The 72,089-nt window shown below is 34.8% G+C and overlaps 4 protein-coding genes across 4 annotated transcripts in view; 3 read left to right on the top strand and 1 right to left on the bottom strand.

Moving 5' to 3' along the window:
• Window positions 1-3,920, top strand: part of LOC132547131 (bifunctional peptidase and arginyl-hydroxylase JMJD5-like) — a 6,207-nt gene extending 2,287 nt beyond the window's left edge. Inside the window, exons 5-8 of the mRNA XM_060210886.1 lie at window positions 1,699-1,831; window positions 2,018-2,196; window positions 2,903-3,025; window positions 3,747-3,920. Coding sequence (XP_060066869.1) covers window positions 1,699-1,831; window positions 2,018-2,196; window positions 2,903-3,025; window positions 3,747-3,920 — 609 coding nt within the window. The remainder of the gene's footprint in view (window positions 1-1,698; window positions 1,832-2,017; window positions 2,197-2,902; window positions 3,026-3,746) is intronic.
• A 14,130-nt stretch (window positions 3,921-18,050) lies between these two features.
• LOC132547130 (uncharacterized) lies at window positions 18,051-43,934 on the top strand. Its single transcript, XM_060210885.1, has 2 exons — window positions 18,051-19,332; window positions 41,661-43,934. The coding sequence occupies exons 1-2, from the start codon at window positions 19,214-19,216 to the stop codon at window positions 42,769-42,771; spliced, it is 1,230 nt and encodes a 409-aa protein (XP_060066868.1). The 5' UTR covers window positions 18,051-19,213; the 3' UTR covers window positions 42,772-43,934.
• A 9,871-nt stretch (window positions 43,935-53,805) lies between these two features.
• LOC132547126 (alpha-tocopherol transfer protein-like) lies at window positions 53,806-59,943 on the bottom strand. The gene is made up of 9 exons (XM_060210880.1): window positions 59,869-59,943; window positions 59,146-59,297; window positions 58,499-58,732; window positions 57,766-57,842; window positions 57,302-57,418; window positions 56,665-56,775; window positions 55,442-55,543; window positions 54,747-54,915; window positions 53,806-54,063 (listed from the first exon to the last, which is right to left on the bottom strand). The coding sequence occupies exons 2-8, from the start codon at window positions 59,282-59,284 to the stop codon at window positions 54,766-54,768; spliced, it is 930 nt and encodes a 309-aa protein (XP_060066863.1). The 5' UTR covers window positions 59,285-59,297; window positions 59,869-59,943; the 3' UTR covers window positions 53,806-54,063; window positions 54,747-54,765.
• Window positions 59,944-70,854: 10,911 nt separating this feature from the next.
• The window catches only part of LOC132547095 (clavesin-2-like), a 7,481-nt gene continuing 6,246 nt past the window's right edge, over window positions 70,855-72,089 (top strand). The window contains exon 1 of the mRNA XM_060210851.1: window positions 70,855-70,870. The gene's annotated coding sequence lies outside the window, so the exon portion shown is untranslated. The remainder of the gene's footprint in view (window positions 70,871-72,089) is intronic.

Consider the following 72,089-nt stretch of genomic DNA (forward strand, 5'->3'; position numbering starts at 1 on the left):
GGCACACTTGTGTTGTACATTTCACAAGTTTTCAAGACGAGTTTAGAAGATATGTCGTTTAACGATCCTCAGACGACATAGAATGACAAAAATATGATGTACTTTAAAAATGTCATACCAAACTGAAGCAATTCAACCAATCAACAATCAATAATTTTGTCTTTGATCTGATTTCGCTATTTTGAGGTAATAATGTTATGTGAAAAGATTAAAAACGATATCGTTCCATTACGCTTTTAAGACTAAGTAATACAATTTCATATCACAAAGGAACATCACAAAATGTGATATAGTGTATATCTTAACACGGACACGGCAGTCAAACAATAACAGGTATATATGTATGATTGATAAAGGTGTGAAAAGTAATAAAAACAAAACTACTGTTGCATTTGGTAGTGAACAGATTCACTTCAAGGAATTAAGACATCAATATATATAGTGTAATATTAATGACAATTAAACAAATCATGACAATACAGACACTGCATGATCGAAGAAGGCGACTAATTGTCTCCATCTCTCCCAGCACTTAGAATCGTGGCTTATCTATCGTGCCTTTCACCAAGGATACACTGAAAAGAACAAAATAGATCTGCTGCCTTATAGCAATACTCCGGGTCTTTCCAGTTTGCTATTTATGTGTGATTTGTTTTTCACTTAAGTATCCATCTGACAACCGTTCTCGTGATAACCCTGGTTGTTACAGGGATATTACATTAAACATACATTTACCTGTTTCAGTCAAATGCTTTTTGGCAGTGCTAAGGAAATCATTCCTTGTATGGAACAAAGCGACATATTGTTCTATCTATAAAGTTCTACTTGAGATTAGTATCTTCAACACTTTGATATAAACATTTCTACATTTATATACTGATGGTTCAAAAGATAAGGTTGCCGAGGCCATAGTTACACAAGATGAAACCTATGGATAGCAGCTACCGAAAAACTCCGCGGAAGCGCGAGCTATCTACCTCCCTTGGTTCCTGGGCACATGAGAATACCAGGCAATGGAAATGCAAAAGGAAGCATTATCGCTACCACCTGTTGTATTTAAACTTCATTTTACCGATTTAAAACCATTAATTAAACAAATTTTAAAAACTCAGTTGCAGGAGGAATGGAATACATATACCAATAATAAATTGCACTCCGTAAAACCTATTATCGGTGAATGGTCTCCTTGCTATATAGACAACCATAAAAAGACGAAGTTGTCCTTGCTCGTCTTCGGATGGGCCATACATATCTTACACATTCCCATATGTTGAAAGGCGAAGATAATCCTTGGTGCATAGGATGTGATGAGCCATTCACCGTTAAACATTTTATGTAGTATCTACTCGAGAATATTTTTATCATAACATTACATGTCTAAAATCCCTTTTTGAAACTAATGAGATTTGTAAAATTCTACATTACCTGAAAGATGTTGGTCTATATAATAGACTATGACGTACCATTTTAATATTTTATGTTAATATACCAATTTAAGATTTTTAACATTTGTCTTTTACCTTTTGGTTTGTTTAATGTTATTTCCTTTTGGATCGCTATGTGTTTTACCGGTTGATAGCCCTAATGAACTTTTATGTGTTGACGGGCCGTTACGAATGTCATAATAATCAACACTTTAAAATTAGATACAACAGAATTATGAATTAAACTTTTACATCAACATCCCTCTCATTCCAGTATCACAATGCTGGCGCAGGATATTCGCCTCTGGACATGGATTTCATCAATATGTTTCAGAACTCTAAGATATCAAAGACTCCATGGACTTACACTACTTTGACGCCGGGAGATTGTCTATTTCTACCTGCAGGTATTATTGAATATGAGAGTCCTTCGTTCTTTCATACGAGTAAATGTTACAACTACTGAATAATCAAACTGATTTCTGAACAAACGTGACATCCGTAAACAAATCTATACCCCATCTTTCTAGCTTTCAATAACGACTACTAGATTTGTTACTGTAAAGTTAGTTCATTTTTTCTTCTGTGTATAGGATACATGCACCAGGTAAGGTCATATGGCAGAGGAATTTCCTACACTGTCCTGTTTGCCCCGTCGCTCGAGTTCGATTCCTCCGACTGCCGTGTACCTGTCGAGAAAAAGAACGACAAACCCAGTATTCCTTCTCTGGCTGACGTTGACTTCGTCTGGACCTCTCGAAATGGCGAGCGAGTAAGCGTTATATATCGTTTGTTATATCTCAAGTCTTTTCATGATAATTGTTGTTGTTTAAAATTTGGCGTATGGATAACAAGCAGGCTTTCGTTCACATCATGTTATATTAAACTGGTTTCATTTAGCTGTTGATCGCAGTAATTCACATTCAAAAGGGAGTTTGATTTAGATCAAAGTTCAGGATTGATAACTGGTGTAATTACAAGAGGGGTTTGTCAAAAGTTGTCCTGTTAACAAAAAATAGAAATTGGAGTTATCTCCCATATATCGTTAGTTATCGACACTGAGTAATTCATTTTATCGTTATAAATGTATATCATCCATGTTTTTACTTTATTTTGCAAGTTGTTTTTACATAAAAATATGTCTGTGTTCAGTTACTTCAGTTTCATCATTTTTCAATTTATAATACATGTATGGTGTCCCGGATGAAGTTTGTATGATTAATGAATAAGGTTAAATGTAATAAAAAATTGTTTCAATTATTTTTTTTAAACATTGATTTTCTACAATGATGATAGTATTCATTTAAGTTTTTTGATGCGAATGGATAGTAATTCCAGACGCATGTGAAACTAGACTAGAAATATTGAAGAACAGTCATTTGAACTCTGGTGTGAATATTCGTTATAATACTTGCTATTCAAGACATCGTAACTCCAGGAACATCAGTCATACTAACTCCTATATTTTTCTTTATCAGGTGTTGAATGTTGGTAAAATGACCCCAAATGTGTTAATGCACGTACTAGATATGCTGATACGGGACAAGGCAAAATTATACATCGAACAGTTTGATCATTTCTACTCGGACGCACTGCAAAAGGTACGTGGAAATATCGACCTTTGTGTATTCCGACACCAGGTCGGAATATGATGATAGTTACAAAGCCTCGATCAACCCCAGAAAAAAGTGCTCTTGTCGTAAAAGCGACTAAATGGTTAGATTTCGTTACTTTCCTCATGCGTTTGATTTCGGACAAACATTAAAATACTTGAAATTAGACTCTTCGCAAAATTATAACACTTTCTTAGGGGAATTGATAAAGATTATCAGCTTCAAACTAACGCTAGTCGACACTCGCTTTTTTGTCTACTACACATCGCTGTTTTGAGTTCATGACGTGACCTTTCGGAGCCTCGTTTTAACCCGCCGTTTTGATATGATTTTTACATGTATAATTATGTAATTATCCAAAACTTAATTTGCCAGCTATGTTTGAATTCATACTATTTACAATGACCTTTCGTTTCACGCTATGAACGTGACAGAGCGAAATAAATGAATCAGAATGAATCAGATCTTAGATAGCATCCGCTTAGACATTGCTTACACTCTCCGAACGATAATGATATGAATTAGTGTTGAGTCACTACTACACAATTTAAAACAGGTATTTGAATGTTAGAATGCTTTCATCAGTTATGAAATGAATATCTAACCCTTTAGTCCCTTTAAACATCCTGTTTGTGATTATATGAACTTATACAAAATATTTGAATTAAAAACATTAATTACGAAATTATGATTTCTTTCCCATGAATAGGCGTACAAGTATCCATCTGCACAGGAAGCTTTCAATATCCTAACTGAAAATCCAGATGAAAATTTCTTAACGAGGACGACAATACGGAACCTGAAACTGGAACAGTTACAAAGATTTTGTAGGCTGTACAATGATGCTTTTCTGGAGCCGACTATAAACAAGGAGGAATTGTAGTAGGAAACGATTGTAATGATTTTCATAAACATGTCATTTTTTGTACATTTCTGATATTTTATTTAAAATCAACATACAATAGTGAAATATCATCAATTATGGGTGTTTCGTTTCCGAAAGATTGTTTTATTAAATAAAGTTTTACAGTAAACGAGTTTTATGTTATAAATGATATTTATTACACCCTCTACAATAAGTATTGAAATATACTGGAATCAACGCGGCCGTTCATGTCCTGATGTCCGGACAACAATTCCTCCATTTGTCATCCAATTTCACATTTTGGTTGTCATGGTAACCTGGTCACAATACCTAGGTCTTTGTGTAAAGATCCATAGTTCTTCAGTCCTTTGATCAGTGGCATAACAAAAACTATAATTCAACACATCAGTGTTTTTTTTTCAGAGCTGTTATTTTGAAAACATTATAGAGGATTCTGATTTGTCGCAATTGACATGTCCGATTATTCTGAAAATAGCTATTTAATGGTTTTGAGGATTGGTAATCATAATACAATGTATTACTTTTGTCTAAAACATCAGGTGTCAGTTGGTTGCCATAAGACTTGTGGTTAGGTCCAACATGGCAACAAATTTCAATGGCAATGAAATGGCACATGTATAGGGAAATGCAAGGTCTATATGAAACGATGAGGTCACTGGAACTGAGAATAAAACATTTTATTATAAATTCTTGGCATCTGTGGGGGTGTTAATTACCGTAAGGATGACAGTTCTAATCATATTTTAATTTTCTTTGCGAACTAAAGAGAGGGAGTACACAAAGTGATCTATCTCACAAAACATTATGATTAATTGGAAACATTTACATACATTTGGTTGAAATTAATCATCTGGTCTATAAGTAGACTTTAAGTCTAAACGCGCGAGGTCTTCCTCTTTCTATATATGTGTTTTAGATGCAGTCATTGATATCAAGGTCCACAAAATGAAATAAACTGCGACGTATTCTGCTGTTGTTTCAGTCGACTAAGGGGGATAAGTGTAAAGGCATGTTGTAGATTTTTTCAGAGTGATTTTTAACCAAAAGCGTAAACTGAAAGGATGTAATTTTTCACGCATAACATGAAACGAACAATATTTGTGTCTTTAGTTTTCTCTATCGAAGTTTCTATTCCTTCCTCGAAAAGAGCGAAAAAGAATATTTCTAAAAACAGTAGCCTTTAGAGTATTTACAATTAAAAGCATACACGCAACCACGACCTATTTCAGTATTTAAATGGATCAACTTTATATTGAATTGTATGTCTGTAGTTATGAAATGTCGGGTGTAGTAATATAACAAGTATTAGATGTATCACTGGACTTTTGAATAAACCAATGAATGATAGTTTCAAAACTTGACTTAAAATAGAATCAGGGTAACAGATGTCATCCGCGGTGATAATTGAATTCACTTGCAAATGAAGATGTATTAAAAATAAGTTTAATATTTTGTTTTGTCGTTTCTTTGAAATATAATTCTATTTGACTTGCCAGTGAAAACATTATCTGAAGACAATTATTGTAAAAATTCTTTTCAAGGGTGGAAGGATATCGCAGAAGTTATATAACTTTAACAAAATGAAATTATCATCCGTGTCATGTCATCTGCTTAAGATAATTTTTTCTGTTCAACGCTTTAGGTCAAAGCTACGACAATCTGACCATTTTAAGTTCGCTACCACGAATGTGACCATGAAAAATGTGTAGTGAAAATAATACGTTCACCTATCGCTATATGGATAACACTTGTATGCTAAATGATCTTCACATGTGATATAAATCTCAGCTGTGTCTACTATTTAAAACGAGTTCAAGAAAAAGAATGCACCATCTAAAATATCATTTTGTAAGCATCGATTAGTAGCTTCGAAGTAAGGTCAAGGACACAACGTACAAGGAGGGGCAACCCTTTTCCCGCGAATTCGATACTGATAAATCTCCTTTATGTAAACACGACAATAATTGCGCGAATTCAACACTGCATAAAGTATATCATGAAGTAAGTTACTTTGGAGCTGATCCTGTTAATCTTTATTTCCAACTTTAATGACGTCATTTTAATTGTCACATCAGTATTTTTTGTGTGTTTACGTAAGCCAATTTTTCGATACTGATGCGTGACTGTTTTTATAACATGACATTAAATTGTTACAGCCTAATCATTTTGTTTTGAACTATTTGAATTGGTATTAAACTGGCAATGCATGTGAACTTTTTAACACTGGCATTATACCTACCCCGTGAATAAATCTTCGTCAGCGATGTATATTTTTGCTAATTGGAAGCCACACACGGTCTTAAAAACATAACTAGTCTACGTTGTCTTCCATCATCGTCATACATTGCTATGCACTATATCCACCAGTAAGAAAGGTTTTGTGCGCCACGCTGTGTTTAGTCTGGCGATAACTAGACACTAGTTTTTTTTTCTACTTTTGTCTAACTTTGCTAACGATCGGCCTATATTTTTGTGAAGAATATTAAATTCGTGTGTATTTGGAAATATGGTTTATTTGAATTTTAACCAGAAAATATTACAATATTTGCACGGTGTGTCATATATTTCTCACGTTGATTGATTGAGAGTAAGTTAACTCCGTACCTGTACATTGTATTACGAAATAAACATTCAATTTATACAAAACAAGAGTATCGCACTGCGGAATAATATAAGATATATTCCAAAGACATACTTTATTGTTTCAAATATTGCTATCAAAACAATTGCCTGCCTGACCCGAACTTAAATTCAAAAGCCAAGTGTAATAATAATTAAATATATCATGTGTGAAAAAACCCGTTGAAAGTTGATGAAGATGATATCTATTTAAAAAGGAAAAGCTGTAAATAACAAGGGCCAATAAGACTTCAACAGTCAAGTCTGAATACCATGACAGGGAAAGCTTTAAATATTGTTACGAAAAAGAAAAGTGAAGAAAATCTATGGACAAAATAAAAACTAGAATGATAAAGAAAAAATATAGCGATACGTCTTTAAACATTTGTTAAATGAAAACGTCATTTAGAGACGAGATATCACGTCACTGTAAAAAGAAATCAGTTGAAAACATAAGGCAGGAGATATTTTAGAGATTTATAAGATTTAAATACCGCAAAAAAGGCAAATAAATCTCGTGTCCAGAAAATACAACGCAAACGATACTGGTCTTTACCAAAGTGATCGGATAAAATGAGAGATCTGCACACAATGAAAAAGACATTTTAAAAACTGCAGAGTTAATGCCGGAAGAAACAGCTTCATTTTATATTGTACAAAAATATACAAGTGATCAGCATTTGTGCCGCAAAAGAAGCTTTATCACTACCACCTGTTGTTTTTTAACGTCATTTTATCGATTTTAAACCATTTTTCAAACAATTTTTAAAAGCTCAGTTGCAGGAGGAATGAAATACATATACCAATAACAAATTGCACTCCGTAAAACCTCTTATCGGTGAATGGTCTCCATGCTATTAGAGACACCCACCGAGACGAAGTTGTCCTTGCTCGTCTTCGGATGGGCCATACATACCTTACACATTCATATATGTTGAAAGGCGAAGATAATTCTCGATGCATAGGATGTGATGAGCCATTCGCCATTAAACATTTTTTATTGGACTGCATTGACCTTCTGTCTACTAGAGAATGTTTTTATCATGGCATTACATGTCTAAAATCCCTTTTTGAAACTGTTGAGATTTGTAAAATTCTACATTACCTGAAAGATATTGGTCTATATAATTGACTATGACATACCATTTTTATATTACTGTAAATATACCAATGAAATATTGTTGGCATTTATCTTTTACCTTTTAGTTTGCTTAATGTTATTTCCTTTTGGATCGCTGTGTGTTTTACCGTTTTATGGCCCTAATGACATTTTATGTGTTGACGGGCCGTTAATAATGCAATGATAATTATAATGATTAGCATTCAAAGCAAAATAGAATAAGATCCCAAATTAGGAATTTAAAAAAATCATACAGAATTCTTCCTTTTGGAATTTGTCAGCGATTCTAGGGGCATAGGCTGAGGAGACAGATGTTGAAAATCCGGAGGATCGAAAGAAATGTGTAAATCTAGATAGTGAGGGACATTCGCCCAATACTTTAATAACATATGAGATTTTCCTTTATTTATTGATTCCAAATGAACGCCAAGTCATGTATTCTGAACCATACCACAATTAGTTAAATTAAAACGTGATGAGAGAAATGGTCTGCATAGACAACATACCACAAAATACTCATAATATTATTAATCTTGGAAAGAAGTGGTATTTGAGAAATAAGTCATCTGATAGATAGAATTTATTTGAAATATGTTTACAAGAAAATATCAAACCCGTAATTAAATGCCAAATCAATATCAAATATGCATTAATTCTTACAAAGATAATGATTAAATTTCTGAGAGGAGAATTATTCCATCTAAGGATATATCTCTTTTTTTCATAGTGCTAGCACACTGCAGTGCCACATGCATAACCCAGTACTTTACACTATTGACTAAAACGAGATTTTTTTTCAAATATGGCTTTATCACTGCTTTATAAACCACAACAACCTTGGGTGGTTAATATACTAGGGTAAAATTAAATCTCCGTTTTCATTCTTGATTCCATGTTGATGTAACCTGCTGTTATTACTTACTGTAAACATGCTATGTAAAGGCAAGAAAGGTAAGTTTTCACAATTCAACATCCGCGTTACCTAAAATGCTATAATGTTTTATATGTAAAATACATCAAACTATTTGATAGATTTTACTTAATTATGACCTCAATACTTTATAAGCATTTTAACTGTTAAACATTATCATTGGTTTTAACTCTCTGTAATAAAACTACACTCTTACGTAAAGTTGTCATAGATGGATGACAACACTTTAACACAGTTTTGATGGAATGTATGGCGAGTGTCCAACTGTCGGGACATTGTTTCCTGTTGTGGTCGGCAGCACATCAGTCAGAAGTTGGCACGACTCTTCATACCATAACGATGAAAGAAAACACTGATGAGTTCGTAAATATCCACAATATTACTTGTGGTTGGGATTGTCGGCAAGCATACTTATTTACATTGTGACATTTACAATTAACGTTAATGACTTACGTCACAAATGACTCCTGACAAATCGCTATGGTGACATGATGTGTAAGAAGTGCTATATTAGGTAACATGGGAATAATTAAATACATTATACAAGCCAAAGCTAACAATCACACTTTTTTTATTTTTGATTAACGTAATATTGCATTTATAAGATTAATTAAGTATTGCTTGTGGCCAAATACACGGAAATCCTTATTGTTTTGCTATTCATATTATTTTGTCAGTTTGTTTTCCACATGTTCATGACACGAAACAAATACACAATCAAGGACACAAGATGACAGTGTCGTTCTGAACAACCACCTTAACAGGAAACCAGAGGCCAACAGGAGCACACACAGAAGATTCTTCCGGAAGACGAAGCCAAATTTTGCTGGCCCGCAATTTCTTGAAAAAGTTTACATAATCTGTATTTCATGTGGCCTCAGTCAAGCTAGCTGTTTCTCGTTCATCAGTACTCATGCAAGTGGTCAGCAAGATAAAAGTGGTTATAGATTAATTGTATATCGCAAAGGAATATACTAGCAACTTTCCATCTGATCAACTAAGCCTGAAGGCAACTATTGTTTTCTTACTTTCTCGCAATCATGATATTTTTACGTGACAGAGATTCAAGGAAAAGGTCCGTCATACCGGCCGTTTCTCAATGTCTCAACAACAAGACAACCCTTACATAGTTAGAAGAGTACAGTATTACTTACATTACTGAAAAGTATGTGTAGAGCTAAGTAGGTGATATTGGCTATACCAGTTAGAGGACCATCTAAGACAAACAAAATATCAGCATCTTTCCGTACAAATTTAGAGTTAGATACAGTTCAGCCAAAAGGAATGAAACGCCATCAATCCAAAGTTGTTTTGTCCTTCTAGGACTAGTCAGTGATTTTAAAGGCCTAGAGTGTTTACATCCAGAATACACGACTAGTAAAGTGTGCAAGATGCATTTTAACGTATATTTTAACGAGAAAAAAAATCTTGAATCTAGAGATAAACTGCTGTCATTTCTTCTATATCGAAGCTGAGATTAGGCCAAATGTCAAATTTTGGAGAGAAAGTCCTCCGAAGGACCTCACCTCCCTTGGTAGGTAGCTAACGGTCTACATGCGTTCCCAAAAGACACTTTAGGAACACCAAGATATTGACTGAATTATCGACGGTCCCTTTTTACTTTAAGGACGTTACTTGTTTGTTATAAATTCAATAGCATCAAATCCCCAATATAAAATTATATTTCTTTGTCAAATTGTTTGGTTTGGCTAATATTGTCTTATTTAGTCGGCTTTTTGCAGTGGGAAATATCATTTTGTGCGATATGAGGTAAGCTTTTAGGCTATGTATATGGTGGATTTGTGCTTGTTTATCTTATGCTCCTGTAACAGGTATAAACATATGACGCGATATTATCCCTCCCAGACACCTCGTCTTATACCAGTAATTTTAGGATGATCATAGTGGAAATCTTTCTGTTGTTTAAAGGGATTTAGCTATCCAGCTACATTATCCATTTATCCAGCGTATTTAAGTTATGTCTTAGAATGCACACGTGTGTCTACTTCGCCTTGGTCACTGGGACTGGGAGAGCGCTGAATCCTCGGCAAGAAAAAGAACCTTGTTTCTAAAGGAAAATAGCCTGAAAGGTGACTATCGGCATCATCATCAATAATTCGCTTTGTAGTTCCAATCAAATTATTAAGCACTGCGAATTCACGTCAGCCCGCGGTGGGGGACCAGGTGTAATAATCATTGCGTCCAAAAAGCCCTTTAGTATTGCAATTATTGTAGAAAGTACAGAAGCCTTAGTGAACATATTGTAAATATGATACAGACAAGGGGCCGAACATCACAGTGGGGAGATAACCAGACATTTTAATTTCAGATGAGGACTCCCAGATCTCTTCTCGATACTGTTTGTGCTTCATGATGTTGAGATAGTCCTTAACCGTCGTCGTTATATGTATATATTATGTGACAAGTGTCCTGTATGTTGTTTAATGGGAGACCCTGTCCCAAAATGCAGCATGGCTCTTCACAGGGTGATAACCCAAACCAACAAACACAAAAATGCATAGCAAAGAAGGATACATAATACTATATGCATTGTACATGTAAATCTTTGTTGTATTTGAAATTTTTTTAGACATGATGCGAGTAAGCATGACATTTTTATTGACGGAGATAAAGATAAATGTAAACAATTCCAACTGATGATCTAACAAAAAACTAGAAATGCTTAAAAGAATATACTACTCTATGTACCGAGTTCGAGCCTGTAATTCTGTTATTAAGACATTTTCTTCGTAATCAGTGTAGCTAACGTTTGTTGTAATTGATATGTAGCATCAGACGAATAGGGAAAGTTTCATAATAAGTGTTGTCTTATCAAAGTTCTCATTACGAACTCAGTAATATTCCACTTTTGCAGAACAGGATTTACGTTTCATTGTCGCAAAATGGCTATAGATATAACTTCCTGCCTCATATTTCATTTTGACACTTTTAACCAATAAGTGAGCGTTTTGCTCAGTGACGGAGGTGTGGGTATTGTCCCAAGGCTGTGCAAGACCAGTCATTAAAATTTCTCCATAGCCTAGTGGATAGCATGATTGACACCCATTGCTCTTCCAAACGGATCTAAGGTAAAACACCGGATGGAACAAAGTCTATAAAGCTCGTGCCTTTATCTCATGTTTGTTAAAAAAGAAAATCTAATATCGTTCAAATGTTTTCCTTTAATGGCAAAAGGACGTCAGAATTGCTCACACAGTCGAACAAATTCATATACGGAAATATCGATAAAATCGCCGTAATGATTTGTCAATGTATAGATCTGTAAACAACATACATGTTTTCACTTGTGTATGGCACTAGTTGGCTCTTGTACCGTTGATGTCAGTCCGGAACAATACTCCGAGGACTCTATTCTTGGTAAATAAATGATTGTCAATTTTAATATGAAACGGCATTGATTTGTTGACGGAGGGTGCGGAAGGCCTTTGTGAGTGATGGTCTGTAATCGGAGTATGTGCTGACAAGCCTTGACGGGGAGTCTTCTTTCCGCTGTCAGTCTCGTTTTGTACCGCTGTCAAATGTACTGGACTAATTAGCGTGATTATGTTCAGCTCGCCCTAGACTCCCTGGTATGGCAGAATAGGCTGCATCATACAATTTACAAAATTGATGTCAAACCAAATTTTGAGTTATTGTGTGTGCTGTTGTTGACTTTTAATTAAACTTCAACATTGTCACACCTGGGAAAAAGCGAAATATGAAACATGAAATATTAACTCCTTTCCCGCTTTTTCAAACTTTCTCCCACGCAGAAAATTTAAACTGCCTGTGTTAAGAATATGAAATCAGTGAAAATATAATGCACGCGTCCATATATGTTATGAATTTATTAATGATATTGTTATTAAACTATACAGACTGATCAATTTTCTACTTAAAAAAAAACAATGGCCTTTATATTTTTAACTTTGATACAAAACTTATTTTGAAAATAAGCATAAAAATCCTGAAATAAATCATGAAGCGGCATATGAAGAAAGAACATCTCGTTTTAATGTTCATACAAGAACATGACAAATTCAGTTAAGATACTAACACAACTCAATGTCTCTGAAACACAACACTTTTATATTTAATCATTACGCTGTTTTACCAGAAATGAAAAATCGAGATTTAGTATATAATAATAAAGTATGGCCTGATGGATATTGAAAGTTTTAATTTTCTCCGAGATCAAATCTAATTCAAGACTTACGGATACCAACAATGCTGTACTTCATCTATTTTTCATTAAATCGGAAATGTCTTTTTACTAGAAGATTGTAAAAAATACACATTGGTGAATGACATCTTTAAATACAAATTTAGAGTTAGATACAGTAGAGCCAAACAATGAAAGAAACTGAATCATACAGCTGTTTCGTCCCCCTAGAATTCATCACTGATACTTAGGGCTTAAAAATTGCAAAACAGACGACAGATATGCCAATACTGTTCATTTGATGACATGAAGCCAAAGACACATTATAACGAAATACACTGAAAATATACACAATGTTGGTAGGGTGGGTAACAGGTTCCGACTACCTCTTGTGTTATTTACGAAAGCAAACTCAACCTATCTCTCGTCTGATTGGTTTGTAGAGCACATCATAGTTCAGCAGTGTGTTTTTATTCTTGGGGTGCATTTAGAGAGAATTACACATGGAACTATTACACAGCTATGCCAAGTTGTTGTCAAAGTGATGGCATTATTTAATTTACAAATTCTGTCTACAATGAGAAAATAAAAAAATATATTAACTCCGAAAGACCATGTGGACAAAAAGCCTTGAGAACAGGTTCTGACCTCCATAAATAGAATTATTATCAATATCACAGCCAAACAATTAATTAAAGTCTGGCTCGTCCTTTCTATGTCCCGTCACTAAGAAACCAAAGGGGTAGATCTTTGAGGCTGCCAACAAAAAAACAAATTGTCTGAATTAATCTCACGGCATGTGATGTTCACTAGCAATGCTATGTAATTGTAAAAATAACTGGATAATGATGAATAACGTCAATATTATGAACCGTGACTCCATTCATCATGGCATACGGAGTCATGTTTCTTCATTGTGAATATACCTATGTAAACTTCTACCGTCCAATATATCTAAAAATTATACGAATGCATTGTATATTAGGTGCAAGGTATCCGTCTCGACGATGCAGTTTCTCTGTTCAATGAACATAAATTAAAGCTCTAGACCTATTTTATCAGAAGGAGATTGCAGAAGACAAACAAGTGAGTAGATCCTTTCCGTTCTGTATATACATATATCTTCTTAACTTCGCAGCTCTAATACTTCGCGGTCCCAGTTTGGTCTAGTTCAAAAGTATTAGATTTAGTCCGTGAACTGCTGTCCATGTATACACGCATAAAACATATTTCTGCACGGTAGATATATTCTCTATGTATTTACTTTCTCATTATCTTTACTGACTGCGGATAAAGCGAAATTTAAATTCACCGCCAATATTATCATGTATACCACGGCTAATATCATCATGTATGCCACGGCTAATATTATCATGTACACCACGGCTAATATCATCATGTATACCATCACTGATATTATCATGTTTACCACGACTAATATCATCATGTATACCACCTCTAACATTATCATGTTTGCCATCACAAATATTATCAAGAGCGCTAGATAATGCCTTCTGAGTTTAGTGTACAGCAAAGTGAGGGGTGGGGGTGCTATGATTATCACGTTAGATTCATTAATACAATGATAGTTGCCCCATGCTTCATACCTATCATTGGTATTATGTGTTCAGATGAGATCGGCAGTCTGTGTCACTGACCTAACCACCCGTCCACACAGTCTTCATGGCTGCTACGAAGAAATTCCAATAGAAACGAAGTTACAATATATAATATATATAGTTAATATATATAAGTTGTCATCCACTTGACGATATGAAACTGATTCTTACATCTATAGAACAAATATTGTCACATGTTAATGTGTAACATTATACAAGGAACACAAGTGAATAGTGCTTTTCAACACATTTGTTTAATGTAGAAACAGCAGAGCCAAGTACAGAATAAAACTACAGTATTTATATGTTTCGTCCTCCGAAGTCTTGTCAGTGATGTTAAGGGCCTTAATTGTTGAAATCTAGGAGGCGACCGAGGAAAATCCAAATCAGTTTTTTTTAATGTCAAAAACGAGATTGAAATGTTACAAATCCGAAAAATTCATTATTACACATTTGTCGTGTTACGAATTTTCTTTGGTGATTGGCAGCATATCACGAATAGTTTGTCGTAAATTAACCTTCACTTCAAGTAGTTTTTGTGCTGCTAGTTAATGCAAATGGCATATGTCCACGATGATGAGTTCATGGCCAAGTAACTACACAGCATGTATGATAAGGTTACCATGCAATTCGTGTATTTCTTAATTCTCCACTGACGGGGGCACCAGAACGAAGTTTGATTGTGTCACACGTTTAGTGAGATAGGATGTCATATTTGTGCATATTTATGACATTTAATGCAGGACGTCGCTAGTTATGCATGGCAGACCTGGGAACAGTGATCAATTGTTCTGTTGCCATGTTAATACAAACATCAACATATGCACTCACTTCGCCTTAAGTAGCCTTTGATGATGAAAGTATTTAAACAATTACATACAACCAAAAACCCTATTTCAATAAACATCAGGATGTGAAATGTGGTTATGGTATGGTGTCATTGTTACTATCAATTTGGCCTGATAGATTTGGAAAGCTGCGACAAAATAAACATACTAGACGAACTTTACAAGTGACTGGGACAGAGAGATACAAATGGATAACACTTTTGATTACTAATTACTGCATTTCGAGTCCTTCGAAGTCTCATAAGTGATGCTAAAGGTCTAAATTGTGAAGGCGACTCGGGATATCAGCATCTGTCAGAACGCCTGTCGATAGGAAAAGCCACTGATACGAAAAACCTTAATAAGAAAACAGTATGATCACATTTAAGATACCATGACATTACATTTTTGTGTCGGTTACCCCGTACTCATTATAACTTATACTATTGAATAATACTGATTTGCGTTTTTTGTATACATCAGGTATAACGCGTTGACGAATGTGTAAAACGGGTTAGCTATCACTTCAGCAGTCTTAGAGCTGATATGCTGATTGACACAAAACCAAAGTCAGTTTAGTATTTTAGGAATCCAATAGCCATCTACGTCAGATATATCTCAATTTGTAGAGTCGATGTCAATGAAGTGACATAACACCAATCGTGCCAATCTCATTGTCAGAATCTATTCCTACCACGGGCAGTAAGTGGTACTTCACGGTCCCCGCTTCTCGCTCTGGATAAGGTGTAAAGTGGCTTCTTAGGTCGTTGTCAGGTAACATGTCGGAGTAGGGTTTCATAACATTTCATGATATTTCGGTACGATGGCGCTATAAATGCATCCGTTAATGACCCCATTGTATGGACGCCGTATTCAAATGACTGTTGCCATGACATAAAATTACAAATTAAAATATTTTCGTTGTGAGGAGAAAAAATAAAATTCATGAAATCATTCTCTTGCTCAAGCATAGATTTTGTGCTCAAGCAAATATTTTTATAATTCACGTAAATCATATAAAATAATACAAATGTCAAATATGAAGATTGAATATAACTTGGACTTAAAGTCCTTTCAAACTGTTTTTAAAAAATCTTTTGCAAAATCAGCTATATTTACTAATTTCTAATGTAAACAAGGCATAAGGGTTGAACACAAAATTCATGCTTGAGCATGAGAACGGTTTCATGATTACGGGTCCTGGTCTTATTCTCCTTGTACTTGTTCAGGACTCTCCGTGATAATCTTTCTTTTGTTTATATTTTTGTCCTAGTTTTATGGAATTTGAGTTTAATTATGATTATGTTGCCATGTTGGTGTTTTCTTGATGTTGTTGTACATTGCTTTAGAGACCATATGTATAGAAATTCAAAGTCGGAAAGGGAACAGTTATGAGATATAATTAGAATCATAAACAAATGCTATAAGCAAAGCATCATTGCACTGTGATGATCGTAGCGCGACGATAAAAGAAGATATTTATTTCAATTAAGATTTGATGTAAGTTTAACATTTATTGTCATTAGCGTTAAGTGTAACTTGATCATTGTATTATTTAATTCAGGAATAAACCAGGACGTTTAAAACTATTGAACATAGCTGTGTTACCTAATTACATCTGTGACAGAAATATGGCATCATAAATCATCGCTGACATGTTGACAAGTCATTTATAATAATCTAAGTGTGTGTTGTCTTCTCTTACAAAAACGTCAGATGTAATACGAGTCAGCTCATAATCACTGGGGAATATATGATATTTCAACCAGAAGATCAACACAGGTGATACATAAACCTGTGAAATAAGATGTTATTTAATGGGTTTATGTCGTAAATAGGAGATATTTCGTCAACCGTTGGCATTGAAAGTGACTTACAGGGAATGTGATGTCGCTTTATGTACCTACCGGAATATAAGACATGTCAACTGTAATTTGGGAAGTGTGAGATCCGATTTCATAACTATGGAAGACGCAAAACACAATTACGCATAAGTACGTATTCGGTTTGGCGTTTACTAAATTGATCATGCATCATACAGAGGATAAGTCAATATAGATTTCGATAGAATTGACAAAGTAGAACCAAACCATCATGCTATTAAATCAAATTTGATATGTTACTAACGATGTATAAAACACGAAAAGATAATTGTCGCTGCTCTCACAGTGTGAATGTAAGTTAAACATTTCGAGGCGATGTCGGTCACATCAGTGTGATTCACTATCAGATATCTATTTATAGGGAGATAAGAAATAGGGGTTAGAAGTAAGGGGCCATGTAAATAGATAGTGTACAGTATGCTTCATGCTCGTTTAAAGTAAAGTGAAAATTTAAAAAAAAAACAGTTGTTGATTTCTTTTGTAAAGAGTCGGAAATTTTATATATCCTTATACCAAAATTGTAAAAACAAATACAATATATCTACTTTATATTTTTTCAAGCCAAACTATTTTCCGACAGTGCCCATATATGTATCCGTTTAAATAACTTCAGCTGTTGTTAAGAATTACGATAGTGATGGAAATGGAATATAACAGAAACAAGGAAAGAAGGGAACAGATACGCATTCAAAAAATAAACGAGTGACGGCAGAAACGAAAAAAAAGAAAGAAATCATAAGTACGGCGTTGATTACTGATAATTGTTGAGATAATAGTGACAGGGATACCTTACCATTCTGAGGGGGCGGTAATTGCATTGGGTACATCCAATTACATCAGCTGCAGTTCCACTACACATGATAATGTAAATGTCAAGAGCTTCAAAACGATGATACACTGGCAATCAGTAGTTCACGTTCTGCTCCCCCTTGTCCACCAAACCAATACGCTGTACCGTATCCGCGTGTGTGACTGATGTGTACACAAATACGTTCGGGGCGGAGCTTTATGAAAGATTATTACAGTTGAATTCTGTCACCGTTTAAAAAGTCAAGATTTGTGGAGCTAACAAGGTCGTACCGGTAAAATCTTTACAAGCCGTGCTTACACATGAGGACCGACTAATTGATCGTTATCAGGGGGAGGGCGAGCATTATTGACGTCTAACGGAGGAAAAGACTCGATGAAAAGGCCTCAATTAATAATTTTCGCTTTTCAACGAACGCAGTGTATACATCGTTTAGTTTGGATTAACGTCAATACAACGAGTTTACGAGTTTTTATATTATTCTCACAGTGAATCTTGTGAAACATTCTGGTAGTTAGTTTTTTTATTGACAAATATGCAGGCTCAGTGAAAAAAATATATATATGTTGTGTTTAAACACTCTATTACAGTGGAAATTCACCTACAACTAGATTATTAACATAGTATGGTATATGTAGGGTATGAAGGTGTTAGATATGTACTATAACAGTGTATATTTATCTGAAAACTGGATTTACAATTGTATATAAGATAGCGCAAGGATGGCAGTAGACGTAAAACATCTGTAGCGTGTGGTAAAACTCAGACGAACATTGGAGTCGCTTGCAAACGTTATTTCTGTGTGTGATATAGCAGATCTGGCTAGTAGGAATGGCTTGAGTGACATGAGTGTGTTTATGTCCTCTGTGCCAATTCCTTGAATATTTATAATTCTTAATTCCTGAGCTACCCCTGCTGGAAATGTATGTATAGATCTTCCTGTCAGATGTTGGTGCTTCTCACGGAAACAGCGAGAAACCAGCCAAGCATAAGGATAAAAGACAGAAAATAGCACGTATATCGCCGTATGAGAAACAGAAACACTAAGGATATAGAACAACCGGGACTGCTATGAGTTTGTCCTGGTGTTGAAGGACAGATGATGGATTTACGCTAAGATAAGAATATTGATACAACAAAATTATCTCAGACGAAGAAAACATATTGACGAACAGAAGGTAAATTTATCTAGAAGTGAAAGAAAAACGAAGAGAAGTGATACAGCAGTTTGTTTGACGGAAAAAACACGGGAAAAGAGTATGTTGGATTTTCCTACAATCAAAAATATGTCCGGGACGTAATGTAATTCCGGAATGTAAGGATGCGACTTGACATTTGGAAGCGACACTTGGTGGCCGCAGTGGGAATCCTTGTGACTGTTGTCCTGTTAGGACAGCTACTGTGGATGGTAGCAATACCGGGAAACGATATCTACAAAGAGTAAGTATTCAACTAATGTATGAAGTGTGTTTTAGACATATATTTACTTCCCTGTGTAGTAGTTTCTCGTTGGCTTTGTTTTCCTATACATTGTACTAAAAATACAAAGGTTTAAACAATTTTAAATAATGAACAATGATATACTACGTTAAAGAATATATTGATTTTTATAAAACGGAAAAATAGACAAACTAAGGCAAATAGTGTAGGGGCATAATGTTTGCGTCTAAACATTGTTTCTTAAAGAACCGTCGTGTAAGGGACAGGAAATGAATACATGACACATCAAACGTTTCACACATCACATGGCATTACAGAGAAATGATATATAAAAAAGCTATAAAAGTTAAACAAGACACTTAGTAACTTATTAATGGTTTCTGTTATTCTTTATAAAGAGCCAATCCTATAGTTGTGGGATCTGAATTTTCACGTTCATTCTAGTATGTTTATTCATATGATACTGGCTGTTCCGAAGATGTTAAACCCCGTGTGATAAATAAATATTATGTGTTCCACGCAATCTATATGTTCCTTTCTTTGTGCGATCTTGTGTTCCTTCCGAACTTAAGTTTTTTGTTCGATCTTATGTCTTTGTGCGGTCTAATGTTCCTTCCGATCTTATGTCTTTGTGCGATCTTGTGTTCCTTCCGAACTTAAGTTTTTTGTTCGATTTTATGTTCCTTCCAATCTTATGTCTTTGTGCGGTCTTATGTTTCTTCCGATCTTATGTCTTTGTGCGGTCTTATGTTCCTTCCGATCTTATGTCTTTGTGCGGTCTTATGTTCCTTCCGATCTTATGTCTTTGTGCGGTCTAATGTTCCTTCCGATCTTACAGCTTTGTGCGGTCTAATGCCCCTTTCGATCTTACAGCTTTGTGCGGTCTAATGTTCCTTCCGATCTTACAGCTTTGTGCGGTCTAATGCCCCTTTCGATCTTATGGCTTTGTGCGGTCTAGTGCTCCTTCCAATCTTATGTTTTGTTCGGTTTTATATCCCTTAAGATCGTTTGTTTGAATTGTGTTTGTTGCTTTTTGCGACCTATGATGTCACATGTCCCTTGTTGTATAATGTATAGAGTCTACCTGGACATCAGACTCTTAAGGAATTAATCTACCCCTGACAGGACGTTATCTATTTTAACACCGTAACAAATGATAGCTGAAGAAATCAATGTTTAAGCACAATGTACGGGATCGTTTCAGTAGTATTGTAGATTGAAATTGACGCAGTATGGAATTCCTAAGTCATGACAATGAAATAAATTATTGATTTCAGAAAGATGTGAGTATATTTAGCTCTGCAATTCCATGAACTCATTGAGAAAGGTGGACATGTGCTTAGATAGCACGATATAAAGAGTTTTAAGGATTACCAAGCTAAAAGTACATAATAGAACGTAGGCATAATGCTCGCTCCATGAGAAGCATATTTCGTACGTTTAGCATCTTAAAACTTTATCTTTAAACCGAGTCCCTTATAACAACATTTTCTAAAGCGAAGGCATTTAAGTACAAACGCTGGACAATAAATAAACAGTTATGTACACAAAAAACTAATCTCAACAATAAAGATGTGAGACAAAAGAAAAGTGACAAAAGTCAAAGTTATTGTTTTTACTTTCATGATAGTTTACTACTAATAGTGAAACCGACGATATATGGACGAAATTCACAAAGCAGTCGCTTATAGAAAAGTAGGAGCCATGAAACTTTCTGCTGTGTAGTGTTGTTATTTCGAGATGGTCCGGGTTCAATGTTCTAGAGTTTAAGGCTAATTAAAGAGGAACGTTACATCAAGGTCCCTGGTTTGTTAATGAGGATTGGTAGTTCCAGGGTAGTTCCAGATTAGTATGCATCTATTACATCAAGGTTGTATTGTATAGAAATATATTGAGGTTTGTGTGTTAAACAGGGACGAACACTCAACGTACTTGAGTATATAAAGGAAAACTAAGGTAATATTCCTACTTCCCGTTATTTCGTTCCATATTTTATCGCGCCATTGATCAATTTCGTTATTTTGACTAGTCATGATATGATTACAATTTAAACGGTGTATGTATAGCTGTTACTGATATATATACTAAGTAATATAGTGTTTCTCAGACGTGGGTTCCTTACTGCTTTCCCTCATAATTAACACAGAACAATCAAACTACCATAGTTCATGACTTCCAATCGTTTCCTTCCTGGTATGTGTACAAATTACTGCAGCCACCAATACTTCAGATATCTAGCGAGAAGTCAGGTTTATGCTGTGTAATGCACTCCTCTGTAGATCCACGCGATACGGGACTTAGCAGGTATTTACTGTATGTATAAACAAGTTAAAATGACTTAATGAATTGTCCTAATTACGTCGTAAAGGTATGCAGACAATTTGACATGTCTAACAGCTGTTTATCGTGTCAAAAAGACAGTTGACTGCGGGCGCACTGTATGTTTTTATCGGCAATATTTAATGAATACATACCACTCGATAGGAATAGTAAGCTACCTCGTGCAGGAAAAAGAGTTCTAGGCACCGCTCGTCGCAATGTCGAATTCTGAAGAACAAGGTCGAGGTATAAATAAAATATTATATGTGACACGAGCTTTGTCTCATTTCGTGACCGTTACTGTACCTAAGTATTATGGGAATCAGACCAGGTTTTCTACAAGGGTTCACGCCTTTTTGCTTCATCAATGACACTCGCCATATAATAAGGATTAACAAAAAGTAAACTTTCTTATTTGTCATAAATTCGTAACAATATACGTTTCATAAGATAAATACAATGTTTATCAATGGTGTCACGTGATTTCTACTAAAGCACAAAAATACAAATAGGCGAGGAGGGATAGAGAAACACATTTAGAAAATACCAACATGTAAATATAATCATAATCCAAACACTAATTCAGTAAGACAAAATATGAACGAAAGAGTGATTTACACGGAGACTCCTTTAAACGTACAACGGAAATAAAAACATGTGTTCCAGAACAGTCCGCGTCTCCTGCTTCTTCGACATTACCTCAATGTAAAGCTTGGCCAATCCAAATAATATCAAGTCCTCAATAAGGTATACAACAACGGACTCAACAGGCAAACGAACGATCCTCAAACATGTCCAACTTCATATTGCAAAACGAAATAGAACATTTCCGAATGAGATCATTATGAAAACCGTAGAACGTCACCACAATGTTCATCAACCTGCATCTGTAAAAAATATAAGCTTAACTTATTTGTTGTGAAACTGTAATATGACCTAGATAAATCAACATTTTAATAATCCGAATCATTGAAATATCTAACAGTGTTATTGTTTATGTTGTTAGTTTGTTCACATTTAGTTCACCCATTCAACAAAATTCCTGACAAACACAACAGCTTTTTCGGTGTAGTGATGAAAGTCTCGGGAACTTTTACAATCAAAAGGGTTATGCTATTTATCCCTCAAAAAGACAAATAGGTACGAGATTAAAAGTTATTTTTTTTAATGTTTTGGTAGCGTTTGAGTGTTCCAATGAAACTACATGAAAAGATATTGCAGTATCTATATTTTTGTTAATTATTACCCATATTGATTAATGTCAATGAACATCAATCATTTCTTTTATTTTGAAAGTTTGAAATATGACATTGCTGTTGAATTTTATTGATATGAAATGTACAACATTTTTTCATGTTACGATGTGGTAATTAAGAAACGGGTTTCACGAACTGTTTATTAAAAAGCAACAATGAGTACATGATTAAATCTGCAATGTTGATAGACATGATAAAAGTCGAAGTTGGCTGCGAAATCATAGTAATTACCATAATTGACAAACATATGTTTTACCATGAATTTGTAATTTGTTGATGTTATCAAAGAATTCATAACTTTCTAATAAAATCAATGCATAATGTTTAGCCAGTATCGAGTTAATCGTTTCTTAGAATGTCCGTAGTGGCAGTAACGCTCGCCATAAGATGTTTTATCTAAAAATCAATACTTGAAAATTGAATTATCGATACAATTTCTAGCAATCAATTATATAATCACGAAAATCGTTTCTGAATTATGAAACAGACTATGATAATGTATGGACATTGGCGCAAAACATATTGTATTGTCAAAATATTAAATTGTTTATCTTAATTAAAATTTGCGTTCATGACCGTAGATAAGGTCATTAATTCTCGGATCGATAGATTCGTTTCGACGTAAAATGCGCAGATTATGTTGATGGAGAAAGGCATGCTAAATTATGAGTTAAAGTAAGGTTTAAAAATAAGCGAGGCCCTGGCGAACGTTGTTAACAATGTGATTGCAATGATTCGAAATAGAATCTTGCAGTACATTCGTCTTGTCAAATTGTCATAAAGTCTAAAAATTACATAATGAGACAAAACGACGGGCAGTACATGTGATAAAGTCAAAACATCTAATTTTCATCATTACTTTATTTTATTGTTTTAGAATCTTGTTTCTTTTCTGCTAGGAATTTTTTCAAATGTATGTACAATGTAAATTGATAAACGTATTCTCTACATAACCGATAGGTTTGTTGTTTTGCTCGACTCTATCTTATTACTTGTATTAAATGGTGTCTTCACTTGTGTGTCTTTTGTACTGACTTCTGTGACAGCAGCTGGTAGACACTGCTGGCTGACCACCTGCATGCCACGTTTATAAACACCTGTAATTGACGTTCTTCTAAAATTATCCTATATATGCATATATGCACCTCCATGTCTAGAATTTGAATTTCTCTCTATCACTTTGGAATTTTCTCACACGGCTCTACGGTATATATGGTTCTACATTGAGGATATTAGCATCACCGCCGAGTCCTAGAAAGACAAAAACGCTGTATGATACAGTTAACTTCATCTTTTGGCTCTAAATATTTCGAAGTTTATACAGTATTATCAAGCTAGGAGGTCGTCAGTGATGCAAAGTTGTTAAAACCTAGGACGAAATAAAAGGTAGTCAGGATAGGGAAATGCTCTAGCTCCGTTATCGGAACGAAATCACAAATGTTTCTTGATCCAGTCAACTGCATTGTATTAATCAAAACCATAATGCCATGATGATTTGTATTGTCAATGAATAGATAACAAAGTATCGTGTACATTAAAAATTGCCTTTCTTCACTTGTTTGCTGATAAAATCCATTCACGAGAGAATCGTAATCTTCTACACATGAGGCAGATTTTTGTGTTGAAATGGTGGAAATTACAACAAGAGGAACAGCTCCCGCTAGATATAGTTTACTTGTATTTTTGCAACAATTTGGGGGAAATATAGTCAATGAAATTACAAAATATGACACAAACACTCTGTACAGTGGAGTGTGGATTTACACGCACTTTCAAATAGCTCGGATTCAAAGTACTATGAAATTAAATAATGTCGAGGTATTGATAAACCATTCACAAATACGATGCAATCAATTGACAAAACAGTAAATGGCTAGCAGATTTACGAGTTTTATTCCGTTATAATGCAATAGATCTCATCTTGATTGAGAAATAAAACCGCCAACAAAGCACTTAAAGTCACTGATGCGTTATTCAATTAACCCAACATAATCCTTAATACTACTCCGTGGTTGACAGTAATGTGTTTCTGCCTGAGTGATCTGTCTACGCCGTGCATAAATGAAGCTTGGTATACGATGTTTGCCATTAGCAGTTTGGACCGATTAGCATAGTGTCCATATGATGTGATGATTTTGTTTAAATAGTGTACTCTCATGATAGTTTACATTGATGAGAAAGCAATATGATGTAATACAAGGATGGAATAGGTATATCGATGATAAATACAGTACTTCATTTCTGAGTAAAGTAAAACTTTAAAAAGAATAAGTTATATAAATGGCATTCATCTACGAAATCATTATGTCATTTGTTTTGTATTGTGTAATTGTTTTCCATGCTTAAATGTTTCATAAATATATTTTTTGTCTTGGTATCCCTTTCGTTTCGTTTGTTTTTTTCTGTCTTTTATTATTTTTCATTTTTTTTTTTCAATTTTTCTGTGTATAGAGTTCAGGATATTTCGGTGATCCTCGGACCAATAAGATCTGTTCAGAATCTTTCCCAATGCTTTGTGTACGTGTACAATTTGTATATGTGCGGTGAGTAAGAGCCCTCTTGCATGAGAACATATATTGTATCCATACTGCTTTTGTTGACATATAACAAATTTGTTATAAAAAAAATCTGTTCAGAAGGATAAAAAATGAACAAAGGAACTGGTTGTTTAGAAATAAACTAGAACAGGTAGGAGTGTCTTAAACCCCCCCCCCCCCCCCCCCCCCCCCCCTAACAGTTATAAATTCTTCTGAGTACGTGATTTTAGTTGGGGACTTCTTTGTTATCAACTTCTCAGTTATAAACGACTCCACTTGCTTGGATTGGCCAAACTTTAAATGACAGGTACATGTATCATCGGTGATGAAAAAGAAGCTCCATCTTTCGTAACGCATGGTCTTATTTCCCTTATCCTTCTTATGGGCTTCCATTTTCATGTTTCCATCTCATTTGCATTATTTTGAATTTGGACTCAGATATATATCAACACACCAGTTTGATTTCGTGTTGGTTATGAGTTTTTCTGCCAGAAAGATTTCCAATATACACTGGAAAAATTTAACGGATATAGCTACATAGACAATGACAGTTATCATGACTTTGTCCCTTATCTATATCTTGTGATGCATAAGGATCTACACGATTTTCCAAATTTGACGAAATACTTCATGAAAGTTGTCACACCTGGTACAGGAAACGCCTCATAATCTGCAATATTTTGTATAATCTGATGTCCGTTTTTCTTTCCGTGTAGAAATAGCGTCCCGGTTTTATTGACGCTGCGGCTAATGTAAGTCAAACGTGACGTAACTGTTTATCATCGTATCAATCGAACATTATGTATTGTAAAAGAACATTAAAAAATTCAGCATCTTTTGCCCATGAATGCCCACAATTAAGATATTTTAGGTGACAGGGCTCAAATCAACATTTAGACCAATCAAATCGAAGAATAATGTTGACTAAATTGTTGTCTAGCACTGACGTTTTACCAGTAAGTCCGTCTTTCAATTGACAGAAATATACTGAAATAGTTTGCCACAATAAAAGCTGTAAATTGGTAAAACCCAACACCCAATGTCTTCATTCAAACGCAATCGCCTGTACGTCGTCAGGTGGTCTCGAATACAACCAAATACAACGAAATTAGGAACATCATTAATGAATTGATGTCCTTCCTACAATTAAGTCGATTTGCTGACCATTTATGCAAATTTATATCTTATCAAACATTTGAAAAATATAAGAACCAAAGCAATATTTATTTGAACATGTCAACTGGACAAACTCGCATAGAAATCGATTTGAGACATGTTATTGTACAATCATTTCGATGTCATATGAATACGGTTGCCACATTAATGGCGCCATTGATGAACACTTTTTTATAGTGCCGTCACTCTGAATTGTCCTACGATGGACACGTTAGCATGACTCCCAACACGGTTACATTATACTGACAACTGTAAAACTAGTCCTGGTTTATCCCTGTCGATGCTGGTCAACATGCAAAAAACATGAAGCAAAGTTGTAATTACTTTGGTACCTCAAAACCAACACCAATTGAGGATTTTCAACACTGAAACTTTAATGTGACGCAGTTTTAAGAAATACAATAGAAGTAAGGAAAATATATTGTCGCTTGGTGAAATAAAATGAAAAAAAAATATATGGCGGGTATCGTTGATAAAGCAGAAGACGCGAACTCTTCCAGAACACCTGGTATTTTTCTCCTTGTATTTCATCAGGAGTCTCCTAGTAAATCTTTTAGTAAATAGTTTGTTATAGTTGGAGTGTTGATTATGATTCTGTTAACAGGAACATTGTGGACTACCTGACAGGGTCCTGGTGGCCTATGTTGGGGGATCTATACGAGGAAGACATTCCTGTCTATAGGTTTATACAAAAACCTGGTGATCTGGTTTCGGTCAGTGCTGGCACGGTCCGTGAGGTATATGGAAACATATACTTGATTTGTGTGGCCTATTACTAAAAAGTTCTATTAACTTAATCGGCATTCCCCATTCCTCCCACGACACCCTCATCACGTGTGCATGACATATTTGATATAGCATTTATCCAATATCACTCTTATAGGTTTTCCACTGTTCTACGAGAGGGAGAGGGCGACATACAAGGAACAAAAGCGCGTGACACATAATGCCAAGCGTTAACCGTAGATTAACGATAAGTTTAAAAAATCAAATTAAGTGAAAAATAGGGCAGCGTAAATATTTAAACAGACACTCTCATACAAGGCAAAGCGATTATTACGGATTCACACGATAAATATGACGGCGTATCAAACAATGGACAATAGTTTCCCCTTATTCTGGCATTGTACTAAAAACACAAATCATTTCTAAAGCAAGACCAGCGACAGTTCAATAAATTCACGACATACGATAAATCAATCTGTTTTTTACTAATTAGGGCGAAATTCGATGTGAATATGTTACCTCCGTCGTGAACACACTGTTTGTTTTATTATCAACTTTGGTCCGTCTCCCAAAGATGGGTTATTGGGAAATCAAGTTCCAATTTGCCTCAATTGGCGACAAGATATTCATTTTCGTTTGTTCATCATCGTATCATCACTTAAAATTGTTCCTTCCTGAAGATCGTATAGCGCCATTTTAATAAAATAAGTTTCTTATTCATGGCCTACCTCCAGGTAAATGATGCCAACACGAGGCAAAGTACTGCAAGGGTGATCTATGGTCATTCAGGTAACAGTAGCATGCCAGGTATTCTAAATCACAATTTTCCTTGTCTACTTGTTCTGGCTGTGAAATTGTAAGTAACTGTTAGACCACTGGTAAATGTGACCAGTGCATATGTACTTAAAACACTGAACATGGATGTAAACTAAGGTAGATATCTGTCTATCCCTATAGCTTTCAGTGAACAGAGGTTGAGTAATGTCTAGCCTGAATACATTTCTATTAACACTTTCAGTTATAAAAGCAGCCAAAATACAATATCTGATGCTAAAATTGACATCCAATAAGTTTAGATGAAATAAATAAGCTGTATTTTATAATTTAATTTATGTTTTAATAAAACGAAACGGTTGAAATCAATACTAGTCTTAACTCGTCTTTGTTTGTACTCGATAAATTGCACTAGATATTACGTCCATAACTGTGTTTACTGGGTGAGAGTGATTGAATCAAAACTTCCAGTAAAATGAAAAATGAAAATGATCTAAAAATAAGTTGGATATGACTAGAACCAATGTTTATTGTTATCATTAATCACGTCAACATATAGGGTACTCGAACTGGTGACGGGGTCGACCGATAGCGCACACGGCATACCTAAAGTATACATGGTAACTAGGGAGTTTTCCGGTAGCTGTCTGAACTAACACATAGCAGGGAATTGTAGTATAGCATTTACAAACTACAATTGATTTTATTTTTTTATTTTGAAAGGTAAAAAAGTAATTATAACTTTAACATTTAGAAGGTAAAACTTTATTTTAAATGTCTGCAAAAATTAGAAACTGAAAAGTGACAAATTCGTAACATTTTCGAATGATTTAAGTTTATTAATTGTCAGGACTGTTAAGAACACGGAGAGACATGTGTTTACTATACAGATATAAATTCACTTTCGATAACGTGCTTTCGTGACTTGACATCCGCCCCTGCAGTGTTCGTGGCTAGATGAGTTTAAGTAGGATTAACCTGTTAGCCAATGTTTGTGTTACTCAAACTGTCATTGACAGGTAGAATAATCCACATTACAAATGTCTCGTCAATTACATCATAAAACGGAGCAAGACTTTGATAAAACTATCATTAGATGCCACTTTGGCATTGCATGACGTCTGCACGATCCTCCACTCCAAACACAGCGACACCAAATATTCTCTTTTCGTAAATACTGCAATGATGTTAAGATTATTAGGGCAATTAAGGTTATAGTTCTGTTGCGCAATTCAGTGAAAACTCCCATATTACTCGTTCGGAACTATTTTGTCATTTGAGAAATATCAGAATAATTATTTTCACCGGCATCTGCAAAAAAAAATACATATTTTTAATTTGAAAGTTTGCTGCAGTGTAAATATTTATTTTAGTAATCCGTGCTGATATCCGTCAGATAACAAAATAAACAGAAATACAGCGTTAGTGTTTGTTAGTGTCAGTGTTGAGATATATACGGGGGCTGTACTCGCGAACTGTACATATTGCGCGTGTAATGCGTGGCAGACTGACACATGCCGCATGATCTGAGCGTAGAGATATAGGCGAACAAACATAACACAGATGATGCTGCAGTGGAAAGCATCCGCTTTAATTTGTCAAACCTGTTTGGCAGGACGTCTCTGGCACTAAAGTTTCCAGAGAAAATCGCAAGCAAAACCCCTGAGAATGATGCAACGTAGGTAGAATTCTGTTCGAGATGTTGCAATGAGTTTATCATATAACTTTGCCCGGAAATTACTTTAGAAAAATCAAAATCCCGATTCTGTAAAAATATGAGGGAATTAGTCAGATATGCAATATATAGATATGTAATTTTATATTCTAATCCTGATGGATTGTTGTAAATGGGAAAAAGAATTAGAAGCATGCAAATATCAAAGTACATGTTTGCGTGTAAAACAGCAAATGTGAAAAGATAGAAAATTTCCATCTGTGACTGTTGGCTTGCTATCGCATTCATCGCTGTGTATTTGCTGTCCATTACCGATGAATTTCTGCCGCGTCTATTTTTTCTACTCGTCAACTTCTTATCATTCCATTTTCTGTCTTCTCTATGTCCCTATTTTTGTCTACATCAAGCATGTGTTGGTTTTAATTTGTAGGCAGCATCTAATCGTAATGAAATTTGTTAATTTCTAAATGATCGGGTGTTAAACAACTTTCAGTCAATTGATGAAGGCAGTTAATGTTTAATGTAAATGGTGTAGTAATGGAAATCGACACGAGTTGTTGTTAAATTCATTAACTGTTTATTCTAAATTTGATGCTCGCGTCGATTACACGTTGATACGAAAAAAAGCTTTGAATACGAAAACAAGGATTTGAATAGATTTTAAAGGATTGCTCTCTGTTGATACGTAATCTGTCTTGCTGTAGCTGTGTGAACAGAAAAACCTATTGACGAGCAATGTTATCTGATACAATGTAGGCAATATGTAGGCCAATGTTTTTTACCTAATTACTTTGTACCAAGACTAGGTTCAAACGAGCAACTGCTCACGTACATTAGCACAATGTAACAAATATTCAAATTTATATTTACACGATCACACGTGCTACTTGTCATCTTGAATAAGTTCGAATAAAGACATATAGAAAAAAAAAAGAATAAAACACTTCTAATGTTCTGTGTTGATATAATGGTTTAAGATAATAATTTGATACTGTAACGTAAAACAATACGCATTTGTGTCTTTTCGTAAATGCTTTATGTCCTAGTGAATAACCGATCTGCTTCAAACGGAATTACTGTTTCTATAACACCACGAACATGGTAAATAAATCTGAATTAAAACTCTAATTTGGAGAAACTAGGGCAAAGTATGGACAGATTAAAAATTTATACGGGTACTCGTGAAAAAGTATAAGGAGAAATATATCAAATGTTCCGGAAGAGTAAGCGTCTTCTGTTTCATTTGTGACAACCGCCATGCACATCTTGGTCAGTCCAAGTAAATAATGTCATGTTCCCAAGTGACAGCAAGATAAACAGCTAGGATACACCTCTGTTTTGGCATATCGTTTTCTGGTATCATAACAATTGTAATAGTATGACATACAGCAGAAGGAATGTTAAGCGATAGAAGATGATTTTCAAAATATAAAGTGGAAGTTTTTAATACAATATTTTAACTGACGTTTGCTTTAAGAGATGAAGTTCGTTAATTTTCGATTGTTCAACGTTTTGCTCTTTTACTGGAATAGGAAAGTATTTATCACGGAAGTAATGAAACAATTTATTATTTATCATTTGTGATTGCAATATATGTATTTTTTCTATATCGCAATTGTCTTTTGCGTCATTGAAAGTAGACAAAAATAAGAGCAACCTCGAAAAATTACCAACCCTTGTATAATATAGAATGTTGTTGGGCTAAGTATTTCGGTTTAATCTGATAAATTAAAATAGGAGTAACTAGGTAGATTTTCGGGATAAATGTGTCCCCGGTGATACAGATTCGGTTCACACAATACGATATAACCTATCGTCTACTTTATCATAAAATTATTCTTACAGTAGGCACAACAATATGAAAAGAAAGTCGACTGATAGAAGTCATTTGATTGTACAGGTCCGATGTAAAGGTCTTGATTATACAATGTTTTGTTATACAGTTAGATGATATCATACACTAGTTCAAACATTTCGAGTGACAGACATCCCAGTACAGACGCGAAGAAGCAATACCAAAGGAAATATAGATATATGTATACATGTCAAATGCCCTTCTCAAACAGACGGTTCCAATTTCCCAGCATGCCTATCGCTGTTACGGCGTCATCCCGATAACGCCACGTGCTGGGAAATGTTTCACGAGCTAGTTTGGACATTCTGACAGCTCCTATCTGCTAAAAAATATCTACGATTTTTTTCTTCGTAGTTCTGATTCTCAAGGATACTACCCTCCTTCAGCTTCTAGGTGTAAACGAACATGACGTTTACTGGAGAAAATGGACGAAAATATATGGTTAACTAGTGTACGGTCTCGCGAGATTTTAGAAATGATAGATAACATCAAGCCTAGTCAACTTAATATTCCACTTCATTTTATTCCACGTAGTGATGTCTGTAAAGAATTCCCTTTATCTTTTAAAATCATTCTTAACATTCGTTAACGAAATAGTTTATTAGCCATGAATTATTCCCCATGTATTCCCCATGTTTGATTTTTTTCTGATTTACTTTGCAATATGATCGGATTTAACTTTTCTAATTTTAGGATTTAAATACAACAATTCTTTTCAATCATTTCCGTCAACGTCAACTTTATTCAGAGAATCTTTAATCTCTAACAACGTCAGAAACATTAAGATAGTATTTTGATTTTCGAATTATTAAATCATCAATGTAGTTAGTCATCGGTTTCTTCAAGAGAACCTCAAACTTGTTGATACGATGCAATCAATTCATTTATTCATAAAGAAAAGATCAAAGTTAACAGAAAGGACAACTGGAAAATTGTGAATGTTTTGCTGTTTATCTGGTTCGCATGAGAAAACGTGACATTACCTACTTAGATTTACATGGCGAGTGTCTTTGATGAAGAAAAAAAAAGCGTTCATCCTTCCGGAACACCTTACCTTGTTTTCTCATTTCTTTTTATTATTATGCAAATCTTTTTCTTTCTTCTTTTTTGTCATGTTTTCATCGAATTTTATTTTGATATAGGACTTTGTTGACATGAAGGTATTTTGTTTTTTGTGTTTTCAAAGTAAATACATAACGGCGAATCCCGTGTGCATCTAGATGGAAACCATCAAAGTAAAACCAATCCCGCCAGCGTTTTTTTTTCTTAGAGAAGACTCTCCTGAATACCTCTATTTGATCACAGTGACATTACAGATGTTACCAACCTCCAAATTGTTTTGTACGAAAATAATGACTTAGTCCTTCATAAATCGGATATCTCCGAGGCTCGCTGCAAGCTTTAAAAAAAACATTCCATGTTTTGCGAGTATTCTCGAAGTGTTCCAAATTTAAATAGACTAAAAAACTTCCTATTCCAAAGAAATGCACTCAGACGAAGTTGACATAACTATAAATGTTGAGATGTTTTATGTAGTGTCAAGTAATGACATATTCTTCCACTCAGTGTAAATGTCAGGCGGTTTATCGTGAAGGGAAAATAAAACACTATATCTGTCAAAATTGTCGGCGCTTTATACACTAGCTCGTGTTGAGTTACGAAATCTGTGACGCGGTAGTCTTTTTCATACGATTTTGACGTGTTCCAAAGCCTGTTTAAGTTTTCCTTAATTTTTGTGATTCGTTTATGACAATAAGCCACACTATATTTGTCATTGTGCATTTAAATACAGAAAATCCGCTGTCAGCTTGAATCCTCATAGAATACACAAACAAGTAGACAATGTTTTTATTCTAAAAGGATATAGCACGCTGAATGTAAGTCTGAACGGCTCATAATAGCAATTAAATGGAAATTGGACACTATCGACAAAGAAAAAGTAATTTTTATAAAAATGGATTCGTAGCGTTGGTGTAAATTTCTTTGGCATACTTCAATTATTGTATGTAAGATTGCCTTTCAGTTTCGTTCCGCTTTTGTTTCGTTTATTTCGTAATATCGAACATTTACATTTCGTTTAAACTCTTACACACATTAAAATTCAATTCAAAAGTTACATAGCGAAATGCTAGATAATACATATGAAGTGTTCTGGTTTTCAGCTGTTGCAGTCGTTTTTGCGATGCATAAAACATTGCTGTAACAAATAATCACGAAGCATTTTTCCGCGTATAATTTTTTTTTTTTTTTTTTTTGCATTTGTATTCTTAAATTCACAAATTTTAGCAGGGTTTTGTTACAGCCGTAGTAATCTACTTAAAGGGCTGGCAGGAATTAATGATATTATATTTCGGTAGTGACAGATGGCCATCCTATCCCGTCCATAATATTACAATATTAAGTGTTTATCACTGTAAAACATTACTGTAGATTCTCGTTTTACTGTCGTATTATTAGCGATTGATATCATATAATTCACCTTGAAACAGCTCGAAGTTGATAAATGCAACGACAGCAGGAAAAAACCAGGCGACTTTCTACAAGGCAATACCACTCCTTTTGTTCATTTGGTTTGGAACTTCGCTTTAATTTTTTTTCTTTACCTTTATCATGTTACAAATCTTTATTGCAAAACGATTTTTCGTTTCCTTAATTCAGTTCTGTGCAATAATGCAGTGGTTTTTTTTCATTGCATACAAATGAAATTTGAAATATGATTCACGCTTAATAAAAGGGCCATATCAAGCTATATGGGTTCTTGTTTCATGTTACTTTGACCAGGAGCTAAACTTACGGAAACGAGAATAATCATTATTTGCGTTATGAAGGACTAAATCATTTGACAATTTCGTCTATATCAATGTCAAATAATATTTATTTATCATAAAGGACTAAAACATTTGACAGTATCATAAAGGGCTAAAGCATTTGACAATTTCGTCTATATCAATGCCAAATAAGATTTGTTTCTACTTACTCGTCAAAAACCACTCTAGTTTTATTGACATAAATTTTCATATAAAAGGCCCAAGTACCCGTTTCCGTCATAAGGCCAACATGAAGCGCCATGCGGGTTCAGGAGATTGTGTCTAAACTCCTGCACGACCTGTCTCTTTGTTGACAGAAGAGTAGAGTTCATGTAAAAAGTTAAACAAGAAATCAACGAATGGTATGAACATAGAAATCCAATCGTTTCGCAATGTCCCTGTTTTTGTTCGACAACGCTTTATATACACCTGGATAGACGATACAACCTGTCCGCCTTGATTCAGACCGTTCATACGTAAGTCCGGTTTCCGGTTATTTTCTTTTGCGACATCCGGTGTGAATATTACCCTTTAATGAGGGACGAACGCCTGTAAAGCAGGGATACATGTTGGCCATTGTTTTCTGAACGACATTTATATTATATTTAAAGAGATAGTAAATTTAGCGCTGTCGCACGTCATTGTAATCGTATAACTGCAAACGGTTTCGAAATGTTTATAGCGTTTAGACATACAGAATTTACGGCTAAGTGTAAATCATGACTTGTTTAAGGAAAGTAATGAGATCAGTAGCTGTTAACAAGAGGAGTCTCTTATCCGAGTGTACCAAACCATGGCATCAGTAATAAACACAGTAGGGAAGGTATCACATTAAACCTTTCTCGCCAATTACTTCAACCTTCGAAGCTCTTTTCCTTATGGATGTTTGTTTATAAACAATCTTTTAACAATCGCCGCACGAGAAGAGATCAAATTCCTCCTAACCAAGCATGGTAGATATCAGCATGCACTTGACACTGTATGTATATACTTACTGCGGATGGAGACAATGGGTGACGGTTAGCTTACAGGTTTCTTCAAGTGAGGACCTTTCCATCGACAGCGATTTATATATATTACTGAAGCTTAAGATTTGTCCTACTTTTTCTTCCCGACTGAACGTCCTTAATTGCAAATGTAGGATACATTACATGTAATGTATCTTTATTTTGATTTCAAGTGTCGAAAGAAATATTGCATTTTTATATACATTTCGTAAGTGTGATCATTTAGAATCTGCTACATCGACATTAAGACATTAAAGGAGGCCATCTAATGCTTTATAATCCCTTTGATTAATCGATACTATTTGTTGGAACCAGTAGACGTAAATAATTCACAATCATACTTCAAATTTAATCCCGATGAAGTTGAATGTCTTTGTTACTCTGCTACTATCGCTACCTCTTCCCAACACATGTATTGCTCGAAGACAGAATTAGAAATATATATATGATGCTTGAGATTTCCATGTGGTTTCCGATCTTAGTGATATTGTGCTTTTATTCTTTAAAAAAATATTAAATACATAGTGTCAACGGTATGGTCATTAAAATTCTAGGGCATATTTGCTAGTTCTTCTTTGGTATTTCATGTCGTGTTTTCATGCCTGTTTTTAAAGCACTTTCTCGTTAATGCTTTTAACACGCGATTTATTGACTTTGTTTTAAATCATAGCTACACACTTTTATTTTTACACTTAGGTCTTCATCTGTACTCTATGACTTTCGTCATCTCGGTTTATAAATATACCTTGACACTTGCCGGAAGGTTCACTGGGGAAAAGACAGAGTGAAGGGCTATATTTACACACATGTCAAACAAATTTAATCCAATTTTAATGTTTTAATGTTAAGTTGGAATTTATTTAAAATGTTAGGAGTATTGAAAGTGACATAAGAAGTGTTTTTGTTTATCAGTAATCCCATGTGGGGCCCCACTAAGCTGACAAGCTTGGTGGCATTGATAGGCGTAAGCAGTCTCTGACAGCTGAATAAAACATCTACAATGGGGGATCACGAGAGGTTCTGGCAGGTGCGATCACTGACTGGTTCAATTGCTTGCACCGTGCCGATATCTCCGTGTCAAGCTTGGGATAACCGCCACAGTGTGGGATACTAGCTGAGTTCAGTTTTATCGACTATAGATGAAACATAATAAAGTGGCTTTAATACGGCTGTACTATTTTACACAGCAAGTTATCACTTGAATATCATTGTAAGCTTCAGTGTTCAACCGCGACGATGATAAGAAGCATCTACTATTTCTAGGTGGTGGTGTCGATTTAGAAATGATTATCTAGTTGGAAACTTGTAGTTTTTCTTTTATGAAATAAGTCACATGTTTAAAAGGTTGTTTTCTCTGGAGAGGCTTTATTTTCTGTTTTCCCCTCGAGGAAGTCTGAAACCTAGATACCTACAAGTGAAATTCGCCCAGAAATCAATCATTTATCTAAGGATTCTTAGTTTTGCTTAAAGGTTAAAAACCCGAAAATTTCAGTATCTCTGAGCATTTTCTTTGGGTTGATAATATCAGAGACGTATATAACATTACAATGTGTTATATACGTCTCTGGTAATATACATTTAATACTATTGATAATCAATAAGCTATATGTGTGACTGGTCTTCTTCGGGTTGGTAATATCAGAGACGTATATAACATTATAATGTGTTATGTACGTCTCTGGTAATATACATTTAATACTATTGATAATCAATAAGCTATATGTGTGACTGGTCTTCTAAATGATTTGATGTAAGGACTTATATTTAACTTCTATTTCAGATTTCAATCGTTGTAAAAACAACTTACATAGAAGATGAACGATAGTAACTGATCTCTTTCCAAAAGCACATGCACTCTCCTTAAATGACAAAATTGTAGTTGGCGATAAAACGGCAATCAAACGTTTGATTCCCTCCATCAACTATTGCATGTCCAAAATAACAATCAACACAGAAGTAACAAAGAAAATGTCGGCATGTCAACAGAATCTTAGTTTGTACACAAAACATGGGTCAAAAAAAAAATACATCAAAACTCTAGAAAGAGTACAAGGAGAAAAGGACCAGATGTTGCGGAAGAGAAGGCGTTTTCCGCTTTATCGATGACGTATGCCAATAAACCTTTGTTTGAAAATTTAATTGTCGTAAAGTAAATGAGACGGTGAACATGAAACGAATTCATCAGATATATTAATGAACATTGAATACGGAGAAAATGATAATTAACCTATATATACTCCAAGGAGATAACGTGTTCCTTTCCTTTTCTTATCTAGATTTTCCATCTAGCTAATACGGATTTTCCATCACGATTACTTAGTTCAGGATATGACCTGCCACATGTTTTTATAGCATTGCGGGAAGGTGAATTGAAAACATTTGCGAGTGATCGGTTTTCAAGTCATATTTTCCAAAAGTTTTCAAGTTGTACGCTCATACAAGCACTACTCAACAGAGATAGAATCATATGAAAAACATCAAAATATCGAGGGGAAAAACCAATTACTAGTTCTAAAACATTCTAAAGAAAGCCAGTATGCGAGCAAAAGAAGATAAAACAAGACAAACATGCTAGTATTCTTATTTTTTTAAGGCTGAGCGATAATTGACTAAATCCATCGCGATAATGTCGCGTTCTCATAAATGATACCGGGCTAGTGACCATAAAACATTCAGCATCGTACACTGCTTTGGACATTTGTTCTGCATTTTCAGTAAACACAAGTTTTATTGTATGTATATAAATAGATATGAAACAACTTCTTCTATTTCACTACGTTAACTTTGTGTATAAAATACATTTCCATCAGATTGTTTTTAAATATCCTACTGAATAATGAATAGTTGGAGTTATCACAACGCTATACATCACTGCGGTAGAATACACAATATGAATCAATATTACATAAAGGACGCTGTAAAAACGTAACCTATTTACTGGCTGTCACATCAATCTAATAACTTTTTATGTTTCGAATACCTTGCTGTTGGAAAAAAATATTTTATTCCATAGGGTTTATCTTCGTTTTTTGTTGTCGTGATCGCAATTCAAACGTCAGGATTTTTTTCATTTTCCCAGTGATTCGTAATTTTGAAAACCACTATAATATATCAATGTGATGTCCTGGCATAAGTAATTAATTCTGAAAGGTAAAAAAACCACTGAACAAATACATCCTATTAAACTTTTATCAATAGCAATTTCAAGCACCACAGACCATTCACTGTCATTAAGTGCGTAACCTTATATTCCTGTTTCATTTCGTTAGTTTTTGACACAAGCTATATATTATAGTAATGATACCTGGCACGAACAGTCTGTCTATGGACACGTAGCTACAAATACCTGCTGAGGAGGAGGTTTAAATAGCATTGTTCAACTTGTCATGTAAGATCCGATTATAAATGAAATGCACGTGCATTAAATTATTATGAACCTATGCAATTACTTGGACGATTCATTGTTGATTCCATACTGAAAAAATATTTGCTTTAAGCGAGGCATTTATTTTCAGCGTACATCAGAGATGTATGTAGCAGTCTATCACTTCGTCTGTTATGATAACTATTTCGTGCGTTTATAGGTAAGTAATGAATAAGTTCATCCTCGTTATGTAAGATTATACTGATGTTTTTACGTCTGGAAGGAAAATATGTCTTTTTTGTCGAACAATATTTTCGTGTTTTTTTTTAATTTTTCATTGATGCTTTTAAAGGATATTTTGTTCTTTTTGAAACAACTGAAAACATTATTTATAATCGGTTCTTGCATGACAAGTTGAGCATTATTTACAATATCAAGAGAAAGGAGCACGTGACTAAGGTAATTTATATAGTTACATATACAGAAACTGATTCATCTTATATTCGATATGTTACATTTCGTTGTTATATTCCAAACACACTAGGGTGAAAGATTTCAAACATAGTTTTTATTCTCCAGGCACACTTTCGAGTGCACCTAGAGGTCAACAAGTACGATGCAGTCATACAATAATTGTGTTGCATTCTTACAACGATATCAGCTCGTGTCGATTTATGTAAAAGCCGCTGTGCCTGTGTAGTTTTGATGACACAATCTTTGACAATACAGCCGCTGTACCTCTGGTGATGTTTGTTTCAATCAGCTTTAATCGTAAAAAGATCCTTTCGTTTAACTTCAGGTTAGCCTGCTGACCTCACAACATACATTTAAAATACATTTCATAATAAATGTACGATACATCATAAACAGAATACTTTATCCGATTATAGAGGCCTACCTCTCTTATACTTATCAAATTATACTGTAAAGCAATATATCTAACATAACATACGATGTGCTTTACCGTGATTTTACAAGTTCATCTTTTTAATACGTTTATTCTTTTTCATTATCTGTCATTGAAAGCTATGGAAAAACTTCATCAGACGGTTTCAACTATATATTGGATGCCATTGTTATTGTTAAATTTCGTGTATGTTGTTTTTTGTATAAAGATAGTCGGTATCAACAGATGTGACCATGAAGAGGTTTTTATATAATGATCGATAGCGATATTTTGTATCTGGTATTTTTTCTACATAAAGGTGAATATCGTTTACTTAGAAATGTAATTCGCAGATTTTGCATTTAAAGTACATTTTTTTTTAAATTATACAGCAGATTAAATAGCATTCATAATTATTATTATGTAGTTTTTTTAACCAGGCAATGAACAGAAAGTACGCTGTGACGTTCATCCCCACCAATAAAATGTTGATTACAAGATTCATTGAATTTATATACAATGTTGACGTAAATCCATGGGACGAGATTTGTTCGTTAGAACTGCTGTTACGTTTGCGATTTAATTTCTAAAGATTATATGGCTGTGTGAGTTGAAACCTTGAACTGGTTTGCTTCCTAAGTAATCCGTTATTGATTAAATGTCACATTGAGAGTAAACACGGACGGAGATATCAGTGTGTGTGGATGGCGGTAAAATGTAGTCGATAAACAGTCATTTTAAGTATAAGTAACAACAGACTGTGACTAAGACAGCATTTTTTTCAATATTACAAACCGCCTGGAGTGTGACATTTATTCGATAAACAGATGGTGTAGAAACAAGGGTAGATAACTCCGACTGCTGTTGTTAATGTCATTCCTAATTTAACAAAAACAAACAAACTTTATAACAATACAATACATAAGATATTTAACGAACGACAAAACCACATCAATAGTGTAAAGGGAATCTGTTTTAGCGCTTGAGATGATATGAATACCAATATACAGAAAGTTTAAAACATTCATCACAATGTGACTACAACATTTAACACGTGTATTTCGATATTGATACAACTTTGCCCAGGAATACATTCTGCTAAGCTCCAATCATTTTGCAAATTTACGTGATTAAGAAAGTTTAGAAGAATACCTTTACTTGATCATTATGTATATATAACTTCAGCTTTGTGAATCTGTTGGTGGGGACATAACATTGGGTGCAATTGAACATACAAACCTATGTTAAACGAAAAATCATGATACCAATTCAATCTGAGTCTGTAACTTGTGTTAACAAGTTAAGTATGATGTCGCACGTGCTATGCGCTTTCCGTGATGTCACGTCAGAGATAGAGTCATTCGTGGGCTCGTAATGAGGGTTACGTTTAGTGTTAAACACAAACATCTGAAGGATTTACTGACTTCGGTTCGGAAACGACCGTAAATTGAGACATGCTTACAAACAGTGAATTTCAACTCCGCTTTTATATGACAATAGCGCTAGATATGGCTTGAAGTAGTTTGCCACGAAAGTTGCGTGCATTGGGGCTTTAATATTGGCGAATAGTCCAATGACACTAGAAAACTTTAAGACGTTGGAGTTTGCTAACACTCTGCAGGAAAAGATTTCATTTACCTACACTTCTCGAACAAGAAAACAAGTTTTACTACAATTCCGATCCAGTTTACAAATAATACCTTTTTGTTTAATGACAATCTCACGCAAGGTCCATGGCAAATCTGACAGCATCTTTCGAACATATACAGCTTAACCTTACTAATACAACAGCCTGGACCGTGTGAATAGAGGAAATCTGTTATATCTCCTCTGCAGTTATTGACGAAGATAATCTATAAATGGCGGTTGGCTGGATGAGACTTTGGCACTATAATGTTCTTCAATATATATCATTGAATATTAATATTTCTATTCTCTTGTTTCAGAGATGACGTAGAGCTGCGGCGTCTCGTTAGATCTCTCAGTAGTCTGGAAAAGGAGAGACAGATATCGGAGGACTCGAAACATGAAGTTGATCGACGAACAGTCTACTCAAAAGTGCCATGGCTTCAAAGACACTCCGACAAATTCTTGCCAAATGTATATCTGAGAAAATCCCCCAAGCCTGTAATACAAGATTCTGCCATAGTGTTTCTCCAGCAGGAATTTGCCACGTCAGATTCACTACTTCATACTTGTTTGTCAAATATATCATATGATAACGATCTGTCCATGTCACCGGTAATGCACGTGCAAAACCGGTTGTTGTGGGAATCAGGAACAAAAGATTCCGTTTCATTCAAAGAACGAATAAAGGTGCATCGTGGCCCTTACTCGTTTGGTGCTTGTGATAAAATTAACATTAAATGTGCCCATTTTATTATGATGCATGATCCATTTGAGATAGCAACGTCTGGATATGAATTTTGCAAAGCAAATCCATTTCATGAAAAATGTACTGTATTTCAATCAAAGTCTGTTTCCCTAAGGGAGTGGATACTCCTACAGAAAGGTGCTCTATTGTATCAATTACTGTTTTCTCCAGAAATGTGTTCGTATGACAAATCAAAACAGTTGAAATATCTCCATATATCACAAATGAATTCCACTCTTCGTGATCAAGATCAGAAGAATCCTTGCTGGTATAGACAGAAACTGTTGTTAGGTCAAGCGTTAAGTGACACAGACATCGGTCATATCACAGACTACATTGTCAGCCATCTTTCTGAATGGTTCGCTGTGATCGGTCTCGGTACTGATGTAGATAATAGTTTGTTAATGTTTGAAAAAGCATTTGAACTTCCCTTCACCAAGTGCAATCAACGAAACAACAACAATGGCGATGATTCAAGCTACAATCAAAGTTATAACAAAGATAATCAAGTTGTATCAGAGGCAGATGATACGCCTGACGAAGATGACGACATGGAAGATGACATGATAGATTTGAGAGATGATTACCGTGTTCAGGAAGCATTGCTTCCAGATTTAAAGATTTATAGAGAAGCTAAACGATTATTTCATATCCAGCAACAAATCCTTCTAAATAGATTATAGTAAAACATTGTCTATTTGTTTTCTGAACAGTTTTTAATTAGATATGAAATTTAATAGTTTACATTAATCTTTTTACTGTCAACAATTTGTCGTTGTTCTAGAATCATCAGATATATGGAAATTACGAAATTTACTTAATTATAGGGCCGGTGCGCCTCCCCATCTAGATTTTGACTTTTCTTTCGATCACTTTAGATTTTCCTCAGTCGTCTCATAGGCTTCAACATTTATACCCTTAGTATCACTGTCGAATCCTAGAGGGACGGAACAGCCGTATGATGTAATATCACTGTCGAATCCTAGAGGGACGAAACAGCCGTATGATGTAATATCACTGCCGAATCCTAGAGGGACGAAACAGCCGTATGATGTAATATCACTGCCGAATCCTAGAGGGACGAAACAGCCGTATGATGTAGTTTAATTCATTGTTTGGCTCCACTGTATCTAATTCTCAAAGATGATATTCACTTGTGTGTCAATTTTCAAAATTATATTTGATATCCGTTGCATTTTATGTCGTTTCCTGAAAACCAATGCGCACCTAAACAAAATTGCTAAACGAACTTTATTGAAATTTACTCAACAACGTGTGCGAAAGGATAATCAAAAGTTAGAATTATATACATTTACAAAAGACACCAAGGTGCATTTGATGAAATATTTCAAATAATTCGACTTACAAAGTGTACATTTGGAAAAACGAAAATAGTTTTGAATTATTTGATGATAATTCCATCAAACTATTCGATAGACAAAAATAAATAAATAAATAAATAAATAAATTAATTAATTAATTAATTAATAAATAAATAAATAAATAAATAAAAGTTTACAAAACCCAGCACTTGTTAAGCACTTCCGAAATAAAGTGAGACATTAAACTGTATATCATGACAAGTTTTGAACATTTTAAAGTAAAAAGTTTGGTGTAAACTATCGATGATAGTATGTGTGAATGTGTTGCCCTGTTTTAAATGACGTCATTAGCGTTTAGAGATCGAATCTGGAACGGAAGATGGTGATAGACTTAAAGAGACACTGGATGATTAAAGGACGAAAGGAAGAATATTTGACTATTTGATTGGAGAAAATGTTTTATATTTATATCGAATGATTGATTGAAATGCGTGTGAATAAATAATGAATTATTTAATATTAAATATTGTGTGAGTTTTTATTATTAATTTTATTGATGTAATATATATATACAAGAAATTTGTATAGTATAGTATAATGGGAAGAGGGCTTGTTTTGTATAGTGTTATAGTATACTGGTGAGAGGGCTTGTGTAGTATAATATCATAGTATACTGGGGAGGGGGCTTGTGTAGTATAATATCATAGTATACTGGGGAGGGGGCTTGTGTAGTATAATATCATAGTATACTGGGGAGGAGGGCTTGTGTAGTATAATATCATAGTATACTGGGGAGGAGGGCTTGTGTAGTATAATATCATAGTATACTGGTGAGGGGGCTTGTGTAGTATAATATCATAGTATACTGGGGAGGAGGGCTCGTGTAGTATAATATCATAGTATACTGGGGAGGAGGACTTGTACAGTATAATGTTATAGTATACTTGGGAGGGGGCTTGATTTGTATAATGTTATAGTATACTTGGGAGGGGGCTTGATTTGTATAATGTTATAATATACAGGAAAGTGTTTTTTGTAGCATACTTTTATAGCATACTGGGGAAGAGGGCTTATGTAGTATAATGCTATGATATACTGGGGATGATGGCTTATGTGGTACACTTTTATAGTATACAGGACGGTAGGTTACAAAATCTTTATATCCTGGAAACATAATTTCTCTTCATATGTCCGTGGGTAGCGACCATTTTATTTAATTGATATCTGCTATAAATTGTATATAAGTAACAAAACCTTACAGAAAACTCAGCATCAATTGCATAGGTTCGAAATAACTAGAACCAGGTGCTCCGGAAGGGTAAATATCTCCCGATACAACGACGACATTATGTAGAAAGTATGTGATATGTTTTTCCAAACAGAACCATCCATTCTAATGATCATTGAAACTTTAAATCGTAAAAGTGACTTTTCGATTTAGTCATGAGACGAATTTTATTTTGTTTCCTAAAAGGACAGAAAGGGGTTCTCCATTTACTTATACGATGCACTTTAGTTACCGAGAATAGGAGAAGACAACTGTGACATCAAAAATCAGGATAGATACTGGTTAGAAATATTCGGCTCTTGTATAAACCTTGCAGAATTTCTTGATTTTCATTGAATTCAAATTTTGAATCTCTCTCTCTCTCTCTCTCTCCCTCTCTCCCTCCCTCCCTCCCTCCCTCCCAGTCCTGGAATGACATTTGTTGCAGGCAGATTTTTACTCAGAATGCTGAGGACTAAACTACATTATATTTATATGTTATAACGATTTGAAAATCATGTTATTTGAATTTGTAAAGAGGAATCTTGACGCGTAACTTCGGCCAGGAATAGCAAATTGTAGCGCGCCTTTCCTCTCAGGTATTACACTTTTAAAATAAAACATTATTACACTAAAAGTAGTATCTGTTTTGACCAAAGACCGGAGTAAACAGGCTGTTATTTAGGTCTCTAGTGTAACCAACATCTGGTTTGCGATGTCTTTGTTTCCCAGTATGACAACAAGTACTAAGAAAAAGATGTAGATACATTTCCTGAAAGTGCCACTATTGCTGGGACGAAGAATAATCCTACTGAACCACATAGACACAAGAATACATATACATTCATTAAGGCTTATAATTAACTACGTGTTTCATATCTTCCACATGGGGACCGGTATCAATATAAAAAGTGAAAATGGAACAATTAAAGCGATAACTTACAGGGGAACCGTTTTCCCCCAATTATATGCCACTAAGATCACACGAGTTGTCTCCCGTTACCCCTGGTACTACAGGCGTTACAATTATATGCATTTTCTGCTGGCCGTGCTACTAAAAGGTGTTCAACAGAAACACAAACAAAAACATCACACAACTACAATTTCTAGCTAAAATAATATTTTATTTATCAATCATGATATGAATAACTATTGATAACTTTAATACACTGATTACATACGTATAATGTTTACTGAAATTTTAATGCCATTCATTTGAATAACACGTGACCACATCACACAACAAAGGAACGTTCTCAACTACTAGAAGGGAGGGCTAAAGTCCAGACCGGAACATATTGATGTTACACCATAAAAACCAATGGCGGACAATTTTCAAAATCGCCCACTTCTCTTAGTAATAGTTTAATAGACAGAGATCAATAATCATAAACAACCTGACATTCAGACCATACAATGTATTTTATGTTACAATGTTTAGATATACAATGTACGCGTCTGACATCCGTTACCTATGAGTTCATCAAACATGTCCGAGTTAGGAAATAGGCAGACAAAAGAAGCAATGTATTCTTATATAGCACTTAAAACTATTTTCAACAATTTATCTATTTATAGATGGCAGATAACAAACCAATGGATTATAAAGATAACTGGGTTAAAATAAGATTTGTCACCATATACATAGTGATATATAAACATATATCCCTGCAGCAATTAACAAATAACTTTGAGGATTTACATACTAAATGCATTTGAGCAGGTTTTACAAGTTTTCATTAAAAGCTCCCTATTCAACATGTCCTAGTTTCCAGATGTCACACTGCCACCTGACTCATAAAAACTCACAAAGCTAAGCTTCTATATGTTTTTGATTCGATAAACAAGTGAAAAATCATACTCAACAGGTGCGGTAATAGTAACAAGCTTGCCTTTCATCTAGGCGTTCGAGGTTCGATTCCCTGAACAGAAAAGTAAGGGACTACCTTCCCAAACCATGTGGGTTTTCCCTGATACTCCGGTTTCCTCCCAGAAAAGTATGGGACTACATCCCAAACCATGTGGGTTTTCCCTGGTACTTCGGTTCCCTCCCAGAAAAGTATGGGACTACCTCCCAAACCATGTGGGCTTTTCCTGGTACTTCGGTTCCCTCCCAGAAAAGTATGGGACTACTTTCCCAACCATGTGGGTTTTCCCTGATACTTCGGTTTCCTCCCAGAAAAGTATGGGACTACCTTCCCAACCATGTGGGCTTTCCCTGGTACTTTGGTTCCCTCCCAGAAAAGTATGGGACTACCTCCCAAACCATGTGGGTTTTCCCTGGTACTTCGGTTTCCTCCCAGAAAAGTATGGGACTACTTTCCTAACCATGTGGGTTTTCCCTGATATTTCGGTTTCCTCCCAGAAAAGTATGGGACTACCTCCCAAACCATGTGGGTTTTCCCTGGTACTTCGGTTTCCTCCCAGAAAAGTATGGGACTACTTTCCTAACCATGTGGGCTTTCCCTGGTACCTCGGTTCCCTCCCAGAAAAGTATAGGACTACCTTCCCAACCATGTGGGATTTCCCTGGTACTTCGGTTCCCTCCCAGAAAAGTATGGGACTACTTTCCCAACCATGTGGGTTTTCCCTGATACTTCGGTTCCCTCCCAGAAAAGTATGGGACTACTTTCCCAACCATGTGGGTTTTCCCTGATACTTCGGTTTCCTCCCAGAAAAGTATGGGACTACCTCCCAAACCATGTGGGCTTTCCCTGGTACTTTGGTTTCCTCCCAGAGAAGTAAGGGACTACCTTCCCAACCATGTGGGTTTTCCCGGTTTCCTCCCAGAAAAGTATATTTCCTAACCGAAAAGTATGGGACTACCTCCCAAACCATGTGGGTTTTTTCCTCCCAGAAAAGTATGGGACTACCTTCCCAAACCATGTGGGCTTTCCCTGGTACTTCGGTTCCCTCCCAGAAAAGTATGGGACTACTTCCCCAACCATGTGGGCTTTCCCTGGTACTCTCCGCAAACAGAAGTGATTTATATAAACTGTAATAAATTGCTAAAGGTGAATTTCTATAATCACAATAAGATAAAAACATAAATATAATATTGTACATCATCAGTAGCCAAACACTGTAACTAAGATATTTCATTGTCATGGTTTCTTTAATTCTGTAATAACACACCTAAATGATTGTAAAATGTCAGTACTGAGTAAGCATCACTCTAAATTAAAGTGAAAAACATTTAAAGACGGGAAATGCTTTTTAGGAGATTTACGTTATATAGACAAAAATGCCAACTCTTATAAATATAAAAAAACCATCACTATGAGAAGTTAAGGAAGAAAACTACAAAACAGATCTAGTATCAGAATTTAGAAGTTTCTGTCTGTGACGATAGTGACCCAAATTACCCAGACACCAAACTTTGTACAAAAAATATTGATATTAATTGTCATTTTTAAACCCGATATGGGTAAATAACTGTTTTCAAAAAGCTTAACATAGAATGGGTACAACTATAAATAGTCACGAAAAACAAACAAACATCACCGCCATACTTCTTAAATCACAAATTTTATATGCAAATATTGACATTGGTACAACTCTATGAACCTTATGAACTTTGTGATGCCAAAAAGTACTGTGATGTCATGACACTTGAGGTTATTTCAGCGAAGAAAATAAATAAATAATGGAATGACATTCATAGAATATATAACAGACAAAGGTAATGTACATGATTATGTAAATCTGTATCAAAAGCAAAGAAAATCAAGAATTCATTTCGGATAAAATTACTCATGTAATCATTATTTTATAGCATCAAAATCATTAAAGATCAATTCCTGCCAAGCAAAATTGGATTTATTTCATTCCCTGATCAAAAACACAAAAAGAAACAGATAAAATGAAAGATAAACTGAGAAGGTGGAAATAACTTATGTCACGATGACATTAAACTGGGTCAGATAGGTCTGAAAAATAAACTTCACCATGATGATAGTAAAGTGTCGAATAGATTCAAAACTCACAAAGAAACATTCATTATATTACAGTTTCACCATTAAATGTTTAATGTTTGTTACTAGCACAACAAGTCTAAACAAAATACTATCACAATGTTTTTCAACAGTCTAGTCAAAACAACTTTATGTGATTTAACTCTTTATGAAACAAGTATTTTCATTTGACAACATTTTCTTTTTTCACTTAAATCTCCTTTTAATGGTGCCATGACTCAATAACCTAAAAAGTAATTAAAGTCAATCTTTGATTAGTGATCAAATTCGTTTTAAACTGTTTAGTGACTACTGAAATGTCTCTTGTTTTCTATTCAAAAGAAAGGACATCAATCAATCCCATATTAAAAATAACCCATTTCTTAAGTTATCACTCTAAGAACTACACAGGGACACAGGTTGGTGTTCATGATCAATATAATTTCTAACATTAAAGATGGCGACAGTAATTTATTTGAATGTAACTCTACAGGAGCTTGTTGGGTGTAAAATGAGCTGAGTGATGATGTAAATCAATGTAATAGCAAGACAAACAATGATTAACACTGTTTATAGTCATAATTCAGAAATAATGAATGGAAAACAATATATAACAATAGATACAGATTATTTCTCTAACAATGAGGATAATATTGATTTGTCTTCCAGGACTGACCAAACATCTCATGCCACTAACATCAGTCAACCGTTCAATGCCAATAATGACATTATGCTTATATGAGAGTGAGAACATTAACATGGTCATGCTTCAGTCGACGACGATCACAAATGTATTTCTGGAGGATAATTTCCTAACCAATATACAGGTATCGGTCTGTGATATGAATTTAAGCAGCACAACCAGTTTTGTACTCAGCATATAAATATAGTACAGTATTTATGGTTTTACCGAATCTTGTCATGTTCAACACATGTAAGAATTAAAATAACTTTCATGGTGGATATCTATAACAACAGAATATTAAACAAGGGACATGAATTATATATGTATCACAAGTTTACAACCATTACATCAGATGTAAATATGAAAAGGTGATTAAGAAAAGACATAATTAAAGTAACATTAAACATTACATATAGAAAAAAATAATGAGTTAACAATGATTACATACATATGTAATGTTTTTGTAAATACTTAGACATCTAAGATTTTTGATTGAGTAACAATCAATAATACGAGAACTCGTTGGAAATATGTCGTAATTGTCATGTTTTTGTACAAAATACGAATCTTACAGAAAAAATAAATTCTACTGAAAAAAATGAGATGATTTTCTGACAACAGAAATTTAGGATTTATAAAAATATTTGTTTACCTTCTATGTAAATTATATAAAGTTACAACAAGAGAGTTGTGTGTATTTGAAATAATTTAAGCTTTATAAGGATCCAATGAAATAAAATTTCAGTGTGAACTTAGTTTAATTCTTCTGCTTCAGAATAAAACACTTGTAGAAAAGAATATGAATAACCTAGCTGTAAGGAAAGCTCGTAAACAGAAAATTGAAAACCTAATCATTTTGTTGTACAAAATTTCTTTCTCAAGAATTTGTTTATTCCAAGATTTGATAAAAAAAAATGTAATACACAACAATTTAACATTTCCTAATTTTCTATTTTAAATTAATTTTTTTATTAATTTTTTTTCATAAATGAATATCTAATGAGATATCAAGATAGGCATAAAAAAGAAAAACTTTATCAAAATCTGATCTAGAAGAGATAACTATGGGTTATCCTTCAATTCACCTATCATTACATATGTCACTATTTGTTTTTGGACGACAGTTATAACAAGTCTGTTCAGAAATGTATGACCTTGCTTCTTAAAAACACGTCTTGATCAGAATATCTTCCATCAATATACACTTTTGGCACGATAAAATTTAAGCACATTATTAAACAAATTATTATAAATAAGCTCAATAATAAATTTATGAATCTGCAATAAATGATCTAAAAACAATATACAGGAACAGCAATTATTATCAATTTAACCCAAAAACTGCAAAATAAGATTACTGATATGTTTACTGCATCAACTTTCAAACAAAGGTACTGAGAGTTAGCCAGAAATAGAGACAATGACTCTATAATTAGGGACAGATGTGTTACTTAATGAACAGTTTTACTTGCTTTGCTAACAGTAATTACATACAAATCATACTATATACAGTGTATAAGTTTACTATGAGCAAATACCAGGTTTCTATGTCAAGAAAAACAAGGAAAAGTATTTTTTTATATCAAAATAAAATCAAACCTTACACACTCCAAGTTAATTTGTAATCTTGACATATTCCGAGTTAATTTGTAAATATCTAGGATTTCCATCATGTTTCTCAAAATCTATGGAACTACTGGTACAGATACAAACCATTGAGTCCCATGAAATGTAAATAGATAAATTCTATGGTTATCAATAGTTCTTTTTACTTAAGATTCTGATAGCATGTTCAGAGTACCTGTTACTTAATTACCATCATATCACCATCATATTATCGTTATATAACCATCCTATAAACATCGAATTACCATCATATCACCATCATATTATCGTTATATAACCATCCTATAAACATCGAATTACCATCATATCACCATCATATTATCGTTATATAACCATCCTATAAACATCAAATTACCATCATATTACCATCATATTATCGCTATATAACCATCCTATAAACATCGAATTACCATCATATCACCATCATATTATCGTTATATAACCATCATATAACCATCATATTACCATCATATCACCATCAGTGTTGATGAGATCATTTCATTTCAACTTCATTATCAGCAAAACCACAATTACACAAAAATCATGAAACATTAAATATTATCAGTACAATCTGCATATAAAATTATATGTGTTTTGCAATTTTGTAAAATATGGATTATTAAAATCATTCATCCTTACAAGCAGACAACTCAATAGTAAAGAGAATATTGTATATGTTGAATGTTAAATTATACCAAGTCTGGATATTATGCAAGCTAAAAACAGTTTCAGGGGTGTGATTTTATAAAATAAAGTTTGCTGATATCATAAGCAGCCCTAACGAATGACTTTATCAACAACTTTGGTACCTTCAAAATCATAGACTTCTAAAACATTATAACATCCTGTGGAGTATTCCATGTAAACACCATGTTAGGCCTGTTTTACTATCAGTATAGTGATGTTAAAGAAAGGATTTGTACATCGGACACAACAACTGCACATTGTAGAGATATTATTGAAATGATAAACACATCGGATACAACAACATTTTAACAACGAAATATTGTGTTCAATTTCTAAATATTGTGTTTAATTTCTAAATACTGTGTTCAATTTCTAAATATTGTGTTTCTATTAAATATTGTGTTCAATTTCTAAATATTGTGTTCAATTTCTAAATATTGTGTTCTTCTAAATATTGTGTTCTATTTCCACCTTTTAACTTACACAACAGCCATTCTTTTCATTTTGTAAGAGTCTATCCAGCTTTTTATTTTCAAAACAGACTGATTGAAGTCACTTCTAGATATGCTTTCCACTGTCAACTCCGAGATCAATGCTGATCACAAAAGATACCAAAACTAATGGAAGACGGTTCGTATCAAAAATGTTTTTGGTAAAACAGTATATGACATGATACACAGATTAAGTATCCCGTGTTCCAAGTGATACTTATAATTTGAGACAATGGTAATATCCCAATTCTTTAATGGAAAATACACATAAAAAACCCCAAGACAATCTGGAGTCAATCCAAACATTTTACAAAAAATGTCACAAAGATTTATGAAGCCCTCCAGATGGATATTTATGATGGAAATATGTTTTTTTTCTAAATTGTATCATTTGTTAAGAATTATTATGCAATTTTTCTACAATCACATTTCAACTTACATATTAAAGGAATTCATGATTAACTTACCAAATTGGACTATTCCTTCCTCCCCCGCCCCCCTCCTCCTACAATTATCCCTACCACCCCTACCCATCAGATCTTAACCTTATCATGGAATGTCCCTATCACTCACACTTCCTCTACATATTTTTAGATTGATCCCTACCACCCCTAAATATACTGGACTGTTCCAACTTCCTCTACATATTTTTAGATTGATCCCTACCACCCCTATATATATTTGATTGTTCCAACTATCCACATCTACAACATTTTTTAGTAATGGGCACCTGTATCGCACTTTCAAAGTAAACCCGAGTTCCACAAAAGAAAACTAATGGGCAGTAATAACGAACCCATGAAAACTATTTTGACAGAATGAGTTAGCAGTGTTTAAATGGAGGAAAAATTAACAGATTCCCGTAGAATTTTTTTTGCTCCTGAGATTCTGTGACAGATACATCTTTTTCATCCAGAAAAAAGGCATATCTTTAAAATCAGATATAACTCAAAATGTTAAAAAAATAATCTAAAGAGGGCTTTCTAACAAGAATTTAAATATCTGCAAGTCTGATATCTTTTTGCATGGGAGATATGATTTTTCGACAAAGACACTCAAAACGTTAACTTTTAAATTTATTGTGTGTTCGTCCCGAGAGAAGAACACATCTCTTAAACACTTAAGTTTGAAGATTGATTGTCTTGGTTTGATTATGGCCATTGTTAACTGTTTTATTACACAACAAACAATATGACCAGGATTCTTTGCTCTAGTGAAACCACAACAGTATGACGCCTAGCTCTATAATGATAAACCTTCATGTTTGATTAGTTTTATAAATCAACTCATATGACAAGGAAACAGAAAAGTAGGTCAATGTTGACGTGGAATTTACTTCATTTGGTGTCTCAATTTTTTCTTTTAGGTTGTTGAAGAAAAAATTCCACCATCGCCAATCAAAGAATGAAATTTTTCACACTTGATATTGTCAGATTGTGAAATCTTCAGAAAAACTTGTACTCTTTTGAGTAGTAAAGTAGGCATATGTCTTAGATATTAACAGTTTGTTAAGAAAATGGCTTTTGGTAAGGTTTAATTTGGATTTTTAAAATACCCCATTTATGCCAACTTACTTATTAAAGAAATAAAAATATTAATTGTCAAAATAAATCTGATGGTCTAATTACCTTACTAATAAAAAAAAACAGATATAGCTAACAGAGAGATATTCTTAAAATTTGACACTTAGCTCCACATTGATTGCTATTAATTGTCTTGTAATCAGCCCATCCACTCAATTTGAGTCAGAAGTAAGGTGTTTTCCCTGGCTTACTTGAGATTAAATATTGTGTACCTTAAGATCAATAACTGGAGAAATGAGATCCGTCGTTGGAATGTTTAGGAGATATTTTCGTGTAATGGACGGACCAGTACAGCAGTGTTGTTTCACCATACAAAAATTCAAGATATTCTGGTTTTTTTTCTCCGTTGGTAGCTTCAAATCTGAAAGAAACAAATGAGATATAAATACATGTATAGGAAATATCTCATTCATTAACCAACAAAATACAAAATCCAGACACCACAAAAAAACAAATCTAGTACAACTTGTACAACGTAACATCTTATAAATCTTTTATCTTCTTCCTATACTGAAAATCTTTGTATCTTTGCCTTAACAAAAACTAAATATATTTGTCTCTTTCAATACTACAAACATGGATCACTTTACACCTGGCATAAACTACCAAATACTTAAGAAAGATAAAAAAAACCCCAAACTTTGAAGCTACAAGTGAAATTTTTCAAACTTTTTTTTTTACTTAATGAAATTTTCCAATCGAAATTTTGGATGTGTATTATCATTTCTTGTGTTGAATACATCTCTAAGTGAAATTGTCTTATTGTGCTCTTTAGAAGAAATCATTCTTTGCAGTAGACCTAGCCTTCTTTTACCGGAGAGTATTTCAAAATGCTCCAGTACCATAAATAATGAAATTATTTTGGCCAATTTTTATTTTCACACATCATTTCCTAACAATTTAGGGTCCTAATGTCACTGACAAGTCCTAGAGTAACAGATATGATGCAGTTTAATTGATTGGTAGGTCAAGACATGTATAAATTCGCGATTGTGTGTAATCTTCTGATATGAAGACAGTGACCTCCATGGTTTGAAGTCTTACCGTTTTTTTTTTCCAGGCTTTACACATCCAGTTTACGATAAGACCCCACTAGACACTCCATGGCGTCTGCTTTGGAAGATTTAGTTGCCTTGGTTGTAGAGTCCAGAAGGCCGTATTTTGCTTCTTGGTCAAATTGTTCATCACATTTCAGCAATGTCTCTGCCCAGTCCTAAACGATCACAAAGTGATTATACATTTAAACTCAGGAAACAAACTGATGATAAAGGGACTAAATAGTTAAATTTTGTTACGTTTACCCATGTGTTTCATTTTAGGCAAGCATTATAATATTTAAAATCAGACTCTTCACGAAATTATAACACTCTCCGAGAAAAGTAGATAAAGATTATCAAACTAACACTAGTCGACACTCACTGTTGTGTCTACCACCCGTCGCTGTTTTGATCGGAGATAACTGAGTTCATCATGTGACCTTTCAGACTGTACATATAACTCTTTAATCTTAAGTCTTGTTTGTAACATGTCGTTTCATGGTTTGTGTTTTTGATTTGACTTTAAATCAGTCTTCATAACCAATAGTAAGAAGATTACTGTCCAAACAGATTAACAAATTGTTTATTTGTCATTTTGTGCTCAACAACAACTAAACAATGTAAACTGATGGCCTCTTCAGTTATAAGGTCTTGAGAATCTTTTGAATCAAAATGATATCCATTTTTGAGGTGAAACCTTACCTTATTTGAGAATGGTGGTAGTTCTCCTCCATATTCTTTTGGAAGGTTAGCTTTGTCGATATATTCTGTCAGACCTTCAGGTTTTTCACCATGGAAATGAAGCTGTCAAGAACATTTAACAGTAGAATCACAACAAAAATGATAAAACAATTTCCTGCCTACTCTTTATTTGTGTGAGTGTGTTATGTGTGTGTCTGGTGGGGGAATTTAAATATTTGATTGAGACCATAGCAGTATCACAATGTAAATGCTTATCACACTACAACAATTATTCCTTCTTATCAGTATTTATTCTGTGTATCTGAGAAGTATTTATAGACAACTGTTACATCAAGATTTAATCTCTTCTGTTTATATGATCAATTTAGAAACCCTGCACTAAAAGGTAACAAAACCAAGATTTTTGAACACTGTAATTTCCTGTGGTAAATTCTCTTAATTCAGAGCATTTTATTTTGTGTTTATACCAGAGCCATGTTACTCTATAAAATCTGGTTTGCATGTACAGTAGAACAAAATGCTAGTACGTACACTTTTGTTGGTGTGTGTGTTTAAACTCAATGAATCTAGGTAATGACGACAATATCGGCCTGATGGGTAGCTAGTTATATATAGTGCTGCTTCGTTGTTGTAAAACAGCTCTGTAATTTAGGGAATAACACTACTGTGTATGGTACTTATGGCAGGATATCATGATTCAACTCTTAAAAGTTGAGATTTACTGTCAAAAGACAAGACAGTGAACAGATATTTGTCAGTGTAACTACAATATATCACCACAAATATTAAAAACACAGCAAGTTATTCTAATTAACCTACATCCTAGGCAACAAAAGCATGATAGTATAGGGTAGTTTGGTTGCATTTTAAAAAGAAATCTGGGTCATTCTCGACAGAATTTTGTAATGCTAATAATATTCAAAGTTTTATTGACCATTTGGGGCCATACAGTTGTCCTTGACATCATTTTCATGACCTATCCAGGTCAGTACTGACCAATGATGTCATCAACAATTCTCACCTGGCTACATATATCAGTAATAAGAAATTTGCAGATGGTATACTGCCGGAAATGATCTTCACTGACCAATCAGTTACTAATCAAAAGTCAATCATTAAACTGTTCATATTTCCGAGAAGCTTATCTTTGGTTAACAGCACCTACCAGGTACACAATCACAGAACAGTTTGACATCAAATAACGTGGCACTTTAGATACCTACTCTGCTTACAGTCTTTTCCTTCAGAAACTGTTTGACGATAGAAAAGACATAGTCGAAGAATGAAGGCTGGTGTAGATAGTGAAGACCCTTAAACCTCGCTGGGAATGCATCCTGTGAGAAAGAAAATGCTACTGAAACCTGCACAAGCCAGATTTTATCAGATGATATACAAACTAGAATGTAACATGAAATAACTGATATGTTCTTTTTACTGATGCTTGTTACAAATGGCTGTGAGTAATATACAATAATTCATTTACAAATCAGTTTGGCCTTTAGGTTCAATAAATCTTCAGGGTTTTCCATAAGAGCCGGTCGCCGGCCAATTTGACCAGCTACTTTGATCATTTGGCCGCCTACACCAATCCAGTTCCGTAACAATGTTCTGTACACGACTACACGTACAAGGCAGGCCAGCCTCCTACTTTCACTACACAGCCTACTACTAACAAAATTATGGAAAATCCTGAATCTTATATTTGTCTCCAATCACATTCAGCAATAATAGATCAACTTCTGAGGTTCTAAAAAATCCACTGTTGATGTCAATAATTGTATTATATTCAACACTGAAGTTTTAACTGTATAAACTTGACAATATCTTTACAAAAAATATGTCAAGTTCATTAAATCTTACTTGTAATAAGCTAGCAACACGCTTGGCATAAAATGGAGATACATTTTTTGCATGGTTCCAGCCCATCTCTTTTAAATCAATGACCATTATCAAACCATTAACCTGTGTTTCTTCATCCTGTCAAAGAAGTACAAAATAAAGATTTGAAAAAATGTCTCCCATTTTGTGTCATTTTGTAAATACATTTCTCATTCAACTTATAATTGATCACTAATTTGACACCATCAACTTACCGAGAAGTTGTGAAGATTTATCAATAACTTTGAGGCAAATAGCAACACCATCACAATTATATTACATAAACATAATGACAATTAAAAAGAAATCATCAAGTCTTATTTTAACAAGAAGTGACCACAGATATATTACAAAGTTTACAATTTCAGATGTTGATTTTACTGCTTGTAAATACTGACTTTCTCCAAAACGAGTACTTCATAATTATTTATTTTCAAAATATTTACCTCTATAAGTTTTGACAAGGTCATGAAGTTGGTACGGAAAATGTCATCCAATCCATATCGACTAACGTCCCATTTACCTGTAAATGTATATATAACGGTTTTTGTTAATGATTTATTTTTTTCAGTGCTATTCGGAAAAAGTCTGTTAAACTCCAAGAGTCTGCCATAAACCACTTCTATCTTTGGTTCTGTTTCCTGCCTCTGATTTCTAATTAAATGATCGATGAAATTGTATGGGTCATACCCGTAAACAAACCCTGGAGTCCTGATGTAGGATAGAGTTTTACTGGAATAACACACAGGAAAGTAACAAAATGTAAATTAGTGAATGTCAGTCTTCTTATGAATGTGAAAAGACCTCTCACCTTAGATCTTACAGTGACCTCTAACCTTATATCTTACAGTGACCTCTCACCTTAGATCTTACAGTGACAAACCTTACAGTGACCTCTCACCTTAGATCTTACACTGACCTCTCATCTTAGATCTTACAATGACCTCTCATCTTAGATCTTACAGTGACCTCTCATCTTAGATCTTACAGTGACCTCTCACCTTAGATCTTACAGTGACCTCTCATCTTAGATCTTACAATGACCTCTGATCTAAAACTTAACAGCAACCTTTCATTTTAACCCTGTTTAACCATGCTAAGGGGTCAGTTCAGAAATAGGTTTCAAATCAACAGAAATTATTCTAGCCTTTCAGGTGTCCCGATTTATAAAAATCCAACCTGGTCGCAATACAATAACAGGGCGGCCTTCTTTGTCACGGCTGGCTAGAACTCCTGTCACTCCATCATCCAGCACATGTTTCACAGCTGATGGTCGTAAATTGGTAAAAATTTCTTTGTTTTCGACCTTCATTTTGTAATGTGTCATAATCAGCTGAAATGCTCGGTCATAGTCAAATTTTTTGGCACGTAAGAATCGCAATAGGAAGGCATCATCAGTGCGGACTTTCAAATCTGGAAATTATCAATATGCAAATACTTAACATAAGCGAATACACAGAATGATAACTTAATATAGTTTCTGTGCTAGGTGTATCACATTTACATTTATAATAATGGTTTGTATTGCTCAAATGGTTTTTGTTCAGCAAACATCCAAAATTAACAAAAACATTAAGTCTAACTAAACAATACAAATTTGATGTTTCTGTACTATGCATAACACATTAGAATATTTTCAAATCACTTTAAAATACAATTTTCGCTCTACATTTCATTTCTTAACAAATTAATCTTATATCAAAATAAAGTCATATCAAGGTAAACAGCTATCTGTCAAAATGTCTGTTGTCTAGTGTTGGGGTCAGAGGAAACTCTGACAAGGAACTAATATAACAAAGCACAACATCTAGTTCCATGCCACAAACCTCTCTGTTTCAGAACCATGTCCCTGAGGGCCTGAATGTCTCTGCTTCGCCATTGAGGTTTTTCATTGAGTTCCTTTTCTGCCTTCTCTACCAGCTCCGGAGGCAGGGTACACACGTATTCACCCTGGGGTTCTGTCATGGCAATCTTGTGACTGAAAGTAATGGATGACTACATAAATCAATATACATGAAAGACACTGCTCTATTTCCCACACAGATATTTTCCAAAATTGACATTGTTCTCATATGTACATGGAGCAGGTGGATTTAATATATGATTTTTTTCAGTTCTTTTGGTTTGAGGAAGTTGTTTGAAGTGTTTTTAAGTATACACTTTTCTCAGAACATCTTACAATGTACATCATTGAGAAATGTTATATGTTAGGCAAATACTCCTCAACTATTAAACCATGTTGTTTTTCTGTCCGGTTAGGATATACCAAAGGTCATTATATAGGACTTCAACAAAATATTTTTTAAATGATCTAAAGACACTTCACGATCGATACTTATTAGGTATTGGCGCTGCATGCACAAATTTGCTTCAATAAGTCAAGAAAACACCGGGCGATGCTCAACTATAAACACGGAAAATGAATTGATAATATACCATGTACGGTATATAAAATGTAATGCCCTTTAAAACGATTATTGGGTATACCTGGCCAAACTTCGCTCAGTTATTTCTTCCACCTTTGAAAGTAATCAAGCAAAACTGCTTACCTGTCTCCGCTACTTTTCAAGCAATATCAGACGTCTCCTTGATTTTAAAATATCGTCCTATCTTTTTACTCGTATAACAAGTGATTTGTGAGATGTGTACAGGTGTATGTCAAGTTCATTAAAAAAAGTCCCCAACTTAAAGTTACCATTGAGGTGTCATCGAACTGAAGTAGTGGTCGCGTTTTGTGACAGGTGCATTCGAAGGGCAGCAGTTACCGGTGCACAGTGTGTTTTGGTACCTACTTTTTATGTTCCGCAAGAACTATACCGAGCATAATAAAATCCCAGACATATCACTTATTTAATACAACAATTTATAGTAGGCGAAATTTTAATGACAATTTTCAAGTGGTACTATTTTGGATGAGCCGTGTGAGAAAGTATTGCCTCCAAGTTGTAATATTTGGGTGAGCCGTGTGAGAAAGTGTTGCCTCTAAGTTGTACTATTTGGGTGAGTTGTGTGAGAAAGTGTTGCCTCTAAGTTGTAATATTTGGGTGAGTTGTGTGAGAAAGTGTTGCCTCTAAGTTGTAATATTTGGGTGAGTTGTGTGAGAACGTTTTTCCACCAAGTTGTAATATTCTATATATATTACAACTTGGAGGCAACACTTTCTCACACAACTCACCCAAATATTACAACTTGGAGGCAACACTTTCTCACACAACTAATCTAATAGTGAGTTGTGAGAGAAAGTGTTACCTCAAAGTTGTAATATTTGGATGAGTTGTGGAAGAAAGTCTGTAATCGATGGAAGGACCATGTATACATGTACAATGCCTTTGACAAAATCCATGATGATAATCTTTTGTGCGAGGACTTGTAAGGACGAGATGAGTTGTTAGGTCCTGAATTCTTAATCTATATACCCTCGATACTCTAGGAGTAACAATTATTCTCTCTCTCTGTACCCCTGGAACCATCCTCAATATTCCAGGGGTTACGATCACTTTCGCTCTCTGTACCCCTGGAACCATCCTCGATACTCCAAGGGTTACGATCACTTTCGCTCTCTGTACCCCTGGAACCATCCTCGATACTCCAGGGGTTACGATCACTTTCTCTCTGTGTACCCCTGGAGACATCCTCAATACTCCAGGGTTTACAATCACTTTCGCTCTCTGTACCCATTGAACCATCCTCAATACTCCAAGGGTTTACAATCACTTCCTCTCTCTGTACCCCTGGAACCATCCTCGATACTCCAAGGGTTACGATCACTTTCGCTCTCTGTACCCCTTGAATCATCCTCAATACTCCAAGGGTTTACAATCACTTCCTCTCTCTTTACTCCTGGAACCATCCTCGATACTCCAAGGGTTACGATCACTTTCGCTCTCTGTACCCCTGGAACCATCCTCAATACTCTAGGATTTTACAATCATTTTCTCTCTCTGTACCCCTGGAACCATCCTCGATACTCTAAGGATTACGATCACTTTCGCTCTCTGTACGCCTGGAACCATCCTCAATACTCCAGGGTTTTACAAACACTTTCTCTCTCTGTACCCCTGGAACCATCCTCGATACCCCAAGGGTTACGATCACATTCTCTCTCTCTCTCTTTACCCCTGGAATCATCCTCGATACCCCAAGGGTTACAATCACTTTTTCTCCCTCTTTACCCCTGGAACCATCTTTCTTTCTACGAATTTTTCTCTTAAATATAACATTAATGCTGATTTTCTTACATATAACAGGACAGTCTCAGCATATACCTTGACCCACTTTCAAGGTCACAGATGTCAATTAACTAAAAATCGTTAAATGAAAGTTTCTCAATTTCTAGAAGGCATACAATGATGAAAATTGATTATAAACCTTCTGTAGAGACTTCCTAGTGATTGTCATTAGGAAAACTTCCCTCAAAATGTCGACTTCCGGTTTCCCAAAGGTGTCAAAGTTCAAATATACAAAATAGGGTACCAGTGTTCAACAATCTTCTTGTCAAGTCTCACAAGGTCTAGAGAACTAATATTGGTGATATATTGATTATCAGATGTTACATTATAAGGCTTGCAAATATGGATAACCTTGACCGACATTCAAGGTCACAGGGGTCAAATATGTTTGAACCTTTAAAAAGTGTATTTCTTCGTTATTATGTAGTTATATCTCCTTAACGTTTCAAGATTCAAAGTTCATCTTTGGATATGTTGTAGAGACTAACAAACGAGGAATCTTCTCATATATTGTTATCAGGATAAATGTCAACTTCCGGTCAACTTGTCGCCAAAGAAGTGAAAAGCCCGCCAAATTGTTAACAACAATTTCTAGTTTTTTGTTTGTTTTTGTTTTCGTTGTCCTATAACAAGATGTTCACTCGACCATGGCCCATAACAAGGTGTTCACTCGTCCATGGCCCATAGCAAGATGTTCACTCGTCCATGGCCCATAGCAAGATGTTCACTCGCCCATGGCCCATAACAAGATATTCATTCTCCCATGGGCTATAACAAGATGTTCATTCTCCCATGGCCCATACAAGATGATATGGCCCATAACAAGATATTCATTCTCCCATGGCCCATAACAAGATGTTCACTCGCCCATGGCCTATAGCAAGATGTTCACTCGCCCATGGCCCATAACAAGATGTTCATTCTCCCATGGCCCATAACAAGATGTTCACTCGCCCATGGCCTATAGCAAGATGTTCACTCGCCCATGGCCCATAACAAGATGTTCACTCGCCCATGGCCTATAGCAAGATGTTCACTCGCCCATGGCCTATAACAAGATGTTCACTCGCCCATGGCCTATAGCAAGATGTTCACTCGCCCATGGCCTATAACAAGATGTTCATTCTCCCATGGCCTATAACAATGTTTCTGGGGGATAAGGGCTTGTATGGTATACTATTACCATACAAGCCCTCAGCCCCAGTAATATTGTTATAAGCCCTTTTGTACATAGTATATATATATATATGAAAACTACATTTCTCCACAGTTTCTCCACTTGTTTTGAGATTATTTGTACTTCCGATTATCCTTGTGAGAAGACCTTTCCGTTGGTACAAAAATCACTATGTGACCTTGACCGTGAAAAGGTTCATGCAATTAGCATAATGTCTTACACAATACAGTTTTAATGGTCCACTTCGTAATTTTGTTGCAACTGGGGGCCTAGTATTTTATAAACACATCTTGTTGGTTCTGACATCGTAGTAATGATTTGTTTCTGAAATCCTTGATGAAATAATATGAGAATGTTTAGCAAGGGATTTAATAGCGTTTAAAGTTTAAAGAAGTGTTTGTAGAGCGTGCAGGAAGCAGGATGAGAACCACGGAAAGATGACTAGGGATGGTATGCAGTTAATAAAGCCAAACTTGTTTTCCACTTATTCACTACATAACGAAGATGACACCAGTCCTGGAGGGTGACACATCCGGTAGGGTAGGGTAACGTGTAAAGTATACCTGGTGGTGACATAAGAGCGTGTGGAATCTGTCCTATGATACAACATACCTGGACCATAGTCCCTCCTGCTTCCTGATGCATCAGACTGTTATCATTGCTTTGTTATTGTCAATGAATTTCTATTCGATTCTTCGCTAGAGTAAAGCTTGGATTTAATATTGAGAAAAGATTGAATATGTATATATTGTATAGAGACAAAAGGTTTATATCCACCCGGAAAATCAATGTTCATTTTATACAGGTTATTCAAGGTAAATACGTCACGTCAAGGATACGACAACGAAACAAGTTCCGAAGGGAAAAATGATTATAACTGTGTGACTGACTTATAAAATTCGATGACATGTTATCCCAGGGTCAGTCTTGAGACGTATACTAAACATAACGATTCTTATCTATATATCAAATGTGATCAATTCGGATCAGACGTTATAGTAAACAAAATGTTTATTATTAACAAATAATAAAACACATTACACCCGATATCATACAGCTGTTAAGTACGCTATATATCGTTTCCGAGCAAACATCATTCTGATCGAGACATTCATCGTTTACAATTAGATAACATCTGTGTAAATTTAAGTCGTCGTGTTTGTCCTTCGTTCTCTCATGTGACAGTCTACTTTTTGATTTGTTGAAACTCTCGATATGATGATAACGGTTAATGTAGTAATCATTACATTAAGCGTTGTTATTACTAAAGAGTAACAACATACCATCACAAACAATACTAACAGAATGACGATCATACATCGCACCACAACGGTCCAATCTCAGGCAACCCGAATCTCCGTCAGAGCGGTCAACTTCTCCCACCAAAAACATTTCATTACTGGGGTGAAAGTTTTAGATATCGAACCAGCTTCAATAACATGTTTAAACATCGCACAATGTAGGTTTAGAAAGCAGGCATCTTGTTGTGTAGAAATAGGATATTTATACTGTGATAAGTAAATATCAGTGTCCCCAGGCAGATGTACTGGCGGCATAACTCATGTCTAATGTTAGTAGGCGGCGCTAGGTTTCAAGACAAGATTTTCAGAAAAATAATCTCACTCTTCAGAAAGGCACCGTACCTGTATACATGTATGGTGTCAACATCAAGTACTTTATAGTTTTGGTATATCCGCAATTTATTGAAAGAAATGTAATGGTCACGTGATTCTGTGTACGGTCCACTGTTTAGGAAGGTTCTATAGTTTCTCATCCCCTTGGATATTACTAATTACTTTTGTGTAGAGGAAGTTTACCTCGATGTCGTATCTCTGCTCACAGACTTTTGTCGTCCTGGTGACATCGATGTTATTTTGTTTCATTCACCGATGCTCAAGCTAATTTACCAACAGAAAATAAAGTTTATCGGAAAAACACCACAGAAACTTGCAAAATAGAAAACACATACACATATGCATGACTGCTACTATATACCATAATCTAGTTTATTTATTCTAAAAAACAAGATTACCGAGTCTTTGATCTTAAGACAATCAGAATTTTACGGAGATATACCTCTTGATGACATGTGACTATGCATTGTATTTTTTATGGAAGATGAGGTCATTGGTTACAGATGTCTCTTCTCCTTAACTCGTTCTATCGCTAGAGATTGTCTCCTCGTATCCCCACTTATGGGGTGGAGCCATCTGTCTGGATGTTCGAATGTTGGCTTGTTTTGGAGGACATCGTCTTTTACCAGTCAAAACGCGTAAACTAGCCAAACATCGCCTTTTCTCCTTCCGGTATGACATGCGGAAAATGAGACATTTAATGGATTTATTTGCATTTATTTTACAACACGAAAAGGCGAAGTTCTGAGGGGGGAGGTGGGTTCGCGTTTAATTTCCACTGAAAAAAACGACGTTCAGCGGATTTTTTCCATTTCAATCAAAGCGAAAATGCGCCGTTGGACCGGTTTTTGCGTTGGTTATAAAAACGTGAAAGGCGACAGACGTAACGCCAAAAGGTGAGTTTAAACGGCGCCTTTTCGTGTTCATTATGTCGCCTTTAGTAGAAAAATATGAAACGCGAAAACTCGCTGTTTGGCGTATGTTCGCGTTTAAACAATGGTCACTGAAATAAATAGGGGAGTTGTTGGAATAAGTCACAATAGCCTGGGATTATGCATGTGAATAGATTAATAGCATATGGTCATGCCTTCTTCTGTACTGAATTTCGGCGGCGAGCTAACCCATCATTGCATCATTTTGTGTTGCCCACTGCTGTATTTGGCCCTGTAATGGTAAGGAAATTCATGGTTAATATTTCAGCTGTTTTTCAGTATTCTTTTGCAAAAATGAAACTAAAATTACACTTTAGCATAAAAAATCAAAATTCATTTTACACGTACAAATGTAGAGCGACAAAATACCTAATTCAGGTAGCACGGATTTCTACCTGTTGTATTTTTCTTATCAGTCCTAGCAGCATGAAGCATGTGGATGAGAACGAACCACATATACGAGAGTGAAACATATGTGTAAGGGTGAAACATATGTATGAGGGTGAAACACATGTATGAGTAGGGTACATATGTATGAGAGTGAAACATATGTATGAGTAGGGTACATATGTGTGAGGGTGAAACATATGTATGAGTAGGGTACATATGTGTGAGGGTGAAACACATGTATGAGTAGGGTACATATGTATGAGAGTGAAACATATGTGTGAGGGTGAAACATATGTATGAGTAGGGTACATATGTATGAGAGTGAAACACATGTATGAGTAGGGTACATATGTAGGAAGACAAAATACAAATCTTATGAACCACATACATGAGGAGGAATTACTTGTATGGGGGTGAAACACAAGTATGAGGGTGAAACACATACATGAGGATGAAACAAATGTATGAGGAGGGTACATATGCATGAGGACGAAATACAACTCTTACGAAACACATACACGAGGAAGAAACACGTGTATAAGGACAAAATACAAATCTTATGAACCACATACATGAGGAGGAATTACTTGTACAAGTATGAGGGTGAAACACATACATGAGGAAACAAATGAACACGATGTATGAAGACGAAAAACATGTATGAAGACGAAAAACATGTATGAAGACGAAACACATACATGAAGCTGGCAGTTTATTTTATTGTGCGTGATATCAATTATAATTTTTTATCGGAAAGAGATCCTAATTTGCGTTTCTTTGAGACTATTCATTAATACATTACTGACAAATCAAACATAAATTTACACTAGAAACGATAAATAATGATGATATTGATCTCAACTAAGATACATATGAACACTTTGTGACTTAAATGTTAATCATTTGATTGGAGGGATTTTAAGGCTAGAATATCGATTTATCGATCGCCCGGTCGGAGATAATCGCGGCTTAACCTTTATTTTTAACTTCTGCAATTTCTTAATTACATTTTCTAAAGCAACATAAAAATTGACTTAAATCCAATATAGCTAAAACTATTTAGATCAATGAGATGTCGCTTCAATTCCAATATCTATAGTCTTCTTCTAAAACTAATATTGTCTAAAATGTATCAGCATCACTAGAATGTTGATAATTTGATATTAATGAAATACCTAGAATGTGATTATTAGCTGTATCTTCCTTTTGAAAGTACTGCATGTCAACAGATCCACTTTCCAGGAAATACGTGTTCTCAAGAACAGTAGAAATAAAATCACAGGTCCCGGTGGATTTGCTGAAGAAGAAAGAATCACATTCTGTGTTCAGGTAACAGAGATAGGCACAGGAAAATGCACTATTGCCAGGAGCTGAATACAACACATTCAAAGTATTTGAAACAGCATGGCCATCGAACACGTGATTACGACGGAACATCTTGTCCGCTGCAGCAAAGGCTGAAACCAAATATAAACAAGTTTTATTATTTTTTAAAATAAAAGCGAGTGTGTTATATCGGATATAAAACAAACAAACAAACCAAGGAGAAATCATCCCAATAAGATTTCTTCTGTAATTGACTTTTCATATATCTCCATTGCCAGATATAGAGGTGTATGTTCCTCGAGTGGCGTGGTGTTGTAAAACATGATGATATGAACCATGGACAGAATACGTAACAGCGAAGAGAGTCGCGGTTCATTTCATCAGCATGAACTTCCTCATGGTAAAGACGAGTTATATTTTGTTTTCAATTGATATATCCTTGCTCAGTTTCATACATGACGGAAAATAAATAACAAGGGTCGGGGAATTGATGTGGGGCGATAAGGGCTCTCATTTTACAATGGCCATGGTAAAATGAAGCATTTCATTTTTTAACTGATAAATTTTTTTCCCGTCAAATAATTCTTTAAATTATAACTATTCATGATTTTAAATACATGAATAACAAAATGTAAAACAGAAAAAACGAAAACAAACAAAAAACCTGTGCGGGATGAGGAAATTCAGGGTGGGGCAGGGTGCCTGACATTATCATAGTTACCCCGATCCATTTTTTAACATATGATTATTTGTAATGCTAACTGTGGGTACTGGTATAACCAATGGTATAAACAATGTTATGATGATTGTATAATCAATCATATTGATGCTCTCTCTGTCTCTCTCTGTCTCTCTCTCTCAACCCCAACCCCTCTCTCTCTCTCTCTGTCTCTCTCTGTCTCTCTCTCTCAACCCCAACCCCTCTCTCTCTCTCTCTCTCTCTCTCTCTCTCTCTCTCTCTCTCTCTCTCTCTCTCCCTCTCCCTCTCTCTCTCTCTCTCTCTCTCTCTCTCTCTCTCTTCTCTTTCTCTCTTCCGCCTCTCCACCCCCTCTCTTTCTCTCTTCTACGCAAAATGTTTGTTTAACATCTTATATATTGTCAATAATTCAAATGGTTCCACTGTTTAATTTTTGATGGAAAAGGACGTTTCTAAGTTGGCGTAATTGTGTCCAATTCCTTTAGAATTTTTCAAATAAAATATGTTTAAACTAAATAACAGAAAAAAAAGAAATGACCGGTATGGGGAAATTCAGAATGGGTCAGGGGGCGTTACTTTGCTATAATTGTGAAGTAAAGCCTTTCACTAATTTCCACACCAATTGAACTTTTTACGTCATATTTTTTTAAAATTATCATGATTCTTTCTTTCAAAACACATAGATAACAAAACATGTCTGGGGTGGGAAAATTTATGTGCGGAACAGGGAGCTCCACTTCATCATGATGGATCCCTGTCTCACCATCAATTTTCCCGTATAATGTATGAAGAATTGTGTTAAAAATCAAGCTAGGAGACAAACATTGAAATGCTTCACATTACCAATGATTTCACTTGATCATACTACACCTACTGCTAGTACAGCTACGGCAAAAAAGTATTCTACTTATCATTAAACTGACTTCTGAAGGGGATTCTTCAAAAACATCTCAGGAATGTAAGATGGAGATAATACTCACCAGATGTCATCATCATCAGTTTTAGAACGGACAACGTGAAGGCAGTCATGGTTAGTCGGTAGGGTATGGTAAAAGATGACACCAATCCTGGAGGCTGACGCACCAGCTAAAGTATGAAAACGTGCAAAGTACTGATAGCTACATACGAGCGCATGAAACTTGCCCAATAAGGTAAAATAACTAGACCAAAGTTTGGCTTGACTCCTGTTGCTTCAGATTCCCATTATTTCTCTGTTACTTTCAATGATACAAACTCAATATTTCACGAGAATGCAGCTTTGATTTACTACAGAGAAAAAAATCAATATATCTATACACAAAGATACACGTTCAGAAGGGAAAGGAGTGATTATGACCTCTGTCTGTCTTGCAGAATTCGATAACATATTTTCCCAGGGTCAGTCTTGGCAGTATACTAAACATGATGATTCCTTATATGAGAGACGAGTAAGAAACTTGTAGCATTGATTTGATCTATCTGGATCACACGTTATAGTATACAAATGGGTCAGTGTGGACAGACAATTAATTACACTATTCCCGATGTTATACAGCTGTTTTGTCCGTCTAGGACACGTCTCGACAATAAGGCCCAAATAAGGAGCATATCGATCGGTAATAGCTAGTAGGCTATGTATCAATTCCGTACGTCTCTGTCGTGCAGAAACTTCCTCAGAACAATCATTCTGATCGAGACATTCATCGTTTACAATTACATAACATCTGTGTATTGTGAAAGGTAATTCTTAAGTCGTCGTGTTTGTCCTTCGTTCCCTTATGTGACAGCCTACACAACAGACAGGTTTTATAACATTCTAATATGTGTTTTTTTATGATAAGTTTTTTCAGTGTATTTTATCTATCCATCGACCAGCATCTTCACCACTCAGCATCATCCCATACCCATCTCTGTATCTTTCATGGTACATATGTACCAATATTGACCACTCTGACGGAGATACGGGTTGCCTGAGATTGGACCGTTGTGGCGCGATGTATGGTCGTCATTCTGTTAGTATTGTTTTTGATTATATGTTGCCACTCTTATTGTCATAACAACGCTTAATGTAATGATTATTACATTAAGCGTTGTTATGACAATAAGAGTGGCAACAATGGTATACCAATGCAATTTCAGCAATATGTTCAGGTGGTGTAAGAAAACGAGGTTCGATCAGGTTTTGTCAGCATTTTTTATATATACATTGATCTTGCAAATATCAATTAAAAGAGACGAGAATTATGGGTGTAAATAATTGCTATTCATATTAAACAGTTAATGTTTTTGTTATGTTAAATGAAACAGATTTTCTTTTCATGTTAACTAAGAGGGTTTTTTATATTTAATTTCAGATGTCTGCAACAGACATATAAACTCACACGTATGATTTCGAGAAATGCAGGTTGATGAAAATGACGAGGGATGTTTTACGGTCGCCATGACGATTTCTTTAGTAAACAATCTATTTTCTGTGTGGAATCGAGTTGAACGTGGTTGATGCTTGTTAGTTTACATTGGTCTCATCTGTGAACGTGACATTACTTATTTTGATTGACCAAGATTTACATGCTAGGTCTCGCCGATGAAGCAGAAGACGCTTACTATTCCGAAACACGTGGCCATATTCTTCTTGCACTTTTTCTTGAGTCTTCGTGTAAATATGCTTTTGTCAGTATTTGCGCCAGTTTTACTGAATTTGAGTTGGGATTATATAAATGATTATATTCACTTGTTGCTATTTTCTTTGTTATGGTTCAAACTATCATTTAAATAAAATCGTTTGTATAGACAAAGTACATATAACGATTAGAATAAAACAAAGATAAGATTCGAAATTATTTCCCCAAAATATCGGGTACGAATTTTGACAAGACACATCTGTCCATTAAAGTGGACAGGATCGAATGCACCTCGATTTACCGGAAGTTACCTATTAACTCTCTGATAGCGTTTAATACTATTTTGTTTCCAACTATAATTATGTAAAATAAATACATTTCGCTATATTATATATAATGTGACCTAATACTATGAATTGGTATCAACATATTAATTAGATTAATATGCTTCGATCGAAGAGAAAAAGAATTACCTAAATCATTACGTGGGCTATCATGGTCTCCATCACTCGGATCAAGCAAAGATGATGAAGGGTAGAGATAGAATCGATGCAGTATTTGTTCAGGTTTTTTCATTTTGCTATTTTTGTTTAGTTTTATCATTTTGCTATCAATGCTTACATCTTTGTTAATGTATTTATCATATTTATTGTGTATTGAAATACTTCAGGTACTGATGCTGGACAAGGTTTGGGTGTATCTGTCTGATTGTAACGTCGTTGCCGATCTCTTGGATCTGTAATCGGGAAAACCCGGATCATTGATGTTTATGAATCATTCGATTTGAAAAATGATGTAATATATGTATTTTACAGTTTCATTTGCATCGATATTGTGTGAAATTACAGTATCTTTTTTTTCATTTTATTTGCGACAACTTAAATTTTTTGCCTATGAGTATATTTGTGTGTTTTGAATTCTCAAATCTTGTTTAATTTAAAGTTATTTATCCAGTAATTGTCTCGCTTTCTGCTAGATTTGTGTACATATAAAGGGATACTCTCAATCATTCCAAATAATTCTGATGTTTAACATTTTTGAAAATTAAAAAAAAAATTATAAATGACAGAATAATTTGGTCTATAAAATGTTCAGCAACCCTCAGACCGACACGAAAAAAGTTGATCTTTAAGATGTTGGGATCATTCAATTAAATGCTGCAGTAGTAATGCATAGCACATTCATTTTCACCTGCCAAAGTAATTAAAGACTAAATCTTCACTTCAATCCAGGTCAACAATAGTGACTAATACCCTGACATTTTGTAAAAGACGCGGAAGCTAATTAGATATGAATACTACAGGACAGTGCAGTTACTGTTGGCTAAAAACACCCAAACTGTAGTGGCAAGAGAACTTAATTTCCTCAAAAATAAAATATCTTGTCTTTAAAGCCAGCTTACACTGACAAGTACAACTGCCGACCACCCTCAAACAAGCAAACCGAAGATTACAATGGTTGTATCAGCTGCATTAGTAACTCCTTTCTATGTAACAAGATTTAAGGCTTCATCTTGATCAACAGGATTTGCATATGTGATATGCAGTGTTTCATTTGTATTCAGTAAAGATTGTAGAGCTCCGAGATGATAAACTTTGAGATTTCCTAAGTGTCAACCCAAGACTCTAAATACCAAAACTAGTGGAATTTGTTAGGTGCCAGTGTAAACGAACAAGGAAAAAAACATGATTGCCAAACATTCTGATAGGAATTAAAGCCAAGGAAGACCTTCTTCTTTACAAGTACAATTGCATTTATATACATTGATATACTTTAACAAGAAAA

The sequence above is a fragment of the Ylistrum balloti genome, unplaced genomic scaffold, assembly GCF_031769215.1.
Source record: "Ylistrum balloti isolate Yb309-2 unplaced genomic scaffold, AGI_CSIRO_Ybal_v1 Utg369934, whole genome shotgun sequence".
NCBI lineage: Eukaryota > Metazoa > Mollusca > Bivalvia > Pectinida > Pectinidae > Ylistrum > Ylistrum balloti.

Excerpts from the sequence above, each read along its gene's own strand:
- LOC132547130 (XM_060210885.1), top strand. The coding sequence starts at position 19,214 with ATGCGACTTGACATTTGGAAGCGACACTTGGTGGCCGCAGTGGGAATC. Across the intron at positions 19,333-41,660 it reads GGAAACGATATCTACAAAGA|AGATGACGTAGAGCTGCGGC; the intron begins GTAAGTATTCAA and ends CTCTTGTTTCAG.
- LOC132547126 (XM_060210880.1), bottom strand. The coding sequence starts at position 59,284 with ATGACAGAACCCCAGGGTGAATACGTGTGTACCCTGCCTCCGGAGCTG. Across the intron at positions 57,843-58,498 it reads TGTTATTGTATTGCGACCAG|GTAAATGGGACGTTAGTCGA; the intron begins GTTGGATTTTTA and ends ATACATTTACAG. Across the intron at positions 56,776-57,301 it reads GTGTTGCTAGCTTATTACAA|GATGCATTCCCAGCGAGGTT; the intron begins GTAAGATTTAAT and ends TCTTTCTCACAG.